This window comes from Halichoerus grypus, chromosome 2 (genome assembly GCF_964656455.1).
Source record: "Halichoerus grypus chromosome 2, mHalGry1.hap1.1, whole genome shotgun sequence".
In the NCBI taxonomy this organism is placed as follows: Eukaryota; Metazoa; Chordata; class Mammalia; order Carnivora; family Phocidae; genus Halichoerus; species Halichoerus grypus.
The window spans coordinates 86,812,780-86,884,868 of NC_135713.1; the positions used below are offsets into that span (position 1 = coordinate 86,812,780).

At 37.8% G+C, this 72,089-nt stretch overlaps 1 long non-coding RNA gene across 2 annotated transcripts; it reads right to left on the bottom strand.

Annotated features, from left to right (window-relative positions):
* Positions 1-723: 723 nt before the first annotated feature.
* On the bottom strand, positions 724-48,300 carry LOC118523007 (uncharacterized). Of its 2 annotated transcripts, none has more exons than XR_004910884.2 (2): positions 48,043-48,300; positions 724-907 (listed from the first exon to the last, which is right to left on the bottom strand). It is a non-coding gene; the product is annotated as an uncharacterized LOC118523007 (long non-coding RNA). The 2 variants fall into 2 exon arrangements; XR_013445337.1 differs by lacking the exon at positions 48,043-48,300 and adding an exon at positions 4,248-4,409.
* Positions 48,301-72,089: the final 23,789 nt, after the last annotated feature.

Sequence of the window (72,089 nt, forward strand, 5' to 3'; positions counted from 1 at the left end):
TGGAGAAAATAAAACAGGATGCTGCGATAGAATATACCTGGTGTGTGGGTATTGTGGAGAGGGTCAACATCACTCAGGGAAGGCATTCCAGGTAAGGATACATTCATGCCAAAGCCTGAGTGATGAGACGGAATCAGCCACACGAAGATCCAGAGGAAGGGCATTCCATATAGAGAAACAGGAATTGCAAAGTCCTTGCAATGGAAATGTTCAAAGAGAAGCAAGCAAGCCAGCATGGTGAGGGCGGGAGGGGCAGTGTGGTAGAAGATAAAGTCGGAGAGATGGTGAGGAGGCCTGACTGGACATGGCCTGGAGGTAATGGCAGAATAGACTTCTGTTCTAAGGGCAACAGGAGACCACTGGAGAGTTACAAGCAGCGGAGTGAAATAATATTCATTATTAAAATGATCACAGTTTCTGGAATTAAGAAATTACCTGGTACAGAGCTAGACGAAGATTAAATTGCATAAGGATAAACTTGGAAGTGGCAGACCAGAGAGAGGTTATTGCAATCGCCAGACGTTTGACCATGGTGGTAGGTAGGATTCGGGTGGTCTTAGCTGAGGTGGTAAAGTGATTAGATTCAGGATATATTCTGGGGAGCAGAGCTTACGTGCTAAGAGTTTGGATACTGGGCATGAGGGTAAGAGATGAAGTAAATATCACTTCTAGGATTTTGCCCTGAGCAGCTGGCCAGATGGAAACACATTTATTGACAGAAGATTGGGGGAGATCGATTTATAAGGGAAGAAATTGAAAGTTCTGTTTTACACATGGTGAGTTAACAGTGACTATTAGATGTCTACGTGGATCTTGATACAAGTCTATCTGTGGTCTCAGCAAACACAAGAGTTCTGTGGGTCATCAGCATGGCTCTCCTGTTCTTGCTGTCCTGCGTCTCCCTAGACTGAGGGAACAATGGAAAGAAATTCACTTATTAATTCCCTCCACAAATATTTATTAAATATCTGTGCCATAAACCTTCAGGTCAGGCACTGTTCTTGCAGATGTGGACAGGGCAATAAACAAGAGGGAGCTGTATTTTTATATTAGACTTTTTCCCTTTCAGGTTTAGTTTCAAGAGTGTGGGTGAAAATGGATGACTCATTTCCGTTCTTTACTAGCTAGCACAAGGCTGCCCGTCAGTTTAGTGTCTGTTGCATCACACTTCTCTGGCATTCAGTAGAAACGTTCAGAAGCAGACTCAGCCTGAATGCACAATGTCACCTGCCAAAGTCCATTAGTAAAGAATACAAAATGAATGGTACTGTTTAATATATATTTCCTCCCACTTATTCCTCCTGTCTTTTCATTCTTCTACCATTGATTATTTTATAGAGTCCTAGAGTAAAAGAAACATCTTTGAGCTTGTGATGATTAATGGAAATTATTATATATAGAGCTACTCTGGTTTAAGTCTACCAAAGAATCACCAAAATATTTCTGAGTAACTGGTTATCACAGCCTTCTTGGGATTTCGTTAGTGGCAACCTGAGGTTTCTGAAACTAAGAAATTACTTGGTGTTTTTCAACACTGATGTGATAGTTTCTGATGCCACTTGCTTAATGAAGGAATAGTTTTTGTTTTTCTTCTACAGGATTTTAAAGCAAAGAGAGAGGCAGAGATAAAAAATAAATTCTCACTGATGCTTTGAACTAATTCTGGTCCCAATTAAACTTCAGGCGAACCAAATTTGAGACCATAAAATACAGTCAGCTTCACTTTGCATTCTGCACCCCCTCAGCCTTCCTTAAAACTGGCTCCTCCAGTTTCCATCTGAATGACGCTATCATCAGAGTCAGTTGCGCTGAACGGAGATTACTGTGTGCTATAGTCATGGTCTGGTTTCCTGTCTGGTGAAGAAGCGTTTCACGGTAGTTAATAGCACTGGCCTTAGTCAATGAGACGAGGATTTGGATCCTGGCATTGCCATTCACTGGCTGAATGAGCTCAGGCCAGACTCTGATTCTCTCTGGATCTCAATTTCCTCATCCATGTTTATGGGTCAGACTTGAATGAGCTCATGTAGGTAAAGGACCAAGCACAGGGCCTGACACAGGGTAGGCATTTGTTTACACATCCCCCAAATGTTTGAGTGCGAGGCACTGTTGTAGGCTCTGGGATAAAGCAGAGACAAATTAGACAAAGTCCTTGCCTTCGTGGGTCTTACATTGAGGCACTCTGCAATCTTCTGCTTTCTTTCTCATTTGCTTTCTTTCCAGAGTGGCTCTGGGAAAAATAGTAATATAGGCAAAAATGGGCTTTTGATCATAGTCTCCCCTGTGTGTGTGTGTGTGTGTGTGTGTGTGTGTGTGTGTGTGTTGTGGCCAAAGTCTGTGTGGCCCACCTCCAGCTCCATCCATGTGCCCCCAAGGCCGTCCTTGCACGCAGGACCTCCTCCGTGGGCCTTCCCTGGACCATCCCATCAACACTCGCCTGCTTATTCTGTATCTTGTTATCTCCCTTCTCAGTCACACAAGGCAATTGAAAGAGTTTCTGATAACTGACACAGACCTAATATATGACCCTATTGAGGCTTCTGCTTAGTTGCCCAAAAATGAATCTCTAGCAGTAGAATCGTGTAAGTTGTGGCACATATGAGACAGCAGAAGGCTATGGAGAAGCAGTCTTGTCTGTTCACAGAACACCATGTTTTGTTTATGGAACCTGGGCTATAAAATGACTTTCTTCTCTTCTCTTACTTTCACCAGGCTTTTCCATTTTTCTCCCTTTCTCTTATGCTCACACTATTCACGTTACACACAATATATTCTGAAGTCAATTTAAATGTCATATCCTCCTCTGACCTTTCCATTTGAAAGAAATCTCCCTCCTCTGTATCTCTCTGGCCAGTCTTCCCAGTTTTGTCCACTTACTTGTTATTTCTTCCTTACTTCTCTGCAATCACAAACTTCATTAGGACATGTGTGAATGTTTGGGAGATAAGATCCAAGGGGGTAGCTGAGAGCTAAAGCCAGGTCAGGGCCTTTCAGAGGTTGAGCAAAACTCTTTCCTTCCCTCTCTCCATCTCTCTGAGCTGCCTTCTTTCCTTTCCTTAAAATGTATTTTTAAATGGGTAAAACAAAGTTTTAATACATAAATCATAATATAATAATTCTATTTATAGAAGTATTGGGGATGTTATTTAAAAGTAATTTGTGAGGGGTGTCTGGGTGGCTCAGTCGGTTAAGCATTTGACTCTTGATTTTCCTCAGGTCATGATCTCAAGGTTGTGAGATGGAGCCCCATGTCAGGCTGCACGCTGGGTGTAGAGCCTGCTTAAGATTTTCTCTCTCCCTCTCCCTCTGCCCCTCCCCCCCAACTCACGAAAGCTCTCTCTCTCTCTCTCTAAAAATCAATCAATCAATGTAATTTTTGATACACTGTAGGTATCTAATAACGGGCTATTCAAGTTTTTTGATGAATAAGATCTTAAGTATGCCAGAAACAACATGTATAAAATAATTCAGAGAGATGATTAGAAGTTTATTTTGAGATCTTATTGAGTGAGACCCAGGGTGAGTGAAGTTTCAGCTCCCCCATGGTACACAATGTGTGAGCAGTGGTGTCACATGTTGATAAGATCATTAACCAAAACATTAGTTAGATGAAAATGAGGGCAATCACAGGAGGATAAATAGAAACAGGGGTAGAATTTTGGGGAAAGCCTGAGACTGTTTTGGGGAATGGTGTGTGTATTAGCTCAGGACCTTGGGCCATAAGCCTGACTGCCTTGTGACTTCTCAGAATTGGGATGGAAAGAACCAAGAGATCTAGAAAGAAGGTCTCTCTGTAGAAGATAGGATTTTCATAGTGTTGGAGGAAGGGTAGCAAGGGAGAGTCCTGGGAAAGACAAAGAGAAGAGATTTAAGAACTTAGCATCTTTCGTAGACATACTTAGGAACATCTCTGCCCTAACCCATTTCTTTGAGACCTGTCTCTATGTAGCACTGGTAAAGAACAGCCAGAGTATCTGGTGACACCCCTACCAGAAAGCTGGTCTGCAAAGAAAAGGAAGAAAGAAGACAGAAGAATGTGCAGAGAGAAGCAGAAACTAGAAGCTATGTGAATCCTGAGAGATAAAATGAGTTGTCTTGGTTCTTTGACTTCAGTGCCCATGAACCCTGCTGGTACTTTGCCAGGGAGTCCATGGATCTATACCATTATCTAAAGCTCCCCTGCTTTATAGCCTACAAGTGACTTACTGTTTTTTTTATAATAAGAAGAGTCCTAATTAGAACAATACCTGATATGTGATTTAGAGTTGATGGTTTCTTGTGGTCCCAGGAACTTAAGCTCTTAGTCATAGATACAGGGAGAACTGTGTCTGTTTCTTTACTACAGTTAAGATAGTTGGAGTTAATTTTCCATCTTCTCTATGGTGGAGTGTTTGGTCATTCTTCATACAGTTGGGTTGGAGCTAAGGGAAGGCAGAAGGAGACAGTTTTTCATGAGGCCAGGATATAGATTGAGGGATGTAATGTTTCGGGCAAAGGTTAAGGTGCTGAAACAAAAAGACCCTTCAAATACAATAGCTTAAATAAGATTAAAGTTTTTTGTTTTTTCTCTCTCTCTTTTTTATAGTCATAGTAATAGCCGAGGTGTTTTACCTAGGGTCTATTGGGTCAGTTGTCCTTATCCTTATTTACGCGGTGACCAGTAATATGATTATGTCCCAACCTGTAGAAATGGAGAAAGGGCACCAAAGGTTTAAGGCCAAAAACTGGATTTGCCACATACTACTTAGAGCCATATCTCACTGGCCCAAACTCAGTCATGTGACCACAGGTAGCTGCAAGGGAGGCTGGCTAATGTGCTCCGTAGCTTTGTGGCCACATACCCGGCTCAATAACTTTTGGTATTACATCATTAAGAGAAAGAGGAAGGACAATAACTGTGGTGTCAGGGGCTCATTAGGAGAATTTGTAGTGAGCCTAGCTGGAAGCATCACCTCCTCAAAGATTATTACGGTTTGTGTTCTCTTCTCCCTCCAGTATTGACCAAGTTTGACGTTTTATTCATTTACGTGTTGACAATTTTAATTCACTCGTTCATTTTACCTTTTGTGTGTGTTGTTTTTGTTGTTGAACATTTTATATATCTGATTCACTAAAAGGCAATCAAAAGTTCAAATTCAACATTATTTTACTTTTATATGACCATTATGAGTTTTATAGGGTTTTGGAGGGATTTCAACAACTTTATTTTTTTTTAAAAAAAGGCCAGGTATTGCTGATTTAGCCCTCTGGATACACTAGCAAGGAAAGTGTGTTTCACTTTGATAAGCCTCTGGGGATCAGAAATTGCTATTTCAAAGCAGAAAGAAATGCCAGCTAGTGGCTGCAGGTGGGGGATAAGTGTGGAATATATGAAACATACTTTTATAACTTATTTAATTCTTCAAAAATAGTTATGTGATAAACTCTGTGGGGGTCGTGGTAGGGTAGCATCTATCAAGCACAATAAAGGCAATCAAACCCCACAAAGCGTAGGGAGGGCATAAGAACACAGAATGGAAAAAACTGGAGATGGTCATTCTTTTATAAGCAGTGTGTCAAATTATACCTTAATAGCACATTAAAAATAACCTAACTTTAAAGATGTGCAAAAATCCTATATTTTTCCACATTTATTTTTTCTAGATCGGGTTTAGGAATAAGGAGCAGAAAAATCAAAGTACTCTACTATGATCCCTGCTCTTCAGGGCTTGCTTCCCCATCATGGGTGTGGCAAGGTTATGGGCCCTTCTATGGCCTCAAAGCAGACATGACTAGCTTTAAATAGATCTGTTTAAAGATTCCATGTGAGGTCACATAGTCAAGATTCCTGGGAGAGATTGGAAAGAATGGCGCTGCTAGGGAAAAGAATGGGCGACTACTTTAGATACACACTATCATTTATGCTTCACCACACACCTGAAAATTGGCTTCTTAGAATCTCTCTGGATTCCAAGGTCTGCTGCCGTAATAGTCACTACTTCCCTGCCCTCCTGGCCTTGTTTCTAATATGTGCTTCTGAACTACCACTTTGACCTTATCTTTTGACACAGGTACTTAAAAAATGTTTCCTTTGTAGAATGCTTCATTAGTTCCGGGCTCTACCTTGTGATCACCTGCATCTGAATTTCTCCTAGGGCCTGACCCACTCACTGGCCTTTTATTCTCTGCCCCAGCCTTGCCTAGGTTTTCTGAGCCTGGTTCTCATCTTCTTTTTTTTTTAAAAACTGTTGTTCTTTTTATAAACTGTTGTTTCAAGTACATCTAACAGTACCAGTGAGCAAACACTCATTTCAATTGTGGAGGACAGATCTGAAAATGGTACAGGAAGTTGGAAAAGATTATTGGGAATTTAAGGTGAGGAAACAGGGTGGAGGTAGATTCCGAGTAAAGCCTTAAAGAATGAGGCAGGTCCAAGGTGAAAGAGCACCTTTGTGACATCACAGAGTGAAAACAGATGAACATTCTGGGGACTCATGGAAAACAGTGCTGGGTGAGGTGAAAGTATTCGGCAGAATGTGTTGAGCTGCCCGAGGTCTGAACCTTCCTTCTTATCTCCAGATACCTGTATGTTTTTCCTGTTTCCAATTTTGAATATCTCCTGGGATGACAGCTTTTGAACTTCCTTGTTGGCAGGCTTTCGGAGTATTAAGAATGATCAGCAGCTTTTAATATACAAGTCTGTTCTTCGGAAGATAGCCTGCATCTACCTTTTGCTCATAAAATATTTAATGTTGACCCTGTGTCCCTCTGGGTTTCATTTTTGTTTAGTCCTAAGTAGGACTTAGCAGGTAAAAAGGATGGGGAAGAAGACCTTCTTTCAGTAGAGAAGTCAAAGACAATTCTGTACTAACCTTTGAGGGATTTAGAGTCTTGTTGGATAAAGCGAAACACTGAGAAAATAAAATCTATACATGTATAAGGCCACAAAGGCAAGGTATGAAACATGAATTTCATTAGAGCATTTGGTTTTCCCATGTAACACCTCTCCCTTTTTAATATTGTGATTTCATTATTGACTACATTCTGTCCTTTAGAAAGATATCACATTGACTATTTTAGAGTATAATGTGCCTGGTTTAGTCACAGAAGAGCACTAATATGGCACTCTCTAGAAGCTTAATTTTTCCAAATACTCAACACATGGACCCTAAGAGCCAGTTGCATATTTATTTTTCATGTTACATTTGCTGATGGAAGTTATATCTGGAGTTAAAAATTATTTGGCAGATCATAGGATTCTTTTTAGACTAAAATTTGACAATGTCCTTTTAGCATAGAATATAATGCTGTCTATGTGTAGAGATGTGGGAACGGAAAATGTCTTTCGGCAAACACACTGACACCTGGGAGGCTTCTGTCAACTTCCAACAAAAGCGTTTGAAAAAACTGCAGATCAGATGCTATGCAAATGTGTTTCTATTTAGCATACGCCATCAAGTACACCACATCCTGTTATTTTGATACACATAGAAAAATAATTTTAATATCCATTTGTAGGGTTTTTCTACATGACTCCTCATAAAAAGAAATTTCTCTGAGAACCTCTTATAATTATTGTTTATTAAAATAGCACAAGCTCAGCTCTGAGCATTCCTGCTCACATTGCTAGCCTCCTTTCAAGCCCTAGTGCACTTTATGCCTCACTGATGATACTTGTCATTTTCAGCTTTCTTTTCCTTTTTGCAGCCCCTCTCCTATTTGACTGTGAACTCCTGGAAGACAGGTTCCATGTTTATTTCACCCTTGCCCTGTACAACATCTTGCTTAAAGTTGGCACTCAAGGGAACAACAAATTGACACTACACTTTTTCATTTTGTACTCTAAGCTCCTTGAGGTTTGAAGAGACTATCTCATTCATAACCCCATGCACCTATTACATTTCTTAGTCTGCAAAAGAACTCAATAAATGGTTGTGCCATATATCAATGGGAACTGAATGCAAATGCTACATTTTATCTTATATACCTGTCCGTCTTAGTGCTTTCAGGAAGAGAAGAGCTATGTTCAGCCAAACCACAGAAATCACACAGAATGGTCCCACTGGTTCTTTAATTCCAACAGGTAGATATATAATGTTGCTAACAGATCACAAAGCTCCAAAGAAAGATCTGGGACAGGTGCGAAATTTATGTGGAGACACAGGAGTAGATTCTAAAGAGTAATTATACTGTATAATGTTTTCACATACAGGTTTGGGAGGCAAGTATGATATAAACAAGTTAATTAACATTCTTAACTACAACTATCAAAATTAATTTGAAGCCTCTTCACCATTGGTATCTAAGGCAGATGGAAGAGAGTTATTTAAAGGCAATCTTTTTGTGATATTATGGGAATTATCTCAAGTGAGTTGAGATTGCCAACTGCCACACGGTTGAATTCACAGATGAATGTGAAAATTATACCAATGAGTTATTACTGATGACCTTCTAGAAATTATAGTTCCAATGGTCAAATATGGTGGGAAATAGCAGAAAAGTTTGCAAAAAGAAGAACAAAAGTAAAAACTAACTAACTAAAAAGCTTTGATAATATAGAAGAGGCTGTTTGGAATAAACAAGGCAATATAATTTTTAGTTTTGTGCTTTGATCAAAATCTCTTCAAGGATCTTGTCACAACTCATTACATGCATTACACAAACCTGCCCTGATTTATGGACAATTGATTTTTTGGGCCTGTGTTAGAGGTAGAATTAGTAGCCATGTAAGAGTTTCTAGTCATCTCTGTTGATGTTAGGAAGATAAAATACACAATCCTATCTGGTATACATACAGAGGCTAATTTAAAAAAACAAACAAACAAGGAGGTGGCTTCTAGGATATGATTAACAGAAGCAAGACCTTTATATTAAAGTAAATTAAGTTTGGTATAAAAGGAAAAGGAGTTTTGAGAAACAGACACATGACAAGAAGACAGTATAACAAATCATCCCAAAGCTGCAAAAGGAAATTATTTTGCTTAATTTGTTTTGAAATTAGCCACATTTATTTCATATTGGGACGGGGAGGTGAGAAGTTGAGTTAATTTTTAGAATCCCTTTTATAACTATCGTAGGTGATTGTTGAGCTCATTACCCTAGGAAGAAATAGCTCTTTCAAGTTCAATCTGAATTTTGACAAAAGATCTCTCATTCTTGAGCAATTATATTAAGATTTTAAAAATGGGTGTGAGGTCCTGCTAGCAGGGCTGAAGTGGTGGCATCAAACACATCGCCAGAAAGTGGCATGCCTGTGTGGTGAACGGGTCAGGTGCCGGCAGCTTCATGCAGGAAGCCTGTGATGGGGTCCGGGAGGCGGGGCGGGGAGGGGGGGGAGTAGTTGGGAATCCATTTCCCCTATCAGTGTTACCATTTCATAATATCTAAATTCTAATGTGGAATTATTTGTGATAAGCTTCTCTCCCTTTATTCTCTTCTCTTCTTTTTTTTTTTTAAGATTTTATTTATTTGTTTGAGAGAAAGAGGCAGAGAGAGAGAGAGAGAGAAAGGAACAGAGGGAGAGGGAGAAGCAGACTCCCCACCGAGCAGGGAGCCCCACGCGGGACTTGATCCCAGGACCCTGAGATCGTGACCTGAGCTGAAGGCAGATGCTTAACCATCTGAGCCACCCAGGTGCCCCTATTCTCTTCTTTTTCCCGTTCCTATAAACATGTGACAAGAAGAGCGAGTACTATTTTTGTATCTCTGATGCTTAATAATGATGAACTACTAATTCAATTAATTCTGTATGTTATTCCAAATTTCTGCTTACCCAGAAGACCAGGCTTGTGTCCCAAGATTGTGAAATCCATTTATTGATAATGTTCTCAGGGGATTCTGAGCTCCAGCCAGGATTTTAAATCCTAAAGGGTGTCCTTTTCTTTTATCCCTTCCTGCCTCATTCAGGAAGCACAGTGATCTTTCCTTTTAGATTAATTAATTTCAATAATGACATAAATAATTTATGACCTCTTCTACTTTATATTTGCATTTTTAAAAAATTTATTCATTTGAGAGAGAGTGAGCGAGCGAGAGCGCGCACACACGAGTGGGGGAGGGGTAGAGGAAGAGGGAGAGAGAATCTCAAGCACAATCCCTGCTGAGCCGGAAGCCTGACATGGTCCTCTATCCCATGACCCTGATATCATGACCTGAGCCAAAATCAAGAGTCAGACGCTTAACGGACTGAGCCACTTATATTTGCATTTGAAGGTGGGCTTCAATGTGTTAAAATAGAGCATCAGTTCTCTTTTGAGATCCCACCCCTTCCAGAATTATCTAAGAATCCAATTAGGGTAGTTACTCAATCCAAGAGCTTCAGTCCACTTCCAAAGACCAGTTGGCAAGAATACCAGGGAGTTGAATCTGCTCGCTCCTGCATGTGCTTCTAGCACTCACACAGTATTGGATGGACGCTCACAGTCATGCCTTCGGCGGCTAGGTCCTTGCCAAGACTGAGCCCCACAGCTCCCTTTATTTCACATGCTCATGTTTGCCAAAACAACACTGGTCCTGAGGTCTTCTGGACCTAGATTATCTGTGTGTGTGTGTGTGCGTGTGTGTGTGTGTGAGAGAGAGAGAGAGAGAGAGAGAGAGAGAGAGAGAAAGTGCACGCCAGAATCAGCCCTCTCTCAAAAATCTGTAGATCCTCATAATAAGCTTATCGCTTCAGCTCAAACTGCGCTTTCCTCAGGATGAGTGGGTGTTCTCGCGGGCTTGTACAGGAGCTCCCAAACTTTAACTTGCATCAAAATCACCTGAAAGACTTATTAAAACAGATTGCTGGGCCCTAACCTTTGAGATTTTTACTCAAAAGGGGTTATGGACTGAATTGTGTCTCCCCAAAATGTACATGTTGACACCCTAACCCCAGTACCTTAGAATATGACTGTATTTGGAGCTAGGGCATTTAAAGATGTAATTAAGATTAAATGAGGGTCATAAAGGTGGGGCCCTAATTCAACATAATTGATTTTTTTTTTTCTAAGAAGAGGAAGACACTCCAGGGAAGCTCACACATAGGAAAAGCTATGTGAAGACACAGCAGGAAGGTGGCCATCTACAAGTTAGAGAGACCTCAGGAGAAACCAAATTTGTGGGTACGAGTCAAACTGAGTGAGCTAAGCTTCTTCTTAGTTCTCCCTGCTCCCCTGCCCCCTTCTTTCTAAGGTTCTTGGTTTCTCTCCCAAAACCCCAAGTCTGAATTGAGAAAAAAACTTACTAGTTAAAAAAAAGGCAAAAATAAAACAGAACGAGTTGCTCACTTAGTGCAGAGGTCGAGTAGGGAGTAGGAAGAACATTAGATTGGGAGGCTAGAAAGTTAGAAGTCTGAAAATCTTGGCTGTGTCTGGATTCTGCCCGCAGCTATCTACAGGACTGGGTAAACTTAAGAACGAAGGTTTCTATTTGTACAAAAATGGCATTCGATTAAATGGGCTTTAAGGTTTCATACAGTTCCATTATTTTGTAATTTATCCGGTAGATGTTAATGAACTCCTGAGGAATGCTGCTGGAGAGTACGGAATATTTTTAACCCTTTCCCCTTTCCCAAATCAATGAGAGACCAGTGATAGTTGTAATAATAACGAATATGGGGATTTCCAAAGGGGCACCTGGGAAGAGGGGCACTCCTCTTCCCCATCAGGCTTCTAAACTTGTTGACAAATAAGAAAAATGAGAGAAGTAGAAGGTAAGTATCACCTGGATTATAAGTGGAAGCCACATTGGAAGATCTTCCCCACAAACCGTGACAATGCTGATGGGACAGGCTTCCCATGTAAGATTTAAGGCACAGAAAAGCAGAACATATCTTTGCTCTCTGTGATTTTGGTGGCAATGCTTGCTCCTTAGAGCTGAGTGTGAATGGGTTTTAATTCCAAATGTACTAATCAGAGAAATTTTTCCCCAGAGGCAGAACAGAGTAAATAGAACATGGAGAGAGGTCAGGGCAGGTCTCTAGACCTGGGAAAAAACCCCTCTGTGATGGATAAGCTCTATCTCCTACAGTCCTTACCATCCCATGAAACTGATGAGGTTCGCAAAGGTGAACCACTTACCCAAGGTCACACAGCTGAGAAGGGGCAGAGCCGGTCCTGGAGCCCAGTTCTGATTGCCTCCAGAATCAGCATTTCTAATTCCTCCACCAAAGTTTTCTCTGTGGAGATGGAAACTGGCGGTGTGCAGGCAAATTTTCATGCTGATAAATGGGGAAAGCTAGACCCAGGTTAAAAGCCTGGGCTTAACTGGGATAATCAACCATCATAGCAGTCATTTCCCTTGGGTATCTGCTCATCTAATTTTAAAGGAAGAAATATATTCTCCGCTTTTCTGATTCCTGACCTCATTCCATTGTGCTAGGCCTGGGGATGATTCAGATTTTCTTGGTATATTCCTGTTACCAGAGAGCTGTAGTGGTCTTCGGGTTTTCACAAATACAAGGCTATTATAGCACTTTTAAAAAACAAGCATATTGTTTCCCAGCATTCCTCTTTCTACCCACACTCTTGAGAGTTTGGGGAAGACTACTGCCCTTTAAATCTCTCCAGAACTTTTGAATTTAAAAACTAGATGGAAAAAGAAGCTTATGAAAGTAAAATTCATATTCAATTCATATTCATACACACACAAAAATACTAGTAACAACAGATGCCTCTGCTTGCATGAACAGATTTATCCTAAATCTGGATACAATGAACTCCTTTTATCTCCTTAGAAAAGCAGATCTTTGGCCACATTTAGTGGAATATTTCTCTCTTGTGAGTTGACAAAATTATTTTCAGCCTATATTTTGATTATGTGAAATGATGGAGATTGGATTCTTCATCATTTCTTCTTTAGGTATTATTTGTACATAATATTTGCTAGTGTCTGGCACAAGGCTGACATATAGTCCTATTCATTTGGTTATTCTTTCATTGATCCTGACTTGGTTCTTTAAAAAATGTATATGTCTTAATATTTGCATCACCAAATATTTAGAGAATTTCAGGTTTCAAGACATTCAGAGATTGTTATAGTAAGCATTACTGTTAGGTTAATTAGCTTACTAATCATATAGTAGATGATAATAGGAGATTTTCATCTTACCTCTGACCATATACCTGTCAATATACCATGCTAGATAGTTTATACAGGTATGAAAGGTTGTAAGAACGGGGTAGATGAGGAAAAGCTGTATTACTATATAGAGAACACTTGAACTTTGATATATTCATCTATCTTATATGCTTCCATTAAGTGAGGTTCAGGTATAATTTTCCAGAGAAATGTTGGAAATAACTGGCATTATCCATTCTGTTCTATATGCTATGCTAATTTGCTTCCACCTTCCATCACACAATTTAGAAAAGGGCAATATTTTATATAAAAGTTATAGCAAGTACTGGGTTATTGGATTATCAGCTGTGCTCTTTTGCTCTAGTCAATGCTAACCCTTCCCTCTTACTGGGAAGGTCGGTCTAGGCTTTTCTTTCTTCTCTTTTTCTGTTTTGCCTTTCCAAAACTTTACTCAGCTGTTTAATTTTTAGATGTTTCCATATTCCGTTTTCAGTGATATACCATTTTTCATATACGATTTCAGTTCTGCACCTTAACAATTATACACCAACTGAATAAAGCCAGTTTTCGGTTTAATCTTTTTGGTATTCTGACATGTACTTATCTGGCTATTGGAAGTAAGCTTATGGAAGTTGATTCGTTTTAATGAAATTAATACATGAAATGGAGTCACTGGTTCATTCATTTGACATACAGTTATTGAGAACTTACTATGTGCAAAGGCACTGTTGTAACTGCCACAGGAATTACAGCGACATGGTCATTAATCATAAATCTCTAGGAGGTCAAAGACTATATCTAGGGCCATATCTCAGTTGTGTTCTCAATACTTGCCATGATGCTTAGCCTGTGGTAGGTACTTAAGAACTAATAACCTGAATAAATGAATATCTGATATACCTTAATCTAATTTATTTCTTAGTCCTCCATAAAAACTTTTTATTAAATTTTTCTTGCTTTTGCCATTTGTATTGTATTCTCCATAAATTTTTAAAGAGAAAATGTTTTCCATAATTATTAACTGATTTAAATAAATTTTGGTTGATAAGTAGAAGATCATGAAGATAATGAGTCTATACTGTATAAAATTTATAGTACCAAGTCATTAACAACTGCATGGCAATATTATATGTGACAAGAGACCATTTCCATACAATCAAATTTCTCATTAAAAACTTACTTTTTAAAAAATCTCACCATTTTTAAAAATAATGCAAGCTGGTATAGCCACGCTGGAAAACAGTATGGAGGTTCCTCAAGAAGTTAAAAATAGAGCTACCCTACAACCCAGCTATTGCACTATTCAGTATTTAGCCCAAAGATACAGATGTAGTGAAGTGAAGGGGCACCTGCACCCCAATGTTCATAGCAGCAATGTCCAGAATAGCCAAACTGTGGAAGGAGCTGAGATGTCCTTCAACAGATGAATGGATAAAGAAGATGTGGTATACATATACAATGGAATATTACTCAGCCATCAAAAAGGATGAATCTTACCATTTACATCGACATGAATAGAACTGGAGGGTATTATGCTGAGTGAAATAAGTCAATCAGAGAAGGATAATTATCAGAGAGTTTCACTCATATGTGGAATATAAGAAACAGCACAGAGGATCATAGGGGAAGGGAGGGAAAACTGAATGGGAAGAAATCAGACAGGGAGACAAACCATGAGATACTCTTAACTATAGGAAACAAACTGAGGGTTGCGGAAGGGGAGGTGGATGGGGGGATGGGGTAACTGGGTGATGGGCATTAAGGAGGGCACACTGATGGGATGAGCACTGGGTGTTACATGCAACTGATGAATTACTGAACTCCACATCTGAAACTAATGATGTACTATATGTCAGCTAATTGAATTTAAATAAAAAAATGAAAATAAAGAACAATAAAGTAATGGAACCAAGGCACAGAGATTTCCTAACTATGGTGCTTAGAAACAATCAGTAGAAAATGAGGATGCCAAAATGGCCAACAGACACATGAAAAAGTGCTCAACATCACTTGGCATCAGGGAAATCCAAATCAAAACCTCAATGAGATACCACCTCACACCAGTCAGAATGGCTAAAATTAACAAGTCAGGAAATGACAAATGTTGGCGGGGATGCGGAGAAAGGGGAACCCTCCTACACTGTTGGTGGGAATGCAAGCTGGTGCAGCCACTCTGGAAAACAGTATAGAGGTTCCTCAAGAAGTTGAAAATAGAGCTACCCTATGATCCAGCAATTGCACTACTGGGTATTTACCCCAAAGATACAAATGTAGGGATCTGAAGGGGTACATGCACCCCAATGTTTATAGCAGCAATGTCCACAATAGCCAAACTGTGGAAAGAGCCAAGATGTCCATTGACAGATGAACAGATAAAGAAGATGTGGTATATATATACAATGGAATATTATGCAGCCATCAAAAGGAATGAGATCTTGCCATTTGCAACGACGTGGATGGAACTGGAGGGTATTATGCTGAGCGAAATAAGTCAAACAGAGAAAGACATGTATCATATGACCTCACTGATATGAGGAATTCTTAATCTCAGGAAACAAACTGAGGGTTGCTGGAGTGGGGGGTGGGGTGGAAGGGATGGGGTGACTGGGTGATAGACACTGGGGAGGGTACGTGCTCTGGTAAGTGCTGTGAATTGTGCAGGACTGTTGAATCTCAGATCTGTACCTCTGAAACAAATAATGCAATATATGTTAAGAAAAAAAGAAAAGAAGAAGATAGCAGGAGGGGAAGAATGAAGGGGGGGTAAATCGGAGGGGGAGATGAACCATGAGAGACGATGGACTCTGAAAAACAAACTGAGGGTTCTAGAGGGGAGGTGGGTGGGAGGATGGGTTAGCCTGGTGATGGGTATTAAAGAGGGCACGTTCTGCATGGAGCACTGGGTGTTATGCACAAACAATGAATCATGGAACACTACATCTAAAACTAATGATGTAATGTATGGTGATTAACACAACAATAAAAAATTAAAAAAAAAAAAAAAGAAAGAAAATGAGGATGCCAGAGCTTGTATCCGCAGCTAAGTTGATAGCTTGAAGTTTACTGGAACTTTCTCTACATTCACATGGGAGGAAGAGTGTGGTGAAGCATGGATTCTCTTTGGGTGCTTGCTCACAAATCTCCTCCAATTAATTTGAATATATATGCATTGGTGAGGTTGGGGAGATGTAGCCAAGGGACACAGCTGGAGAATTTTGCCCCAGATCTCCTTATTGTCCTTACAAGATCAGAGCTGAGCCATTCCCCCCTAAGACTGGCATGTAAGTTTTAAGCAGTATTATGCTCAATTTCCACAGTGCCTATTTTGCAAGTAGAGAAGACAAGTCAAAATTTCTTCACTTAATAGAGTAAAACCTAAACTCCTTATCATGACCCCTAAGGGCTTACAGTGAGCTGTTTCCAGCCAATTGTCTGATTACATCTCCTATCATTTACCCCCTCACATGTCGTCTTCATGCCTTTGCTCAGGCTTGATAAGGTCTTTTCCTCCTTTAATCTGTTATTACTCTACCTGGAATGCTCCCCTCAGATCTCCCCATGGTGTCTTCCTTCTCATCTCTAGTGCCTGCTCAAATGTCCCATCCTACCTAGTCTGACCATCCCGCCTATCATTTAAAATAGCTCCTCTGCTCCCAGGTCACCCTCTATTCCTGTGCAAGCCTGAGCTTTTTGACCTCAGATCCCATCCTCGCCCATTTCCCACAGGACTGCTGGACTTTGGCGTTGACTACTACAGGCTGTAATTACCAGGCTAGCATGTCAGCCGGCTTCCTGGAACATTTGATCAATGGGTGGCACTGATGCAGAGGTGGAAGGAATTTGCCTCCCCCTCTGTCTGGAGTGGTGTCTCCAGCAATGTCTATTTTTTTCTCTGTCGTTCCAGCTTACTCCTTCAGGTGCACTGTGGTTCCAGCTTCCTCCAGCTGACCACAGTCTTTAGATTCTAGTTAACATGACTTCCTCTCTTTGTCCCTCTAATCTAGGAGTGATAGTGATGTCCTGTTGTTGCTAATCTCTGGAAAGTCTCATCATCCTATGTGATTCTTCAAATTAGTAGCTACAATTATTATTATTATTTTTTTTTTACCACCTGTGCTGTCTTCACTGCACTGCACGTTCTGTTTCACCATAGTAGAATGCAAGAGCCAAGAGGACAGATACTCTGTCTTATTTATCACTGTATTCTCAGTATCTAGCACATAGTATGTATAGAGCTAACATATGAAATATGGTAGTTGCTCAATAGACATTTTTTGATTAAAATAAAAGTCTAGATGAATTTCTGCAAGTTTCAAATTCAGTACCAGTTGTAACACACTGTTTTCATACTAATTAGTTTGGTTTTTTGTTTTTGTTTTAGAGAGAGAGCGAGAGAGAGCAAGCTCGTGTGCATGTGTGAAGGGGTGGGGAGGGGCAGGGGGAGAGGGAGAAAGAGAGAATCCTAAGCAGCCTCCACACCCAGTGCAGAGCCCGGCAAGGGGCTAGATCTCACGACCCTAAGATCATGACCTGAGCCGAAACCAAGAGGTGGGCACTTAACCAACTGAGCTACCCAGGCGCCCCACTAATTAGTTCTTTAAACACCAAACCTAATGAAAATGTTATTTTTTTCTAATCCAAATGGAAATAGGAGTGTTTTGGTTTGCTTTAGAGGAGGGTGAGAAAAAGCATCTAAGACGTTTGATTCTATGAGATTTGGAGTTCTAAGCTGGATCAAGACTTTTATAAATCCAAATGGATTATTCCTATAAGGCTGTGGTGTCCCCATTCTTAACAAAATGGTCTTTTATATATGGGCGTATATGTACTTTTGAATCATAATCCCAATAAGGGCTAATTGTTTGATTGATTGACAATGCTGTGATTCCTTTCAGTTTGGCTGGCATCAACAAAAACACAGGCAATTTACTTTGCAGATAAAATTGACATACCACTTTTTGTCCTAAACAATGTCCTAATGTATATCAGACAAATTTTATTCTATTGGTGGCATCATTTTCAATGATTCTACTATTGAAGACTTTTTTGGTTTGCTAAAGACAATGCTGCTTTTGAACATTCATATAAGCTTTTATGGAATAATCAAGACTCAAAGACATTAAAAATTAAATTTACCGTTTGGTCAGTAGCTGTAGGAAAGCAAGTCCTGGCATACTATATTTACTTATTGGTTTATTTATGAATCTACCTCTACACCTATCTACTACTCGTTCAGTAGTATACATTTCTGCCTCATTCTCCAGTTCAAAAAACAGTTTCAAAGGTTATACTTATAGCAATACAGATCATACACAGGATAAGGAGAACAAACTAATAGCTGTAATGATCAGAACAAAAGTAAATAATAAATCGCAAGGGAAATTGGATAGAAATTTAATATACAAAAAGCATGCCATAAGATTTGTAATAGTTCCCAGAGGTAGGCCAATAATTGGTTTTGAGTTTTCTAGCAACCAAAACAAAGGAAAGAATCTGGTGATTTAAAAGTTCATAGTATCTATAGAGCTAACATATGAAAAATTACTCAGAAGAAGCTAAGCCCTTGCAGGTACTGAAATCTGAAAGGATTTTCCAGTGGGTCCTCATAAAGGGGACACTGTGTATCCTTTTATAAAAAGAGTGAGAGACACTGCCTGGTCAAGAAAGCACAAGGGAAATGCAAGAGATGATTTCAAATATGGTAGGGTGTCAGAAGTGGACAGCTAGAGCCTGTCACTGTCCCGGCACAGATGGGCTGAGTGCATGCCCCAGAGAGAAAGCCTGAGAGTTTCATTATAGATCATCTAGGAAGTCCTCCAATGTGATAGGTGAGGCATCTGTGTTCAGGATGGATAAATAGCTTTCCAAAAGTCGTGCAGTGTATATAAAATGAAATAGTTTGGATTCTAATTAATGTCTCTGACTCCACAGTCCGTGTTTCCAACAAACTAGGTAAAAAATGCAACATGATTTTATTTCCCCAGTTTCATAAATTGGTTATAGTTGGAAAAAGACAGTTTATAGGTGCAGCCCAGGCTCTGAGTCAGCAAATTGGTAGGAAATGAAGAGCTTAGACGTGCAGGAGTTAAAAAGCAGGAGTCTGAGTGTTACTGCAGGAAAGAAAATAGATGTTGAATCAGACAAAACTGGTATGAATTCTCTTTCTGCCATCTACCAGTTGTATGACTTAGACAAGTTATTTATCATTTTAGAGATTCCATTTCCTCCTCTACAAAATGGGAATAGTGATACACACACTGAAGGACTATTTCAAGAATGCAATAATGTGCATGTAACAATTGGCAGACAGCAAGTACCCTGTGATGTTGGCCTTTACTGTAATTACGATTATTATCAGGTCAAAGAAGTAATTAAGAAAGCAAACAGTTCAATGCATATATAGAATTTGAAGGTCAGAACAGTCAAGAAGTAAAACACCAAACTGGAAACAAAAGTCAGAAATTATAAAGGCCAAATCCAAACTTAAGATCAAGAAGCCATGGGTACAGAAGGAGGCAGAGGCAGGAAGACAGAGTAACACATTCTAATTGCCTGGAATGGGAAAGGCCCAGTGTGATGCACCATTATGTTTAATATAGGAATTTTTCATTTGCTTCCTCCTGGTACAGGAGCCTGTTCCAACCCTGGATCCATGGGGAGAGTGATGCTCATTAATAGGAAAATGGAAGCAGACCCTGACCCAACAGGACAAAGGCTACTGTAAATCTCAGCAAAGGAAATGCACTTTCCCCACATGCTAATTTGCATACACACACATCTGAACTCAACCATGGAAGCTGGTGGCAGACTGTTCAACCTCGGGTGTGCTGTATGTTTCATTAAAGTCTAATTGTGCATAAAATGTCAGAGGAAGAAAACAATGACTGAGAAGAAACAGCACAAATCCAGCCCTATGTTCTATCACTCACCATTTTAAATTTAAATATTATATTGATTTTTTTAGTCAACATGAACAATATCAAGAATTTTCATTGCATCTTCAATAGAAAAAAATTCATATGTAGCATTCCTGGAATCAATTTGGTAACGTTGGTATAGCATTGTTGTATCTATTTTTGAGATGAAGAAACACAGCTACATACAGGATCAAAAAACTTTATGACTAAGTTTTGTAAAATCACATGCCAAAATTCTTAGTATGTCAGCTACAATCTCCACAATTAGTCTCTCATTTCCCTTCAGATTTATTTTTTACTTTCATCTTCAAAAATGGTGTATTCTGATCTAACCCAGTACTCCAGAATTATTCCTTGCACTTTCCTCCCTTTCTGTATCTATTCACATTTTATTTTTTCCTCAGCCAGTAGGGATGCATCCCTTCCCTTCCCCCTTTGAATCTTGAAATCCTAGTAATCTAAATTTTTCTTGTGCTATGGAATCTTCCCAAGTCTTCCAGATCAACTAATTCCACTTTATTTATACTTCTTTTTTGGCTATTGAATTGAGTTTTGCATCCATTTCTTCCCACCCCTTCACAGTGCTAAGCATTGATGCTAAATTCTGAGTAATAGTAAGAAGAAGAAGAAAAAATCCCCAAACAAACAGAAAAAGCCATTCTTGCCTTACAATTAAGTGGGGGAGACAAATATGAAAATATTAATATGAAGTAAATGCATAATTGCATATTATAGCCAGTGTTATAAAGACAAGCAGAAGTATACTAGGAGAAGGGCTAAGGGCTAACAAGGGACTTAGTCAGATGTAGGGAGAGAGGGGTAGGAGAGAATTTCTGAGGTAATGTTTAAGTTAAGAGCTGAGGGTTGAGTATGTTTATTGCACTTATTTGCATACTTGAGTATTTTCTTGCTAGATCTAAGTTTCCATATGCATACTGATTTTTATTCCCTCTACAGGATCTCTAGGATATTGCTTGTTGGCTAGTTCAATAAATGTTGGATGCATTGAAAGGGAGCTGCCCACTTAGTGAACACCTAACCTGGTAAATTTATCTTGGTTCTGAATAAATGTTTTAAGTTCTCTTTTGTCTTGAACTGGACACTTGGGACTGAGTTCTTGATGGATCAGCAGGCACTGGAATGGGTGTAAGGGAGAAAGCATGTATGTTGCTGGCCAGATCTTCACAACAAGATGAAGCTCAGGAGATGTGAACTCCAACTCTTCTCATATTAACTTCCAATGTCTCAGGAAAGCATTGCGATGGCATTCCATGGGTAATCTTTGTCTTTAGAAGGGATTAGGGGATTTTATCATCAAATTAGGGAAGATTGGTTTAAAATGTCAAAACATAGAGACTGTTGTAACTAGAACATGTTTAATACTTGTATTTTTTTCTTTTAGTGGGAATGTCTTTATTTCAATTTATCTATTTCGGTTTTTAGTATTACTGCCTCTATGATAAATATATAAACTATGTGCTATTTAGCCATCCTCACCAAAATTGATTTTCTAATTAGATTCCTCTCCTTTCCAGCCTCCTTTGGCAAGAGAATAAGGTTGATTTCAGATTAGAGTTGCTAAATCCTATTGCACTGCATTTGGAGATGACTGAACAGGAGACACGAGGTAGTTTGGCTACAACACTAAATTTGCACTGATTTCCAGGGTGGATCCACTTAGTCTGGCTGGGGAAGTGTGGCTTTTCATCCTCTTCATTTGTCTTTGCTTCAACTTAAATTTGACTTCCGGTGTAAAGCATCCAGTGCTCCTCTTCTGGGGCTGACGAAAAACCCAAACAAGTAATCTGGGGAAGAATCTGAATCTAGATCTTTAGAGCAAGAGGCTGTTTGTCATATAGCAGGTTGGTGAGTAAAACCTAGCCCTCTCCTTCCCAAAGAAAATCAAACCCTCATTCTCCTTCCAGGCAGGGCAGACCTCAAGACTGTTTTGGAAGAGTGGTAATTATTATCTTTAAGTAATTCAATACAAGAATATGACAGTGTTAGAATGGAAGTAAATGAAAGCATTGTATGGACTGATGAGAAAATTAGCATTATTTTTTTATTCTTTTTGTCGAAAAGGATAACTGAATACTCTATTGTTGCAACATAGTGTGATCTTTCTTGAGACATTTTCCAATTAATGGTATTGCCTCCTTAGGTGTGAGCTCCACAATTTAAATAGGAGCCTATGTTCAAAGATGTATTTCATGCTGTGTCACTTTATCAGAAGAGCAATCTGCCATTTTTTGACAGCCAGTGACTTGTGGCTGAATCAGTGATACCTTTAAAAAGAACTCATTATCATTGCAGTGAACAAAATACGCATTTTAAGATAGTGCGGATTTTAATTTTCAATGTCAGTGATCTTTGCCTGCAAGGGTGTGATGTGTTAGGGATCAGCTGAAGCATTTTCAAATATTTGATATTTCAGGAGATTAGCAAAGTTCGATAGTCAAGGATCACCTCCATTCTTCTTGGGATAAACCAGCTGTTCTTTTCTTATGAGTAGTGCTACTTTGAAGAAAGATTAAGAAAAAAGATGAAGACATGTTTCTATGAGTGAGAAGTCATCTTTTGAGGAACAAGGGGGTCATTAGTGGCCATGGACGTATCTTTTATAAACATCATCAACTGACTTCAGTTAAGCATTAAAGATGAATGAAATATGGACTATGCTGTATGGTCTTGACTAATTCTAAAAAGTTCTTCATAGTTCTGTGACATTGAAGTCAAATTCACATCCTGTGAGAAGTCAGCAAATGGAAAAAACAAAACAAAACAAAACCAGAATGGGAAGAGGTTAGAAGAACAGCATCCTGCCAGCTGACCTAAGGACATTTTTAGACAAACAATTCTAATCACTGAGGGCCTGTGGCAGATTATTTACACATCTCTAGTGTTGGTTATTGTATGGATGCTTCAAATTATTTCAGCTATGGAAGGTAAAATTCTGATGGTGCCAGATTGAAACCTCATTTGAGAGAATCCCACATTCCACAATGACTAATGACTGAAAATTCAGGCTTGATGGGGGAAGGGAGAGAAGTGGAAGCACAATGAAATAGCACTGGACTCAGAATATTTGTTATTTTTCAGAAGGACACTTTGAAACTGATCACTTATATTTAAGCCCATACAGGCATATCTAAGTCACTGTTATGGGATTTCACATCATCCATCTGGCCAAATACTATTTATAAACCCTCTAATATATCCATCAGAAAGTGTTCTCACTCACAGTGAGTTGAAAAGATTTTGGAAATACAGGGAGAAATTTTATGTTAAGACTCTGTCTTCTTACAGAATATGCTAAATTAAAAAAATAAATGAGGTGAATCTATTCTCTCTGTCGTTTCCCATTAAAATGCTTTTTCCTAATATTGGTCTATGTCAGTATTGGCTGTTTTGGTGGTGGGAGGCAGCGCTGGTTTATCTAACAGGCTTTGGAATCATAGCGGCTTGTCTTGAAAATTCAACTTCTCCACTTGCTTGGAATCTATTAAAAGTTTAGTATGGATAGTTATAAATATTACTGCTCAAGTCAGGAACCTAGGCAGCATTCTCAACCTCTCTGCTTGTACACTTTTCCAAACCACTTGGATCTGATCTCTTAAGTATTTCCCAAGTATCATCTTCCCACCAAACATACTGTCACGGCCTCTGCTACTGCCATAGACCTTTATCACTGCTTATTTGGGTGTCTGAGAGAACTTCTTTGGACTCCTTATCTCCTGCCTCTTCCCTTGTAATTCTTTCTACACGTTACTGAAAAACACAATATTTTAAAAATGCAAATCTAATCTTGTTATACCATGTATTAGGATATTTCAGTAGCTTTCTTTAACTTCCAGCATAAAGGTTAAACTCATAAAATTATATACAAGACTCCTCCTTTTCTCTCCTACAGTACCCTAGAATGCTCCCCCTGCTGACCTCTTCCCTCCTATCATGCACATGTGTGTGTGTGCGTGTACACACACACACACACACACACACACACAGAGCGCTCTAATTCTTACTGATTCTGACTATGGAATTGAAATGGAATTTCCTCTGGGAAATTTTTCCTTACTCACCATAATGAATTTGGTTTACCTTCTTCATGTCTCAATAACACAAGTCCACACTTCTTTCTGAGCACCTAGACTCTATTTTTCCTGTTAGTTTTCAGGAATGATTTTATCATTGGAGTATAACTTCTTTGAGGCAGTGTTTGTGTCTTCTAAAGATACTTTTAGATTCTTAGCAAAGTGTCAGGCAACATCATTAACAAGCTATAAAAGGTTGTCGTAAGGATGAATGTGTAAGGTTGAAGTTTACTGATTCTAGGGACATTTCTATTTTGGAAAAGACTAAACACACTTATTAAGGAAATGAGTCTCAAACTGTGGAATTTCAGACTTAGGCCATCTGATGACTGAGGTGTGTGTTTGTGTATGAGTGCTGTGCTGTGTCAGTGTGTATGTTAAGGGTGCAGTAAGAATAAGAGGAGGTAGGGATGGAGGCAATAGGGATGTCTCAAAATGCTTTGAATAATATCAGGTAGTTGGCTATTCCATAGCTAGGAATATGGCTAATGTAATGAATTTGATTATTAGTCATAGTAACTTAAACGCATTACAGCTTATTTTTCTCTTGTGGTGAGTAGTCTGGAGGTAGGTATTTGCTGGTTCAGGGGCTCAAAAATGTCAGGACAGATGTCTGTGATTCTCTTGTTCTTTTTCGTATGGTCCCCAAATGGCTGTCAGAATTCTAGTCACCAAGATCACCTTCCAGAAGGGAAGCCAGAGAAAATGTGGAAGGGCAGAAAGGAGAATGCCAAGGGAAAATGTAGGTGAAGACTTATCATGTCACTTTAGGGAGCTGTGTGGAACCACCCAATTAAATGACTATGTTTCATTATAATTCTCCTTACTAAGTTTAAGGATGCACTTCTTGACTCTTTTGGAAAATCGGTAAATATAAGCATATAAATTGTGTTCCAGATAAAAACTTATGGTTTAACTTACTGATCTATTTAATTGTGCATTATTTTATTCTATCCTCTCAACCCCAATAATAAAACCCTCAACTTGCTAGTATTATTTACCCAAAGTTATTAAGTACTTACTCTGTGTCAGGCACTGTGCTTATCTCTGAGGATGTAGAATATAAGAAATAAGAAAATATAAGAGACTAGGACAAACTTCTTGCCCTTCAGAAGCTCATTACTTAGTGGAAGAAACAAATCAACCTGTAATTCTTACATTCTATGGGCAAGACAAGCCTTAGGAGTTTTGGACAGGTTGCATCCAGACCCACTCCAGTCTAAGAACTAAGAAGACCTCCATGAAAAACTGCTGGCTCATCTATTTTCTCTCTCTCTTTTTTTTTAAGAGAAGGAGTTGAGGAAGCATGACAGTAGTTCCAAGCCGATTAAAAAACAGATGTTCAGGGGTGCCTGGGTGGCTCAGTCTGTTAAGCATCCAACCCTCGGTGGCTCAGGTTGTGATCTCAGGGTCGTGAGATGGAGCCCGGCATCAGGCTCCACACTCAGCAGGGAGGTGTGGGGTTTATGGTATACTACAAGATCAGTAAGCCCTGGATATACTTTCAAGGATTACATTTGTATACTTGTATAAATCATTAAATTCTGAAATATTATTCTTGCAACATAATTTCTTTTTCAAAATTGTGAACTCCTAGAGTAGAGAACCACACAACTATATCAAAATGTGGATGCTGATGATCACCTTGACTCACTCACTGAGTGGCTATTATCCGAACACCACAAAGAATATATAGAAGTGTGATGAGTTTAGGGTAAAATATGTGCTTGAGACATCTGGGGAACAGCTTAATGGAAAGAGAAAGTAGGCAGTGTGATAAACAATCTTGGAGCTTAAAAGTAAGATCTGGGATAAATACATAGATGTGAATTCCTTCATTCATTCAACAAATATTTATTGATCACATAATGATATTGGAAATATAATGATAAATAAGAAAAAAATTCCCTACCTTTAAGAATTTTCCATTATAATCACAGAGACAGAGAAATAAAGGTTTTAAAATGACTATAGGTGGCATTTAAAACTAGGAAGTTAGATTGCTTCCAAACTGTAGAGAAAGTATGTCAAGCAAGAAGGGATGACTCATCATGACATCTGAAGCATCCTAACTTTTGAAGGAGAATGATGGTAGGAAAAGAGGAATTCAAAACAGAAATTGAAAAGCGGCATCTGAAAAGGCATAAAGGAAATCAGAAAAGAGTGGTACCACAGCACTCAAGGGAAGTGAGAGTTTGACAATGGGAGTCAACTGTCTCACTGGTTAAAGGAATGGCCAGGCAGCTCCAGAATGAAGGTGCCCAATGGACTGAGGAAGTTATTAGTGGTCTGGACAGGAGCAGATTCAACGAATCGACAAGAGGCAGAAACATTTCAGCTTGAGGAGTGAATGGGAGGTGAAGAAGAGATAATAGGTGTCTTCTGCTCCTTTTATGAAGTGTGGCTACGGTGGAAAGGAGAGAAACAGGGGAATGTAGACTTGAGAAAGGCCTTTTAATAACAACGGATTAAAAGAAGAGTCCATAGACAGGATGTGTTAAATGTAGGAAGATATAATTTAAGAAACAACATCCTCAAGGAATGGATGGGATCTGGAGAGAGGGTGAGAAGAATTAGCCTGTAGTTGGGTGTTTCTTCTACTGAAACCAGGGAGAACGTGGAGTTCCAGGATCTGGGTACAAGTGTGTCTAGGGGAGGTGAGACAGTACCTAGCCAATGGCCTGTATCTCTCTGTGAAGGGGACCTAAGAGGCTTTGAGAACTCAGACTTGAGGTCTTCAAGAGAATGGTGAAGGTTTAAAATGCTGTTACAGAGAATTGGAAAGAGTTGCTTAAAGTCCATCAAAGGAATGCCAGATGGTCTTGAGATCCTGGAAGTTAAGAGACCATGATATTTTTCTTGGTACCAGCTCCCATTACTGTGTGAATCTTCTCCCGAGTAGCTAAGAATTTAAGTTTAGGAGCTGAAGAAGGCCATAGTTTAACACATTGTTCTGGGGCTGAGGGCAGGTTGGCTGGGAGAATAAGGGAGTAAGGAATTTGAGGGTATTAGTGGGAAAAAAAATTCCAGGTCAGGGCCTCTTAGATTTTTCCTCCTTAAAAATTTGCACTGTCTTCTGCCTATACCACACTCATGTGCTGAGGTAAAGCTCTTAGACCTCCATAGGCTGGGCATGACCTGAATAGGCAGAGGTCTCAGGCTTGTTATCTCTAGCAGCCTTGAGCATCTATTATATTAAGATAAAATGCCAAATTTAATTAATAAAACTGTTATCTTTTTCTATTATGTTATGCAAATTATTGGGAAGTACTGGCTTAGACAATTTATGAGATCTCTGCTGGTTAGGGATGGCAGTGATGCCCAAGAAAACTCTGACTTAGAGGAAATAGGTATTTCCAGAGGGTCGAAACACAAGAGTAAGGAGAATGACAGAGCGTGACCAAAGAGGAGAAGAGAGATAAAGATTTCAAAGGCTTGGCTCAAGTATAATTAGCTGGATTGGAGAGGAGGAGAGGGGCAAAGATCAAGTTTGGGTAAGGTTCTCCCCAGAGACATAGAATATCACCTGGTATAATGACAGTCAACACTGCCAATTCTCTTCTTATTCCCCCTCATCCTTCCCTTTTCTCTTTTTGTTCTGGTGAGATTTAATCAGGGATTTCATTTTAAGGATACGGGGGATCGAAACAGAAAGATTATCAGATACCAGGGCAGCTCTTGGGATCAGAGCTAATGTTTCTCTTTTTTCATTTGAACAAGTTGTTCCATGGTTAAAAGCAAGTTTGAAGGCCATGTATCGAAAGCAGTAGATCAACTAAATACCCTTCAGGGAACTCCACATATATTCTAGTTATTTCAGTTGAGACTAAACTGTTGTAAATTCTGTTATCAAAAACAATTTTTTTTTTCTAATTTAAATTCCCTTTTCCCCACCTCATAAACCACAAGGGTATAAATCTTTTTTTAAGATCTGACTTTTCAGAGCATCTTTGTTGTGGGTGATACCGTTGACTTTTAATGTCTACAGCTTTTCTATATGATTTTCCTGTGCAAAATAACTCATATCAGCTAACTGGAATTTGCTCATTGGAAACTCTCCTGAAGTGATACTTTCTTTCATAGAGATCCCTTAAGACAATTCTAAGTCCATACTGTGCTCAAGAAATGCCTTTAATCCAGGTGAGGCTTCCTGTGATTCTGTGATTGGTCACAGTAATAGGTTCTACTCATGTGGCCTCCACTTTTCACTTCAAAGACATAGCTTGAAAGTATATTTGTATATAAGAGATTTTTGTCTCTGTTCTAAGTCAACTGCAAGGGAAGCCTCTGTTGGAAATCCAGTGTTGTTCTTATATCATTAAGCCAGAAGAGAATTCCTTATTTCTCTCTTTTCCTGCTCTTTTATTTTCTCATTGTGTCCTTCCTTCCTTTCCCCCCCCTTTTTTTCTTTGTGCTGCAACTTGAGCTAATTTCATTAAAGGCTCTTTCTGAGGAATTGTGTCTTTAGTTAGATAGCAAAGGGCTAGGTTCTAGACTATGGCTAGTGTTACCCAAAACTCAAAAGCTATTACCTAAAAACATTATTTCAGAAAAATTAAGATTTTATGAAAGGCTATATTTTGTAGTTCCAGCAGGAGCAGTGTGGTATCATGTGTTACTAAATTGCTAGTAAAAGAGAATTTTCAGATTATGTAATTTTTCGGTGTATATGCAAATATGTGTAGTCCTATTGCTTGCTGTTCCAACAAATTGCAGTCATTCAAAATGAAATGTAATAGGCTTCTTTAAAGGATTTCCGGGAATGATTTTCAGATCTGTATTTCTGAAGGATGAACTGTTCAAAGCTAAATACGGGAGAGATAACTTGGAAATCTGTTTATAGACATTTGGACTGAGCTTCCACAACAGGAGAGAAATCAAATTAATTTATTCAAATTGTGCTCATGTTTAATATAAGGGGGAAAAACGTGCTTTCTGCTATTAGATCTAGTGTTAAAGTGCAACCACAAGAGGAGAGAGAGTTTCAGAATGCTCTGAAAGTAGCAAAAATGAAATGAAAATCTAAATGTGTGATGAAAAGCGAACTGTCTCTCAAGGGCAGAATTTTCAAAGGGGACTTAACCTAAAATCTCTTTAGATGTTCAATCTGTAGTATGAACACTTAATCTTTTTTGCTCAGCTTTGAAATTGTACCCATTTAAATCTGCCTTGTGCCATTTTAGAAAGGCCCATACATTTGAGAAGGTGTCTCAGCCATTTTTCAAATTAATGCCAAAGGCAGGAGATGAGGTCTTTGAATTTATCTTACTGGGACAAAATCAGAAGGTTTGGAGGTTGTAATTTGAGAGCCAAGGAAATGCATAAGCACCAACCAATTCCTTTATCTTGCTTATGGATTGTTTGAAAGAGATAATTTAGCTTCTGCTATTATTCTAGAGAACTTGAAATGACTGCTATGTATGTAATTTTAAATGACTTAATTAAGATTCTTATATATTGAGACTATGAAAGATTCTCTCCCTGTTTTGTTCAGAGGTGTGAATTTTCAGAACCCTTCCTAATAATCTTGTGATATGCTTGGATTTTTCCCAAAGCATAAAGAAGGATGGAACAAGAATGTCCAAGGAGGAGGAAAGGTGAGAATTAAAGTAGCACATTCCCTAGCAAGTAAATGAAGTTGACACCTGTGTGGAAACTATTCCTTAGTATCCTTTTAAAATAGCTTAGAATTGTCTTTGTTTTACAACTCAGTGCCCCCTACTTCTCCTTTGTCTTGGAAGGATTATTTTTGGTGTAGAAAATTAAATATACATGAATGCCTTTAACATGGAGGGATATTTAAAAATTATTATTTTTAAAGGTGGATTTTTTTCCTTGCTAAAGTGAATAAAGTTTATAAGCCTATAAGCTATTAAACTAGTTGTCTGTGTGGTTCTTTTCTGAACTAATAATGATGCCTGATGAAGGGTATTATTTGAGACCTGTTTTAACAAGCTGTCAATTACCTTACTTTTCTGGGTTTAATCCACCATATTCAAGGCTATATTCACTATACTTACACTTGAAGTAAAACAATTTTATTCATTAATTTAATTAAGTCATTCAGGTATTTGCTGATTGTATAAATATTCAGGAATTTACTCATTTATCTATTCATTAAAACAAATCAAAAGAATATTGAAAGTTCTGGGTGCTAGGGGAGGGGGGTATTCATTAATGACTAGCACATGACTCTCTCTTTTGAATCACTTGCAGTACCCCAGAAAGTATAATATGTGTTCAGAAATAACTATAGTATAAGGAAGAAAATAGTGCTTCAGAAGAAGAGGGGGTCATTACTTAAGGTAGTTAAAAAAAAAGATGAAATTAGCTCCATACTAGTTTGGCATTTCATTTCCATTAACTTCTCCATCTTGCAGCTAGGAATTATTTCAAATGGATTATTTCAGGTGAAAAAGATAAAAGATGTACAATTGGAACCTGCTTAAAAGAGATTTTGTTTATCTAGCATCTTCTGAATAATTTGGACCTCAGGTACCTTTATCTGTTTCGAGGTATTGAAACACAAATATTTGCCTGTCTTCTTTCAGAAGCCAGCTTCCTCTGCTGTGTGGTGGAGGAGGGGAAGAGAAGACATTCAGTCTAGTGGGCTCTCTTAGGTCCTCTGTAGGATCATGCATGTCTTCCCAGCTGCTTCTAGCAGCCTTCTCAGTTACCACCCAGGCTGGGAAAATCTACAACTTTTATTCCATTGTACATATGAAACCATTTCAAAACAGAATTATAAGGCAGGTTAGGAAATATGTAAAAACTTGATACATAGGATTTTCCCCCAGAGTACCAGAGAGAAGGCATTTAAGTAATTTAGGCTCCTCCCAAGGTAGTCTCATCCCCAAGTCCTAGTTGATCCTACTTCCTGAGATTCTTGCCTTCTCTCTAGTATCTTCTTCAGTTCTCTCTGATAATCCCCAACCACCTCTCTTATACATTGCCATCTCATTTGCAGAAATGCTCCCATTCTCCAACTCCAATTCCTCCTCTTGACATTTGTTTAGTCTGAGGTCTTCATCTAGAAACTTCTAGAGTCCTTGGGATGACCGAGATGTGGTTAAAACCTAAGCCCTATTATTGTCTCTGGTTTTCCTACTCTTTGGGCAATTGAAAGAATGTGAATGGCAGACCCATTTATTAAACTATAACATGTTAAGGGACAAATGCACTTCTCCCAAAGACAAACATTAATTTTCAGGAACAGCAAAGCCCAAACAAATACTGAGAAATGAAATGTTCCCTTAATAAACAAGTTTCATTTCCTTTCCCACGGAGTCAGTGTATCTATTCATTGAGTTACCAACCATACCAAAACTTAGACTTATAAAAGCAATTGTTTATTTAGCTTACGATTCTCTGTGTTGGTGATTTGGGCTGGGGTTGTAGGATCACTTTGCTCCTGATTGTAGCTGATTTTGTCTTACTCTTGTGTCTTCTGTCAGCTGGTAACTCAACTGGGGTTCAGTTCATGACAGCCTCATTCACATGTCAGGTGGTTGCCTGATTGTTAGCTGGGGTGACAGGATTGCCTGGGCTACACATCTCTCATCATCTAGAACATTTACTCACATCACTCCGTACACCTGCTCACATCATCCACTCACCTGCATAGCATCATACAACACACCTGCTCACATCATCCACACACCTGCTCACGTCATCCACACACCTGCTTACATCATGCAGCACACCTGCTCACATCATCCACACACCTGCTCATGTCATCCACACACCTGCTCACATCAACACATCTGCTCACATCATACAGCACACCTGCTCACATCATCCACACACCTGCTCACGTCATCCACACACCTGCTTACATCATGCAGCACACCTGCTCACATCATCCACACACCTGCTTACATCATCCACACACCTGCTTACATCATCCACACACTTGCTCACATCCACACCTGCTCACATCATGCAGCACACTTGCTCATATTATTCAACAGACTTAGTGGGGCTTATTTACATGTAAGCAGAAGGGTTCCCACAGCAATAAGAAGGCAAGTCCCAAAGTGCAGAGCACTTTCAATCCTCTGCTTGTGTCACATTTGCTAAAGTATCATTGAGCCATGCAAGTCACAGGACCATTCTAGACTTAAGGGGTAGAGAACTGCTTTTCACCTACTGATGAGACAATCTACAAAGTTATATGGCAAAGCTGTGGATAGGGGAAGGGAAAACATTTATGGCCATTTAAAAAATCCTTAAGAGCTGGGGCGCCCGGGTGGCTCAGTTGTTAAGTGTCTGCCTTCTGCTCAGGTCATGATCCCAGAGTCCTGGGATCGAGCCCTGCATCAGGCTCCCTGCTCCGTGGGAAGCCTGCTTCTCCCTCTCGCACTCCCCCTGTTTGTGTTCCCTCTCTCGCTGTCTCTCTATCTGTCAAATAAAAAATCCTTAAGAGCTATTTTTAGGCAGAGTAGAAATTGGTTTTTCCTGCTTAGAGCCTAACAGACTAAGAAAGGAACTACATTACACTGCAATGGCTGTTGCGTGTTCCTTACTTTCTGCAAACCTCCCTCTCACCATGGGGAAGGGCAGAAGTTGGGGAAAGTGAAGAGTTACTTAATTTTTCCAACTGCCACTAGTATTGACAGAGACAGCTCCAGAGACAGTAAAAATGCAAGACTAAATAAAAGAGTTTGGTTTTGTGACGCTTTAAACAGTGGAGGTAGCGTACAGGAGAGTTGAAGTTACTAGTTAGCCACGGAAAACAACCACTTGATGGTTGTTGTTCCTGCTCATCCAATTTTTAACTTGTTTAAAAATATCTAGACAAGTCATAGACCTTTAGCCAAATACATATATCAGAAATACAGAAAGCTGACACATTGGAAAGATTTCAAAAACTCCTTGGGTTAAGATGTTATCTTCTAAAGTGCCTATTAAAAGGCAAATGTACTTCTGGAGAATGAGGACTGAAGAAATAAAATATCTAGGTAGAAAACACACCTTTGATAAATGGAATCCAGTGCAATCCACATTTTATGAAGGAGGTAGGAGAAAATATGATGACATATGACACTGAGGTGTCCTAAGAAGTCAGGCAGCAGCACAGGGGTGCGGGGGACAAAACAGTTTTCAGGAAGGGAACGATGCCAAAAATATAAATCGTTTACTTCAAATCGTGCCCAGCAACTGTGTGCTCTCCTGTGATCAAACCCTGCATGCACATTTTCTCCTAATTTTGTATCCAAGTTTTACCTTTTGAAATAATTTGTGACTATAATAGAGTAAAAAAAAAGTTGCCAAACTGCATCCAAATATGCAAGCTTCACTAATGAAAGAACACACTTTTTATCATGTTTTTTCTTTTAAATAATAGAACTTACTGTGTTTGTCTCTCACATATTTTTAAAAGGAAAATTTTGTAGAAAAATTGATGTGACATACTCTTATTGACAAGTCGTCGAGTAAACACTTCCCGGTAAGAGCTGTGGAAGGATGGTCAGAATCTGCACATTGTGTATTTGTATTTCCCTCCACTCTTGTCATTATATTAAAATTAAGAGGACATTTATTACATGATGACAGTTAGAAAATGTATACGTTGAGCAAATGAGGTTTGTGGCCGATATTCTCGCAGTGTATAATCTACCTGAGTTCACACAGTATACCCCACAGGTGTATGACCAAGTAGATAACCAGAAAATTGGACAAATGAAATTGGGAAGTTGTAAAGGAGTAATGAACTAACTGCATTTTATGGGGTTTTCAAAGAAAGCTGCATCCTATGTGCATATGTAGACCACCTGGGATGGTCTTTCTAAAAGAGGGAAGGGTTATAAAAGAGATGGTATTTCACGAAGTCTTTCTGTGAAAGAAAAGCAAGAGTTTGGTCATCTGACAGAGCACTCTAGGTTCTTTACTCTTCCGATTTTGTTGGTTAGAAAGCAGCCTTTCAGGGGTGCCTGGGTGGCTCAGGTCGTTGGGCGACTGCCTTCGGCTCAGGTCATGATCCTGGAGTCCCGGAATCGAGTCCCGCATCGGGCGCCCTGCTCAGCAGGGAGTCTGCTTCTCCTTCTGACCCTCCCCTATCTCGTGCTCTCTCTCTCTCTGTTACTCTCGCTCTCTCAAATAAATAAATAAAATCTTAAAAAAAAAAAAGTAGCCTTTCATCTGATTTTTTAGCATAAGTTTTTTTTTTCCAGCTTTACTGAGGTACAATAGACACATACTGTGTGTAAGTTTCAGCGGTAACACAATGCTTTGATGTAAGTATATACTATGAAATGATTGCCACAGTAAGTTTAGGTCTTTCGCCTTAGTTTTGAATTAAATTAGTATTAAATTGAAAATAAGTGGATAATTACCTAACTGAAAAAACACATAAATAGTTATGATTGCAACTAATTCGGTGTGCATTTTCTTCCTTCTTCTGTCTCCTACAATACAAATATATACAGACCTTTGACTCTTTGCTTGCCGTGCGGGACATTCTCAGTCTGAGAAGGCTCTTTTTAGAGAAAATGTCCAGACCACCATGCTGCTGAGGTGTTCTATGTTCTGGGATCTAGTTTTCTTGTACATCTGTAGGCAGCTCTGCTTTTATCTTCTCAGCTAAATTAGCTCCCGCATGGTAAAAAGGGGAAGTGGCGAACCGCCCCCACGGAAGGCTTTATTTGGTTTTTAAAAGTGGGTTTGTTACGATCCTGCTGTGGTTATTAGAGGAGACAATTTTAGCACTTCGAGCTGTGTGTTTTCCAGAGGAAGTGTTTCAAGAAGAATTTTGCAAAATGTTGAAGGTTAACATTTCAGCCTGCTAGTTGTTAAAGGTCAGGATGTGTTTTGTGATTAAGTTTGAGAGAATTCTTGGGTAAAACGAGTGACAGGAATTAATAAGGAAATATAACACAGGGCATGCATCTCCATACTTTCTTGTTCATACAACTTACTATTCAGTATACACTGAAAATTCCTTGCATTTCATTTCTCCTTCAATTGAATATTTTGTTGGAAACAACTCAAAGGGCTTTTCCAAGTGTTCGTGGTGATAATTTCACATACAAATAATAGCACAGTGTTAAAATGGTGCAAGAGGACACTGATAAATGTCTCCGATCTTAAATTATGGATCTTTCTTAAATTACGGATGGAAAGAACCTAAAAATGTCAACGATTGACAATTCTTTCTCCCCAAAGTCATCCAAAGAGAACTAAAGGGCTCGTTACAACACACATCATCTCTGTTTCAGAAAAATTATTAAATGGGAACTAGGGTATTTGCCAAATGTCTTTTTTTAAGCAAGTAGGAAGACGTTCTCCTAATAGTAATTATATTACACTTAATAAGCTCTTGCTCTTGGCCAGTGTGCTATGTGACTTACAATCAGTATCTTAATCCTAACAACAACTGGATGAGGTAGAATATTATTACCACCTTTTCACAGATGAGACAATTAGAACATAGGGCAATTAAATAACTTTTTTGTCTTTGAAGTCATAAATGGAGAAGCCACGATTTGAACTCAGCCACTTTCTAACCTAAATTTTGTCATACCCCTAATACATTCATTTTTGTGCTCTGGTAGAAAGTGCATGCTTAGTAGCTGCTGTCAACTTCATCATGGATGAAGCATGTGCTCAGTCCCTTTACTTCTGTGCTGGTTTGTACAACAGCTTGATTTTTGTTTTTATTACTTTGTTCTCTGCCACCTTCTACCCTCCCTACCACCAAGCGAACTGTATAGGTTAAAAAGCAAAATTTTACCTGCTTATAGTTTATTTAAAATTGTCCCAAGTGTAAAACTTTCTACAGCAACTCAAACAAGTGGCATTTTTCCAAGGAGAAGTATTTATTACATTTATTACTCGTGTGTGTGTGTGTGTGTTTATTAGAACAGAGTGCTGACAAGCTCTCCATCCCCACAGAGAATAGGATTAGAGCAAACTCATCATAAGTACATGATAACGTTTATGTTAAAAGCAGGAGGAGTATTAACTTTCAGGTTGCCTCATGTTGCAAACCTCCCTTTAAGGCAGCCCCTTGTTCTTGCCACTTAATATCACTTTTACTTCTGTCGCAGCCCGGCCCGCCACAAGCGCGCATTCCCACAGATCAGCAGATTCCTGCCATGGCTGCCTCCGACTCAGGTCCTCCTCCTCTGTCTCTAATCTCTCAACGCATAACTCAAGATTCAGCATCCTGCTTTCCAGTTGTGACATTTTAATCCACTGCCCCCACTTCCTGTGCTATTCCTTTATTTTCAATTCTATCAGTGATAAAAATATCATTTTCATTATCACAATGTTCACAATGTTTCATCTGTGCTTGCTGCGTACACCGGCCCGCACTGCCTTTCTGCCCGACCACGGCAAGAGCTCCTCAGGACGGCCTTGTTTCCTCAATGCTGAGATCCGTGTTAAGTGCCAATAGTTTCTGCTTTAAATTACATAGTAAATACGAAAACTAAATCAGAGTGCAACCCCCTTCCCCACCCCTACACAGGGCCCCATTTCTCAGCCTCTCCATTTCCCTCAGTAGCTTTCCAGTAATATGTTACAGGCTTTCTATTTATAAAGGATTGCTGGAGTTATATTTGCTATGTTTGTCTTCTTCTCTATCCAATCTGTCAGGGACATGGGTTTCCTCTTAATGTTCCTCAAATTCATCCTTTCTTTTCCTTTTCAAGTATTCCATTATTGGAATTAGCTCCCGCATGGTAAAATGACAACATGTTTGAATTATGGATTTAGCCTTGTCTCATATGCATAAATTAACTCATCTTTCTCCAAACCCAACCTGCACAGCTTCCTAAAACACCCCTTCCACTGTGTCACATCCCACCCCCCCGCCCCGCCCTGCTCATTACAGAAACTGTAATGTCCTCTTGACCTATCAATTTCAAGTTCTTTAGCCATATAGCCAAGTCTGGGACTACATGACCTATATAGATTTTCCATTGCTCCCTAATATGTGCAGTTTACTTTGCCCACACTGATTTCATTCATCATCTCTCCACATGCACTATATTCATTCCTATCTCTCCTCTTTGATTAAGTTGTTACTAGGGATTGAGGGTTTCTTGGCTATTCTCCTTGGCTTATGCTCCAATAAGATATTCCTGTGTCCTTCATGGAATATTAGCTAGACATTCAATCCCATTTTAAAAAGTACAACTATCTTTCCCAAATGCACAAGGCAAGAATATTTATTCAGAAATTTAACTTTTCATTGTATGTAAATTACCGTTTCTTTGCTTTACTCAACATTTAGATTATAATGTCCTTAATGTTTATATTACATGTAATTTCCTTATTATTTAGATATAATTCAGTGTTTAAGAAGCATTCTGGTTCAGAACTCCATCATGATCTTCATTATCAACATCAGTCTTCTGCTTTTTGAGAATAGGAAAAAAAGTGGTCAACTTCCAAAGGATTGGGTTTATCCTTGGTAAGTTCACAGAGAGGTTCTGAGCCGAATGCTAAAACTTTAAGTTGTTTTTCATTTTTTCGGCTTCTAACATAATAGTCCTGTTAGCAGTGACTTACAGATTTCTCTGTTCATGTCAGAAAATACTTTGTAAGATCAGATTGCTGTTATTTTGTTTAAAAGCTTCAGCAAGTCATAGACTACGTTCAAAAGTAGGATGGCCCTTTCCTTATTTTCATAGATCGAGAAGTGGCTTAAAGGACAGAACCTAATTTCAGCTCCGTTCTGATCACCTGTGCAGTATATTCTCACCATTGGGAGCATTGGTCTCGAGGCTTTGTTTCCTGCTCCCTGGACTGCCTGGTTGATGGGCTTAGGGTGTGACTTTGCTCATTTCCTTTTTGTCACCTCACAAAGCCCTGACTTGTTTGTTTTATCTAAGACCTCTGTGCTACCTAGCTAAGCCTGGCTTCCTGTTCAATGCTGTTCACTATGTCGCCATGGTCCTGGCTCAGCTGGAAGAAGATCAACTGAAAGTCTAAAAATCTACTGAGTTTTAATGACTTCCTCAAACTTCTCACTTATCCTTCAGTGTTGGCAATGGCCCGATCAGAAGAGGAGGCAGTAGGGGTGACTCAAATATTTAGGTTTTAGCACAATAAAAATGCCCATCTTTATACTGGCTGAAACTGTATTGAAGGAGTGGAAATCCTAGGACAGAGTGTGATTTTCTATTGTATATACGTGTTTGGGTTTAATAATACTCCCCACTACCTTATGTTAGTGAGAAACATTAAGAGTTTGACATCCTTCATGGTGGCCCTTTAGGGAATCACCCCCACTTACTCTAAGGAGAAATTCGAGGGTTTTGGATCTGGGGTGAGCCAGAAGTCTGGATTTAGAAAGGACAGCTGTGAGCCCATAGTCAATATTAGGAAGAGATGGAGCTTTAATAGGGAAAAATGCATAGCCTTCCTAGAAAAGATATGGAGGACCTACTTCCTATGTACACTGAATAGAGATGTTTCTTTCCCGAACAAGTGTGCACTCTGCAAGAGAGGTTTCTTTAGAAATAAATGGACCTGCTGAAGGATCATTCTATCAGGAAGGACTTTTCAGGTACCTTCTTTACAATTACATCTCTGAAAGGTGTGGATACAAATTCAAGAGACATGGGTGAGGCCTATAGATATGATGGAACAGGCTTATACCATTGGAGGGTGAATAGCCAAGCCTCTGAAAACAGTCCATACTACCCAAGGGCAAGCAAAAACCACCAGTGAGTAACCCATGTTTGTGAATTCTCTGAGGTTTACTGTAGACCTTGAACTGAAAGCTTAACAGAGTCTCTATCAGTTTACATGTAAATTGGTGTAGCCACTATGGAAAATAGTATGGAGGTTCCTCAAAAAATTAAAGAGAACTACCATAAGATCCAGCAATCCCAGTTACGGGTATTTATCTGAAGAAAATCACTATCTCAAAGAGCTATATGTATTCTTATGTTAATTGTAGCTTTATTCACAATAGCAAGATATCAAAACAACTTAAGTATCCACTGACAGATGAAAAGAGAAAATGTGAGACGTATATGTATGTGTATATATATGCATATATACACACAATGTGTGTGTGTGTGTGTGTGTGTGTGTGTGTATCTATATATATATATACACACAATGGTATATTATTCAGCCATAAAAAAGAAGGAAATCCTGCCATTTGTGACCACATGGATGGACCTTGAGGGCATTATGCTAAGTGAAGTCAGTCCGACAGAAGAAGACAAATACTGTATGATCTCACTTATATGTAGAATCTAAAAACAGCAAACTCATAGAAATGGAGAGTAGAATGGTGGTTGTTGAAGGATGAGGGGTGGGAAACACAGGGAGATGTTGGTCAAAGTGTACAGGCTTTCGGTTATAACAGAAGCAAGTTCCAGGGATCTGAGGGACCGCATGACGACTATAGTTAACATACTGTATTGCACCACCACCACCACCACAATAACAAAACGGTCATTACATGAGGTAAAGGGTGTATTAACCAACCTTACTGTTGTAAACATTTCACAATATATATGTTTGTTAAATCATCACATTGTATATCTTAAACTTACACAGTGTGATATGTCAATTTTATCTCAAAAAACCTGGAAAAAACTGAAGGGAGTCTGGGTACCTTGACTGAAGTCAAAGGTATCAGACTGTGCTGCCTGTTTGTATTCTTGCTGTCACCACACATGCATACCACTACTATGTAGTATTATATTTATATAAATCATGTATAATCACGTATAAGTGTATATAAATATATACATATATAATTATCAGGTAGCATTTTATTGCATAATCAAAAATGGGAAGTGGTAGCTGAAACACATAAAATATTTTTTCTCCAAAATGATGTTTTACCCTTAGAAAATACTCAATTGGTAATAACCTTAAGTTCTCCAAAATACCTCTCTTCCAAATTGGGCCCTTTAGAAATAGTGGTGAAATAAATCAGTCAGAGAAGGACAAATACCACACGAGTGCACTCATATGTGGAAGAATGATACGGATTTTTTAATATTTAAGTATCAGAAGAATGATACGGATTCTCTTGCCAAATAAAAGGAATCTGGCCAGGGGGCGCCTGGGTGGCTCAGTCGTTAAGCGTCTGCCTTCGGCTCAGGTCATGATCCCAGCGTCCTGGGATCGAGCCCCGCATCGGGCTCCCTGCTCCGCGGGAAGCCTGCTTCTCCCTCTCCCACTCCCCTTGCTTGTGTTCCTTCTCTCGCTGTGTCTCTCTCTGTCAAATAAATAAATAAAATCTTTAAAAAAAAAAAAAAAAAAGGAATCTGGCCATATAGTAGCAGAGTCAGTGGCTATAACCCCTCCCACTAACCTGCTTCTCTCCTGGTCAAGGTGACATCCACCCTTGAAGCCCTGGGTGGAGCCACAGTGCCTTCAAGGCCAAGAACCTTTATGGAGCAGGACTCATGCTGATCGGGGCCCCCAGGACAGGGCATTCTTCCTCCCCACTCACCTCTTAAAATTAACCACTGGTTTTTTTCCTTTAACACATAAAAATGCCAAAGCCTAAAGAAAAATCAGTGAAGACTAAATCAAATTATCTCCATAAAATCTGTAATGAAATGTCTTGAGAATGTCTTTTTCTTTCTTTCTTTTTCCTTTCTTTTTTGTTCTGCCATTGAATGAATTTCAACTGTCCTCGCCTTTGGCCCCATCCTGTGGTCATTCATTCATGTGTACTGTCTATGCTCTTCTGTGAGAACAATTAAGATTCAGCCCTAAAAATTATAGATGAGTTAAGTAACACAAGGTAGGCCCCAAGGAACATCTTTCCTCACCCATCTATCCATTTTTAATGCCCCCTTTGTTTTTTTTACCTTTGCTGTACTTAATTAAAGTGACTTTTGCTGTTGTTGTTGTTGTTGTTATTGTTGTTGTTGTTTTAGGGTTTTGTTTCTATAGGTAAGACCCATAAGCCAGCTAGCTAGTCCAACAGAACAAGAGTAACCATGAAAACAAATCCTTTCAGGGAAAACACCAATGTTGAAATATTTCATTTTCACACCATTACAAATGTTATTCTAGCCCATGATACTCTGAACATCTAGATCCTATAATGATAAGCACATCACTCATAGATCTGACGTTATTTAATTTACCTGAACAAATAAGACAATTTTCAGGTACCTTTCTTGTCATCTGACATAATGAAAGGAATAGTTCAAATATTTGTGCTTCCATAGGCATTAACACCCTGATGTTAAGGTGATAAAATTCTCAAATTTGTCTAAACTTATACTGTGTTTTTCTTTATTATATGTATTATAAGATCTTAACAGAGACAGCGTTTTCCTTTAAATCAGTGACAAAATGTCACTCAGACTCATAAGGCTGACTCATTTTCAAACTTACTTTAGAAATGTGTTATCACGTTATGCATTAGATTATAGATTTAGACGATATTCTTTATGGTTTTTCTGAATTGCAAGAAATAGATATGATAATAAAACATTATGCATTTCAGTATATTCTGCTTCGAGTTGTCAGTTGATCATTTAATGGCAAACTTGGTTTTTTTTTTCCTTTATATGTAATATTCAGAATAATTCTGAAGTTGACATTTTTGCACTGCATGGAATATTTCCACTGCTTCAGCTTACCATAAATTATTTCACCTCTTCATAGTCTACTTTAGAAAAAACATTTTTAAATTTATAATATCTGTCCTGAAATATCTCAGGAAACTTCATTTGTTTTGACATGTAAAAATAGCAGCATACTAGAACTTTTTTCAGGGGCATCGCTTCACCACCATATTTCTAAAAAGTGTAACTTTTCAAACCCTGACAGAGGTAGAAAAGTAGTCAAAGGTATAGTTTTATTGTTTGGCTTCTATTTTTTTAACCTAATTTAATATTATTAATTTTAGTCATTTTTAAGGAAATTGATTTTTTAAATGTAATCCATTCAATAGGTAATAAAATCATCTTTCAAAAATTAGAACAGAAACATGTAAGTATGTGTAGTCTGCAAAACCTGCCTTCTATCAGTCTGCTTTCCCCCTATTCCTCCCTACCTTTATTCACACACTGGTAACCCTATCATTAATTTTGTATTTTTCCAGAGTTATTTTAGGCAAATACAAGCCAATAAAAATATATATTCCTATCTTCTCTATACAAAAGTTTGCCTCCTACCCATTTTTTTCCCAATTTGCTTTGTTCAGTTAACAGTACATTTCTCAGATGTGTATGTATAGACAGTTTCCTCACTGTTTTTTATTGGTGCATAGATTGCTGTTGAACAATTTTTTCTAATCCAATCCCTGTTAATGATAGAACATTTGAGTCCTTTTCTTTTGTAAACAACGTTGCAATGAATAATATTGTTTATTTTCACCACGTGTAAGTGTAAGATACACTCAACAGAGGTGGAACTGCTTAGCAAAAGATTATATGTATTTGTAATTAAAATTTTTTTTCCAAAATGCCTTTCATAGGCATTGTGCCAATTTACATTCCCACTAGCAATGAATGAGTGTCTATTTTCCCATTGTCTTGTCAGTAGACTGTGTAGTCAAAATTTTCAAGTTTGTGTTAAACTGCTAGATGAAAAATGGACTTGTAGCTTATTGTAAGTTGGTATTTGTCTCATTGTACAATTAAATTGTACACTGTACTTTGTACAATTAAATTGTACTTGGTATTTCATCTTCTATCAACTGTCTATTAATGTATTTTAACAATTTTCTATTGTGTCACTATATTTTCTAATTGTTTTCTAGGCACTCTTTTTATAGTATGGAGCTTGGTCTGTGATATAAATTACAAACTTGTCCTCAGTTTCTCATTTGCTCTGCTTATGGTATGCTTTGCTGCAGAAGTTTAAAAAAAGCTTTAAAAATTTATCAATTCTAATTTTATGACTAGAGTTTTTGAGTCATTTTTAGAAAAACCTTCCCATTTTAAAGTTATAAAGGAATTCTCCCCAATTTTTTCCAGCACTTCTATGTATGCATTAGCTTTAAAAAATCAAGTATTTCCTTTTTCCTTCTTATCCTTCCTCTCCTTTTTCTCCTCTTTTTTTTTTTCTTTTCCTTCATAAGAGAAGACAGGAGAATATCCTTATGACCTTTAGGCCAGGAAGTCCTCTTCAAAAGAACACAAAAAGCAAAAATCATAAAGGAAAAGAATGACAATTTGACTCCATCAAAATAACAAACAGGTGCACATGAGAAGCCACATATAAAATTAAAAGATAAGCCCTAATATAGAAGAAAATAATTGTCTCATATAAAGCAAACAACACATTGTTTTCTAGGAAGTAAACAGGAACCCTAAAATAATCAATATGAAAAAGACAAACAACCAAATAGGAATAAGTGGATAAAAGATTCGAACAGGTAATTTCACAGAATAGGACATCCAGATAGTTAATAAACACAGAAAAAGCAGCTTAAACTGCAGTAATCAGGAAAATGCAAGCTTCCCATTAAATTTGCAAATATCAAAAAGTTTGAAAATATCAAGCGGTGGGAATCAAATATCCTCATAGAGGCTAACAATGGGAGTATGGATGATTAGTTTCTTTAGCTGTGGTTGCTAACACTTAAACCTTTGCTCTATTTGAAATTTATCTTGGTGTACAATGTGAAGTATGGATTTGACCTAAATTTTTTTCAAAAGTTTACCTAGCTGTTCCCACACCATTTATTTAAAGATTTTATTTATTTATTTGACAGAGAGAGAGAGACAGCGAGAGAGGGAACACAAGCAGGGGGAGTAGGAGAGCGAGAAGCAGGCTTCCTGCGGAGCAGGGAGCCCAACATGGGGCTCCATCCCAGGACCCCAGGATCATGACTTGAGCCGAAGGCAGACGTTTAACGACTGAGCCACCCAGGCGCCCCAACACTGTCCCTCTTCCTCACCCAGACTTGAGATGCCACCTGTGCCGTATACAGGCAGATCTTGTTTTATTGTGCTTCTCTTCATTGCACTTTGCAGATACTGCATTTTTTTTATTTTATTTTACAAATTGAAGGTTTGTGGCAGCCCTGTATTGAGCAAGTCTATCAGTCTCATTTTTCAATAGCATTTGCTCACTTCAGGTCTCTGTGTCACATTTTGGTAATTCTAGCAATATTTCAAACTTTTTAATTATGATGATATTTGTTATGGTGATCTGTGATCAGTGATCCTTAGTGTTACTATTGTGATTGTTTTGGGGCACCATGAACCATGGCCATATAAGACGGTGAACTTAGTCGGAAAATACTGTATGGGTTCTGACTGCTCAGTCGACCAGCTGTTCCCCTTCTCTTTCCCTCTCCTCAGGCCTTTCTATTTCCTGAGACCCAGTGATATTAAAATTAGGCCAATTAGTAACCCTACAACGGCCTCTAAATGTTCAAGTGAAAGAAAGAGTTGCATGGCTTTCACTTGAAAACCAAAGCTAGAAATGATTAAGCTTACTGGGAAAGTCCCGTCAAAAGCCATGAAAGGCTGAAAGCTAGGTGACTTGAGCCAAATAATCAGCCAAGTTGTGAGAGCAAAGGAAAAGTACTTGAAGGAAATGAAAAGTGCTACTTTGGTGAACATATAAATGATAAGAAAGTGAAACAGTCTTATTGCTGATATAAAGGCAGTTGCAGTGGGCTGAATGGAAGATCAAACCAGCCACAACATTCTCTCAAGCCAAAGCCTAATCCAGAGCAAGGCCCTGACTCTTTTCAATTCTATGGAAGCTCAGAGAGGTAAGGAAGCTGCAGAAGGCAAATTTGAAGCTGGTAGAGGATGGTTCATGAGGTTGAAGGAAAGAAGCTGTCTCCATTACATAAAAGTGCAAGATAAGCAGCAAATGCTGATGGAGAAGCTGCAGCAAGTGATCCAGAAGATCTAACCAAGATAATTTGTGAAGGTGGCTACACTCAACAACAGATTTTCATTGTAGAGGAAACAGTCTTCTCTAAATTCAGAGAAGAAGCCATCTAGGACCTCGGTGGCTAGAGAAGAGAAGTTAATGCCTGGCTTTAAAGTTTCCAAGGACAGGCTGACTCTCTTACTAGGGGCTAATGCAGTGGTGACTTTAAGTTAAAGCTCATTTACCATTCTTGAAAATCCTAGGGCCCTTAAAAATAATGATAAATCTACTCTGCCTGTGCTCTATGAGAGGAATAACAAAGCCTGAAGGACAGCACATGTTTTCAACATGGTGTGCTGAATGTTTTAAGCCCACTGTTGAGAACTACTACTGAGAAAAAAGATTCAAAATATGACTGCTCATTACCAACGTACCCGGTCACCTAAAAACTCTGATGGAGATGGACAACAGCTTGCTAAAACAATGGCCATCTGCAGCCCAGGGATCAAAGAGTTATTTCAACTTTCAAGTCTTATTATTTAAGAAATTCATAAAGCCATAGCTGCCCTAGAGACTGATTCCTTTGACGGGTCTGGGCAAAGTAAGTTGAAAATCTTCTGGAAAGGATTCACTTCTAGATGCCATTAAGAACACTCATGATTCATGGGAAGAGCTCCAAATGTCAACAGGAACAGGAGTTTGGAAGAAGTTGGTTCCAGCCTCCACGGGTTGACACTTTGAGGGGTTCAAGACTTCAGTGGAGGAAGGAACTGCAGATGTGGTGGAAATAGTAAGAGAACTAGAATTAGAAGTGGAGCCTGAAGATGGGACTGAATTGCTGCAATCTCCTGATCAAACTTGAAGAGATGAGTTGCTTCTTATGGATGGGCAAAGAAAGTGGTTTCTTGAGATGGAATTTACTCCTGGTGAAAACACTGTGAATATTGTTGAAATGACAACAAAAAATTTAGAACATTACATATACTCAGTTGATAAACAGTGACAGAGTTGAAGAGGATTGACTTCAATATTGAAAGAAGTTTTATTGTGGGTAAAATGCTATCAAACAGTATTGAATGCTACAGAGAAATCATTTGTGAAAGGAAGTGTCAATCCATGTGGCAATTCAGCTGTTGTCTTATTTTGGGAAATTCCCACAGCCACCCTGACCTTCAGCAACCACCACCCTGATCAGTCAGCAGCCATCTACACTGAGGGAAGACCCTCTACCAGCACAAAGATTATGGCCTACATGATGGTTAGCATTTTTTAGCAATACAGTATGTACATTTTTATTAGACATAATGCTATTGCACAGTTACTGGACTATAGTGTAAACATAACTTTTTTTTTTTAAGAAAGGAAGAGGCGATGAAAATTTGTATTTCTCTTGACTGGGCTCGGGAGTTTTACAAAACCTCTTGTGGATCCTCCCTAGGTTTAAGAAATTCTTTAACTATGGTCCTTAGTTTGAACTTTGACGAGGGAGGGATCACGTATAGCCCTGAGTGGCCTTATTTTAAAAGGTAACTGTTTCATAGTCTCTGCAGAGTAAAAACATAATTCACACAGAGGAGTGTTAGGATAAGTACTCAAATGATAGAGGGGAGTAGTAGGAGTTATGTCCATCTTATAGTCTCATTTTAGGTAACTTTTCTCTTTTTAATTAGCCTTTTGTAATGAATCTTTCAATGAAACTACTTCGGAATTTTTTAACATTTAGAGACTTCTCCATGCCAATTAAAATAGGTATTCCTTGGGCAGCCCAAGTGTCCAATGATAGATGAGTGGATAAAGAAGATGTTTTACATATATATACAAAGGCATATTATTGAGCCATAAAAAACAATGAAATCTGCCATTTGCAACATGGATGTATCCTAGAGAGTATAATGCTAAGCTAAATAGATCAGAGACAGACAAATACCATATGATTTCATTCACAAAGAATTTAAGAAACAAAACAAATGAACAAAGGAAAAAAAGAGACAAACCAAAACACAAACTCTTAACTATGGAGAACAAACAGATGGTTACCAGAGGGGAGGTGGGTGGGGGGATGGGTGAAATCAGTAAAGGGGATTAAGAGTATGTTTATCTCGATGAGCACTGAGTAATGTATAGAGTTGCTGAATCACTACACCGTACACCTGAAACTCGTTTAACACTGTAAGTTAACTATGCTGGCATTAAAACAAAACAAGAAACTTACCGGTATCTCATTTTGTTTGATTTGGGAATCCTTACTTCCAAGTCCACTTCTTAAAGAATCTCATCTAATTGGAATGTTCTCCATAATGGCTACTGTAATTCCTGAGGGCTGGCAGCAGTTCGGTAGAACCCCAGCCACAGATGGGGTGAACCTGCATTTCTGTCTGGCCAAATGTAGCTGCAAATGAGGTTAGCCCACATTTCTGTCCAGCCTTATCCAGGGGCCCCAGCACGATAGTTACCAAACCAAATTGCTCAGGACACAAAACAAGCTCAGTCAGGTTTTGCTATTTTTGCTAGTTTGCTGCAACTTCCGGGACTATAGGTCTTAGATGGAAAATAAGAGGTGCATCAAAGGTGGCATGCTTGATTCTTTAGAATTTAAGGTTCCTATTAGCTAAGCCCTTGGGTTTCTCGGAACCGAACTAATACCTAAAAGGGAAGTGCTGTGCAGTTGGGGATTGTGTGTGGTTTCCAGTGAACCTCATTGCACGGAAGTCTTCTTGAGGTTGTCAGGTGACCTGGTGTCAATCTAACCCATTCTGTGACCAACTGATCCTATCACGGGAGTCTTCTCGAGGTGGTGAGTGCTTTAATAGCCTTTAAATGCTCAGTCGGTGCCTACCAATTTTTGTAGCGTTTTGGCTTCCAAGATCCCTGCTAGTAATAGCCTCTGTATAGCCAAAATCTATACAAAATAAGACTAATGTGTGTACTTGAACAGACGGACAATCCCGCATCCTGGCCACAAGAAGGCCCTGTGTTCACCAACAATTCCCCTGGAAGCTTGCTGAAGTTTTCCACCCAGGGAATCATAGTCTGAAAAGCCAGGGACCCGGCTCTGGGCAGACTCTTCTGGCAGCTCAGCTGAGCTCCAGGTAAATATGCCAGCCCAACTGGGCTCCAGGCAGAACCATCTGCCAGCTCAAGCTGACTTACCTTGTAAAGGAAAGCCAGTTAGATCAAGAGCTCAAATCCAAAAAAGAGTGAACTCAGAACCAAGAGGAACTTACCTACACACCTCGAAAACAGCAAGAAAGATGGTGAATTCCAAGGGCTCGTGGATACCATGCTTCTGCTTCTCTCTTGTCCTTGAATGCTGCTGGAAGTTCAATTCAGATCCTGGCGCTGCCACCAAATCTGGTAACAAAAATTCAACAGAGTCAATTTTTTTTTTTTATAAGATTTTATTTATTTATTTGACAGAGAGGTAGCGAGAGCAGGAACACAAGCAGGGGGAGTGGGAGAGGGAGAAGCAGGCCTCCCGCCGAGCAGGGAGCCCGATGTGGGACTCGATCCCAGGACCCTGGGACCATGACCTGAGCCGAAGGCAGACGCTTAACGACTGAGCCACCCAGGTGCCCTCAACAGAGTCAATTTTAAAGACCTAATTGACTTTACTAAATGATTCATGAATCGGGCCACATGCCATCTAGCAAATAGAGGGGCACTCTCTAAACATAACTTTTATGCACACTGGGAAACCAAAAAATTCGCTTGAATCATCATTTAGTTGCAATATCCATTCTGTTGTGGCAGTCTGCAACCAAATCTGAAATGCCTCTGAAGCAACCTGTACTAAACTCATGTGTGCACTTGGGTCTGTTTCTGAATTTATCAATCTGTTTCTTTATCTATTCATGTGTCACTACCACACGCTTTTAACCATTAAGGCTTTACATATTGTAGGGATTACTCTTTTTACTTTTATTCTTGTTGGTTACACTTTTCTAATGAGTTTTTTTTGATACCTTTTTTCTTCTTATACTGCCTTTGTATTGATTTTATACTTGTTTCTTTTCTATTAATTTAGTTATTCAATGGGTTTGGATATTCCTAGAACAGCTATTTTCTCTAAGCTCCCTTTCAGTTAAATAGAGAGTGGTCCCCACTTAGAACATTTCTCCTCGTTTGCTGCCAGAGAAGCAGACTGCTTCCTGCAAGTATGGCTTATCAGTGCCATTCTTTCTTAGAGTCCCACGTCTTCTGTTACTCTAAGTCAAATTGCTACCTGCATTGCTCAACACAGTCCCTTCACCCTTGCTGCAAAAAAGTATTCCAACACCAAGCATGCCCCACCTTCTACTCATCAACTCCCATATTGTTTCTGCCCAATCTTAATTGTTTTTGTCAATTCATAGTTATATTCCAGGACCTGCAGATTATGTTTCTTAGTTTCTCTGAAAATGTCTTTATTTTTTATTTGCTATTCTTGCTGGTTTTGTGTACTTCCTGAAAAGACAGAGTGAGGGAGGATTCCTGACTTTCATGGCCAGGTTGTCGCTCGAAGTGCTGATGTTGCCTTTTGCCAATGTCTGTTCCAGCTAACATAAATACGTTTGCAGTTCTGATCACGGAATGCCACTGTGCACAGTAAGCCATTTTTGGCTTTGTCCATGCCTGAAAAGTTTTTCTTAAACCCCACAACTGACTCGCCTCTTTTTTTTTAAGATTTTTTATTTATTCATTTGAGAGAGACAGAGAGAGTGAGGGAGAGCACTTGCAGGGGAGAGGGTCAGAGGGAGAGGGAGAAGCAGACTCCCTGCTGAGCAGGGAGCATGTGGGGCTCCATGCATGGCTCGAGGCAGGGCTCGATCCTAGGACCCCGGGATCCTGACCTGAGCCAAAGGCAGATGCTTAACCAACTGAGCCACCCAGGCACCCCTCCCCTCTTTTTATATAACTTCTTTTTAGAAGCTTTTCCTCACACACTCCATCCTTGAAAAGTTCCTTTGTACTTGTATCCCATCCTGTGATGCTACCAAGCTCTTACTTCCTTAAGCCACAATGATCTGTTTACTTGGCTATAAACTCTACAGGGTATTTCACAAAATATTTTCATGAGATGTTTCTACAGGATGTATTGTGAAAACAGCGTGGTGTCACCAAGTAAGTTTGGGAAATAATCCGTATTATATTCCGAGTCTCGGAGAGTCACAATTCACATTCAAATATTAGAAGCTGCAAAAAGTTCTAAGGAAAAAAAAAAGTTTGTTATATTGATATAACCCAGAGTGACCCTAAAGTATTATTTTATGAAACTTCCATATATGTGAGACACATGTTAATACATTCTAAAAGTCTACACAGAAAGATCCTCCTTGGATCTTGAGGGTACTTATGGCAGATCTCCAGTTCTGAGCACACTGTCTGCAATGGAGGAACTATTTAATATGTGCCCATTGAATGACTTAATCTGACATACTATCAAAGATGTTTAATTGTTTAGAGAAACATTTTATAAAATGGTTTTTCATCCAAGGTATTATAATGGCATAAACTGGAGAGTTCTGTGGGCCAGCCTCAAATAAATAGATTTGACTCCAATGTTTGATGCTATTTTTGAGGCATGGGGGTCATTTGCCAAGCAGAGCATCCAGAGGAAAGCAGGTTGTTTAAGGGCCTTGAAAAACTTGTATATGGGGAATAGGGAGACCTATTATATGTTTAGTTTGGAGAAGAGAATGCTAGGAAGAAAATTCTATCTATAAATATTTGAACAATGACTAAGATATCCTTTCTACAGCCAAAAATTCCACAGTAGAGTGAAGAAAACACATTCTTGTTGCAACATAATGAAATATGGAGTCCTCTGGGTTAGAGCAAAGGGAGTGACTGCTCTGGGATGAGTGGAGGGAGAGGGGATTCAGGGTGATTCCCCAAAGAGGCAACATGGGAACATACTTTCAAGGGTGAGCATGTGCAGAGTACTTCATGTCATGACATAACCTACCTTCAAAGAAAGCTCTGGGAGAAAATCAGGAGTATTTCTCTTTAATGACAAACTATCATGTTTGGACGAAAGAGTTGTTTCTTTCACTTGATCTACATTGACTACTTCTGAGTTGTGGCATAATGTAGCATGCAATGGCTGAAGGTATAAAGTGTTTTTCAAATTGCTGACTTAAAAGTGATTCATTGGATAACTTTCTTTTTTAGGTTTAGCAACAATTCAGCTGATTCTGTTTATGATTATCTGTTCTTGGTCACGATTTTTTTAAAAAAAGGTGAGAAATTCTGTGGAATTTTAAAAAGTATTGATATTAGATGGTTCAGCAAATGACTGAAATACTTATAGTTGGCACTACAACATCTTGACTTTATTAGTGGATCATTCTGTGAGATGAGTGAATTCAAAATTTCTCTTTCTACTCATTGTAGTTTATGAGAGTTCGGTATCATCACAAAAGCTGATCATATTCAGAAAATAGTTTGTTCCACAATTTGGGGGGTAGAGATAATTACATTTATTTATTTATCTATTTATTTATTTATTTAAATTTATTTATTTGAGAGAGAGAGAGAGAGAGAGAACAAGTGGTGGGGAGGGTCAGAAGGAGAGAGAGAGAGAGAGAAGCAGACTCCCTGTTGAGCAGAAAGCCCGATGATGGACTTGATCCCAGGACCCTGAGATCAAGACCTGAGCTGAAGGTAGACACTTAACTGACTGAGCCACCCAGGCATCCCGAGAAAATTACATTTAATAAGAATAAAAATATAAATGATTCGATTAGATTTATATTAGAAAATAGCTAAATGTTAAGTTTCATATTTCTAAGAAATATTTTCATCCAGGGCGCCTGGGTGGCTCAGTTGGTTAAGCGACTGCCTTCGGCTCAGGTCATGATCCTGGAGTCCCAGGATCGAGTCCCGCATCGGGCTCCCTGCTCGGCAGGGAGTCTGCTTCTCCCTCTGACCCTCCTCCCTCTCATGCTCTCTGTCTCTCGTTTTCTCTCTCTCAAATAAATAAATAAAATCTTTAAAAAAAAAAAAAAGAAAAGAAATATTTTCATCCATACAACTTTGTTTTATTTTAAGATTTCTAAGAAATGGTGTCACTGTTTTATTGTATACTGAACTAACAGGTTTCTCTTATTGTTTTGGAACTTTATTGTGTAAAGTACTTAGTTAAAAATTAGCACAAACTGGTTACCAAGGGAAACTGTGAATTCTGCTATTCTGAAGATGTTTAAAAATACATTATCTAGGGGCACCTGGGTGGCTCATTTGGTTAAACTTCTGACTTCACCTCTGGTCATGATCCCAGGGTCCTGGGATTGAGCCCCATGTCAGGCTCCCTGCTCAGCAGGGAGTCTGCTTGTCCCTCTCCCTCTGCCCCCCAACCCCTCACCACTTGTGGTCTCTCTCTCAAATAAATACATAAAATCTTTAAAAAAAAATACATTATCTATCTGGGCAAGTTGAGAAATGGCCTACCTGATTCTGGAGATAAGTTAGTTGACCACTCATTCATTCACTCAACCAGGAAATATTTTTTAAGTGACTATTACTTACAAAATACCAGAGGTTCTCATTATTTATAAGATGTTATATATACAAAAAAAGGGAGCTAGTTCTTTCAGCAGTTGTTAAATCACGTCAGAAGACTGCGCAATTTAGGAGAAAGGGCACAGGCTTTAGAGTCAGATTGATGTGAGTTTGTTACAAAATTACACCAGCTGTGTAATTTTTGGCAAGTTCTTCAATGTCCTTGTTTTGAATATCAAACAAGATAAAACTTATAAGTACCTATAACTGTCTGATACCAGTAAGCATTCGACAGTCACCATTATAACCATGCAAACAGGCATGACTGATAGAAACATGACCTGATTTGCCCTTGGTCTAGTAATGACTACTCCCAGTCCATCCGGCTATTTCCAAGACTCTTTTGAAAGTATTATGAAACGTTGACCAATAAACAATACCATAGAATGATGACCATTCCTAATTAATCGTGTTTAAACAGTTTGAGCAAATGTTCATAATCATTTCACACATTAAAAAGGCTGTTCTTCTGGGTCGGCACAAAGAAGACTGTTTCTGACATTAGGGAAATAAGCTGTTGATAGTGTTAAATTCTATTTAAACTTGTATGTTTTAAAATTTTTGTATAGAAAAAACAGTTCTAATTTTTATTTTATGCTTATTTAGGTGAGAAAAATATATAAGTAAGTTTAAGAGATTCTTCTTACTTTCTTCAGTGTTTTCTATAACTCATAAAACCTCATCATTAAAAAAAAAAAAAAACCTCATCATTAAACTTGACAATAATTTGGGACACCCGGGTGTCTCAGTTCGTTGGGCATCTGACTCTTGGTTTCAGCTCAGGCCCTGATTTCAGGGTCGTAGGATTGAGCCCCCACATGGGGCTCTGCACTCAGTACAGAGTCTGCTGGAGATTATTCCCCTCCTCCTCTCCCTCCCCCTCTGCTCCCTGCTCGCACTCTCAATCTCTAAAATAAATAAATAAAATCTTTAAAAAAAAACCCAAATACTTGACCACTCTTTGTCATATGTGTTAGGAGTTCATTTTTCCATACTTCTAAGATACTAAGTTACTGACAATTTGGGTATCATTTTTTGCCTTTAATCCTTGCCTTTGGTAACAACTTATATGGAGATAACATCTATAAAGTTTTGTCCTATAGTCACGTATGTCCTCTTCTTTTCTTATTGATAATTGAGCTATGGAAAGGAAATAATTACTAGATCAATATTCTTTTGTCTGATGGGAGGCTACTACAGTATTGCATTAGGGTTTGAAGTGGTCTTAAAAACATCTTGGATTACCCAGGTCCTGCTCATTTCAGGACTACAGAATCTAGCAGCGCTTGGGGGGCTCAGTCAGTTGAATGATGGACTCTTGATTTAGGCTCAGGTTATGTTCTCAAAGTCCTGAGACAGAGCCTGGCCACAGGCTCTGCGCTCAGTGTGGAGTCTGCTTGAGATTCTCCCTCTCCCTCTCCCTCTACCCCTCCCCCCACTTGTGTGTGTCTGTGTGTGTGCACGCACTTGCGCTCTCTCTCAAATAAATAAATAAAATCTTAAAAAAAAAAGACTACAGAATCTAATGTAAATTGGACAAATTCAATTATTGAAAATAAATTTGGGTTTCTTCTAATGTTGACTCGGGCTCATTCCAGGGTCCTAAAGTCATCCTCAGTCTCTTTTTCAGAGAAACTGATTCCCTAAGTGTATATTCCTACACCTAGTGTCATAATCTTTGTACTGAAGAATTATCCACATTTATTTGTATTTCCAGAGACTTCTCCTGACAGAAGAATACCCTAGTCCCTATGAACCATTCACTGTGGTTTGGTGGGTAATTGCAGGGTATTTCAGCTTTGTCCTTTCCATTGGTAACATCTGCTTTTCTCATATGCTTTAGTTATATAGAAAAGATCTCTAGAGGATGTCAAATGCCCTTATTCCTTTCCTGGATATTCTTTAAAGTATATTTTCAAACTTCCCCACTAATTAAATTCTTCCTTTTCCTTTTCCTGTTTAAAAACTTCATTGTGTTATGCAAAATAGAGGCCTTGATTTCAGGGAAATAGGCTACATTATCATTTACTCCTTGAATTGTCAAAATAGGAAGTGATTCCACCAAATAAGAAAAGAAACATGCATAAAATCTATACTCTTTTCGACAATGCAGTCAGTAAAGTTCAATATGAAGTAGAGGTTGGGGGTTGTGGAGGAGCGGAAAAGAGACCAGAACATACTAGCCTATTACGTACGTGGTGATGCTTGATCTTCACTTATCAATTTTTACATTATCTATGTTACCTGGGCTGAAGATGAAAAGCTGTTTTGTTATGTTTTTTGGTCCATTCAATTCATTTACAGTTGAAATGTATTGAAAACCTCCTAAAACTTGGACCTGACCATGTTTGCCTCACACATTTGCGTCTAGGTTGCTAACTCCTGTTCTGAATAGGTGTCCATAATCATCCAACTTTAGGGTATTCGTCCATAAATGGTTTCTCCAAATAGCCTATGGGTTCACCAGTATTGGTCATAACGGTGTCTCCTTACAGCCTGTATCAGCCATTTTCAAGGAAGATTAGTTATTAAAATGCCATTCCAAATTTTAAAAGTTTTGGGATCTGAATAATAATTTTTTTTGCCTCACATCTGAAGGACTATTCTTTAGAAAGAAATCAGCTACATGTCAGTCAGAAGAAGCCTAAAAGGCAACATGCTTAAATTTACTTTGAATGAAACAGAACTGACATGATGTCAATTTAATAACATTGTATTTCAGCCCTAGTGATCACATAAGCAATTAGTAAATGCCACCTGGAGTTTATTTTGATATATGATACCTTAACCATATCTTATATTGAAAATGCACTTCCTCAGCTAGAAAACTAGCTGAGTCTCTAAACATGCATCACTCAAAATTATTCATAACAATAGTTCTTCTGGATTTTCTTGCCCCAATGATTTGCTTCTAAATTACTATGCTTTAATTTTTTGTTATTCTAAATACCAATTTTTTACTCAAGTTTTAAATGATCTTTATCATTTCCAGCAATAATCACAGCCAGTGTTTTTGAGGTCTTATTATTTGTCAAACTGTGCTAATTTAAAACTTTACATGGATCATCTCATTTAAACATCACCAAAATCCTATAAAAAAGTAATTTCATTATCTCCATTTTACATTTGAGAAAAATTGGAATACAGAGAAGTCAAGTTATATGAACAGTGGTGAGTCTAGTATTCAGACCCATATCAGTCTGATTCTAAATCAGCATTCTTACCCACGATCCTATTATTTGCTGACTAAGTGACAAAGTGACCCAAAGTGACAGCCGACTATGTTTCCTTTGCATGCCACTTGACTAACATTCCACCCCGCTGCTTCAGATGAGCTGCATGGTTTGCTCTGTTTCTCAGCAGCTAGCCTCTGTCATGCATCTAGCTCTCTGTATTTTTACTCCTTTCCTAATTTAATTCCCAGCTTGTTTTCTCCCCATTTATGTCTTGTTCCAACATGTGCTCTGGTGGCCTTTGGAGAAGATGATGTGCTTCTTTCACTCACCCACAGGGATCGCTCCCTAATCCCAGCAAGGTGACTGAACACTAACTAGTTTTGAATACACCTGTTTCTGTATTACTTGTTTAGCCAATCCCATAAAAAATGGAAAACTATAAAAGAATGAAATGGCTCAGTCCCCTTATAGTTATTTTCAGGGCCTCCCTCCCCAAAATGTTGTTTGATCTATTAGTTTTTATAAATTATAAATATAACATATAGTTTTTAGTACAGGTCAAAAAAAAAAAAGGTGAATAAAGAAAAAAGTAATTTTCCACTCTTTTTGAGATAGCCAATTATATCAGTTTGATGTGTATCATACCAAATATTTTTCTATGGTCTTACAAACATGTGTTTATTATTTATATAATCAATTGCATGTGTGTGTGTATGTATGTATATAATATATATTTTTTCTGTTTTGTTTTTAACAAAAATGGTTGTCTTAGACATTATACAAGAATCAAACAAGCAACAAGTAACTTACTTTTTTAACAGCTGCATGATGTTCCACATTGTGGATACAACAGCCTCCTTCTGATGATAATCAAGCTGTCTCTAAATTATTGTCACTACAACCAAAGCATAGGACATTTGGGGCTAATGCTTTTAATTTTTAAGATACACATATACAGTACTAAAAATGGCTGAGCGTCATAAAAGGAAAGCCACAGTCTCAGGAAAAATTTATGACAAAGGGCTATAAAAAATATTATTCCTGCAAGACTGCTCTTCCAATACTTATTTCTATTTCCACTCTGTTGATGAGTATGCTTATTTTATTAGAAACTAAAGCTTTATTAACAGTCCTTTTAAAATTATAAACTCAAGTTGCTTATTCCTTGTCAACCATTATTTATCAAAGAATAATGTTAGAAAACATTTCTAGGATTTGGTTCCTAATAACGTCATGCTGAAAAATGGCTTCATGTTTTGTGAATGAATCTATTTGAAATTCCTTTTTTTTTATTTTTAGTGATTTATCCCATGAATTACCTAGATATAGAAATTATATTAATGCTACTAGTGGAGGAGAAAGAAAAATCAAAAGAGAAATTGGATTTTTAGGGATGAAAATGTGGAACGCTAAATAGTTCAGTAGCATTTAGCCTAAATTTTCAAATTTTAAGTAGCTCTTCATATTTCATTTCACCATATGACATGTACTCAAGATGGATGAATGTGGCAGATGCTGCATTTATACTTACTCCAAAATTACCCAGTAGCAATTTATAATTCAATGGACTTCATTATATTAGTAACTTTGTATTATTTGTATGAACTAGCTTATCTTTCTAAGTGTCATGGCTTCTTTATGGTTGAGGCTCAGCCTATAGCTACTTTTTGTTTTCAACTGGTCATTTAATCAAAATTTAAGCTGTTGGTCCTGATCTTCCATGGGTTGTTTCGGTGCTTGTAAATAATACTGTTTTATCTTCTTCCTTTGCTAATTTTAACAATTCAAGGCACTTAGGCTTAAATTAAATTAGGGGAACGGCGTATTTGGACTGATATAAACGGACTAGACATTTATATGTGCAAATTGGCTAACTATACTTCTAACATCCATTTATTTCTATATTTAGCCTAGAATGTGGAAACAGATGTAGCAGTAATGATCCCAAATGTTTTGAAAAGTTGGATAATATTGGAGCAGGGTCTGGCTAAATCTGAAGGACAAAATGGAATCGACATTGACTGACACTCCCCGCTTTGAAAATAATCAACGAATCTATTTAACAAAAATCAAAAAAGAAATGCGGTTTCAATCCCACATTTTTTGTCAAGGACGCCCAAATCTTTTATTGTAAACGTCCTTTAAAAATAAGTGTTCTCTTGATAAATGAAGAAACAAGTATTATAAAACATGGCAATTTCACCAGTGGTTAAAACCGTAGCAAGCAAAGTTTGGACATGGACTGGACTAATGTTTTACTCAGAAACTTTTTTTGAATAAAATTACCTTTGTTAAACTTGACAGGGAGGTGGGGGAGGGCATAGAGCTTTGTAGAACAAACACATTAGCAAATCACTTAAAAAACTCAATATACCAACTGTTAAGTTTTTAAAAATCTAGTCATTGAAAGACCAAGAAGATGGGTTTCCATAAGCCTCAAACTTAATCCTCCACAACTTGAAAATAACAGTATTGAATTTCTCAACAGTATTTTAAATTCTACTTTCTTCCAATATTTATTTGAAAAATATGATCTTTCAATGTATGTTTGTAATCATACTGTTTACAAGAATTTACAAGCTGCTGTTTATAATCATCAAAAAACATTTATGGACATTTATTACGTGGTAAATACTATATGCTATATGCTTGCAGCACTCAAGCTAGATTTACTTTTTGCTGTGAGGTGGTGAATGAAAAATTTCCATTCAAGATTAATCAAAGCCCAACAGAGTATGTATGTATGTATGTATGTATGTATGTATTTATAAACTATCACTTTTCTACTCTCTCAGTAATCAGTTTCTATGCTGTTCAAATCACGCAATCTCTTTGACCTGAAGTTTCATCATGTACCAATTTTGAAGCCCTTAGTCAAAATGGCAGGCTGAGCTTATGTTGGAAAACACAGCCCTTCATTACAAATACATACAATTACAGAAAAACTATTAAAATTATATAGCTGGGTTTCAAAAGAAGAAAGTTAAATTTCCAGGTGCTAGAAACCAAGCAGGAACAAGCAGTGGTAGGTGGTAGCTAGAGCTCTGTGGCCCACAGGCAAGGAGACTAACCATGTCAAGCCTGGGCTGAGAAGTGATAAAGCCACACAGCTGAAACCCTTGTACTTGCCGGGAGGAATGGAAAACGGCAAAACCACTGTGGGAGACAGTTTGGCGATCTCTCACAAAATAAAACAGATGCTTATCACCTTACCCAGCCATTTTACGCCTAGGTATTTTTTCAAGAGAAATAGTGTGTCTGCAGACACATGTAAAGATGAACATGTTCACATAGATGTTCACAGAAGGAAAAAGTGAAAAAATAAAAACAAGCAAAATATCCATCAACTGGTGAGTGGATAAACAGTGCGTTACATCCATACAATGACCCACTATCCAGTAATACAAGGAATGAACTATTGATAACACGTAAAACATGGATAAATCTCAAAAGCATTATGCTGTGTAAAAGAAGCCAGAAACAAAAAAGTACATACTGTATGGTTCTACCTACCTGAAATGCTAGAAAAACACAGAACTAGTTTGTAATGACGGAAAGGGTATCAGTAGTTGCCTAGGGCTGGGGTGGGATAAATGACGGCAAGGGGTTAAGAGAAAACTTGTTGGGGTACTGGGAATGCTCCATACATTAAATGCATGCTACTTTTTTACTGTATAGAAATTATATCTCAACAGTGCTGATTATGAAAATTTAGAAAACATAATTACTGCAGAAGATGTGCTCACAGAAAAATGTTGCAAAGAACACAAAGAAATCAAATGCTTTGGAAGAAAGTCAATAGATGCAGGATACTGAATAAATCACATCCAAGCCCAAATAAAAGTAGGGACTTGAATTGGGTATATGTTATACTACTGTGGAGTTACATATATGTATTAGATGTCTTATATATGTGTATAGTCATGCCTTAAGTATGTTCATAAATGTACTCATGTCTTAAATTTATCTTATTTTAAAAAATCTTTTGTCCGTTTTATTTGAGCAAATAGAGAGAGAGAGCAAATACACGCTATGGTCTTTTAGAACTTACACTTTCTTGAAAAAAAATCTGCTTATGATATAGATTATACTATAGGGCTGCTTCAAGCACAACTAATAATATGTTTATATGACATCTGTGCATGCCAGCAAGGCAGGTGCTGGATGAGCAAATACTAATGAAGAATATTTTATATGCGACATGCTCTAATCAGTAGTTAGAAATTCTAAAATATTATATGGTCTTTGCTTTTTTTGTGCAGAATACATGAGATGTTCACATAGAGTTGAAGAGGTTAGAAAAAGGGAGATCACCTTTTCCCAGAGAGTGGGCCACATTTCCTGATTGTTCTTTGAATGATTTTAGTTGTTACACAAATGAACTTCAAATCAAGGAAGTCTTTTTTTTTTTTTTTTTTTTGGTCCAATTCCCTTCTAATTCTCTGATAATTATGTCAAGGAGAAAGTCTAAATTTGGTGCTATCATATCTTTAATCCTCCCTAATATATACTGAGCTCTCTCTCTTTTATGAGAAAGCAGAATCAGAATCAGTGCCTTTGGCAGGGAAAAATACCGAGCAAACATTTAAAAAAAAATATTTACTTGGCATTTTATTCTCTTCATAGTTACTTTTTATTTATATCAATAATTGTTTCCATTTACTGAATTTGTGTTTCATGTGTAAAATTTCTAGTATTTTCTACTTCCCCTTCCTTTATTCTATTCTGAAAATCTATGAGGACACAAACCTAAGCAGGACGTCAAAACCAAAACCAAAAAATCTGCTTTAGCAGTTTTAAAAAGACAGACATTATTTGCAAGATTTAAAATCTAAAACGTTAGCATTCTTCAAGCTTTCTGTTACTATTTTTGTTAAAATGAAGCAAAATGGAATATATTCACTCACACATAACAGACAATTCTTCAACAAAACAAAAACTTTTCCAACTTCTGCTTTAAAAATACTGACTAAACTGATTTGTGTCTGACTCATAGCTGATACTTTGAATTGAGGAAGTTGCACTCCTTTTGAAATAGTAGGAAAAGGGCAGTCTTTATCCTTGGGGGAGTCTGATGTCAGTAGGGTTAAATGTCCTAAAATTCAGTGTTTTTAAATTAAAGTTATCTAAAGTGTAAGAAAAAGAAATAAATGGAACAGAGTAAATAATATTAAAAAGCCACAGGTTACTAAAATCTTTGCTACCTATTGAGACTAGGTTAAATGACTTAATTTTTAAATGACTTAATTTTTAAAATGACTTAATTTTTAACATAATAGACTCTCATTAGAATTGTGATATTTATTTCACTTTTTTTCTGGGACACTAGATTTTATTTTATTTTTTTTTAAGATTTTATTTAATTATTTGACAGAGAGAGAGAGAGAGACAGCGAGAGAGGGAACACAAGCAGGGGGAATGGGAGAGGGAGAAGCAGGCCTCCTGCCGAGCAGGGAGCCCGATGCGGAACTCGAACCCGGGACCCTGGGATCATGACCTGAGCTGTAAGCAGACGCTTAACAACGGAGCCACTCAGGCACCCCTGGGAGACTAGATTTTAAAACCTAGTATACTATCATATACTAAATGATGCCTAATAAATATCCTTGGTAAAGGAGTGAGATTATTTTCAAATACTGATGGAAAGTTTTAGGAAACTCAGCTTTACCCAAAAGATAGCTTTACATTCGTTCCCAGATTTATCTTAGTAACATTTATTAAACTAATCATCCATATAATATTGACTAATAATGTGTTCTATGACATATATGCCAAACCAGAAATTTTGAGAAGTGTCCTCTATTAAACAGCAATAAATGTAAACTTGAGAAAACTATTCTGGTTTAATAACTTCAGTTATGGGGCACCTGGGTGGCTCAGTCAGCTAAGTGTCTGCTTTCAGCTCAGGTCATGATCCCAGGCTCCTGGGATCAAGCCCTGCGCGGGGCTCTCTGCTCAGTGGGGAGCCTGTTTCTCCCTCTCCTCCCCTGCTTGTGCTCTCTCTCTCACTATCTCTGTCTCTCTCTCAAATAAATAAATAAATAAATAAATAAAATCTTTTAAAAAATTAACTTCAGTTATTACAAACCTATTTTAATTCCTTGGAAAAATCTTCCTCTTTCTGTTCTATTCTTATGCGGAAGACTTGGGGGGAAGGGGAGAATTTTTTTCTCTGCTCCATTCAGTGCAGTTTTACTAACTTCTAGTTTTTCCCTTTTTTTTCATTAACAATCTCTGTCCAGGAGAGATACTCCCCTTGTCTTACCTACACTTTATAGCAATATTTTCCTGTAGAACTTTGTTCATGGATTTATCTGCATCCATTGATGTAGAGATTTTGATGTCCTAAGTTTCAAGAAGGGAAATAAAGATTTTCCCCTCACATCTCTAATGACATTTTTTTAGTCTAAAATAAATCTATTCTGGGTGCCTGGGTGGCTCAGTTGGTTAAGCGACTGCCTTCGGCTCAGGTCATGATCCTGGAGTCCCGGGATCGAGTCCTGCATCGGGCTCCCTGCTCTGCGGGGGGTCTGCTCCTCCCTCTGACTCTCCCGCCTCTCATGTGCTCTCTCTCATTCTCTCTCTCTCAAATAAATAAATAAAATCTTTAAAAAAAATAAAATAAAATAAAATAAAATAAATCTATTCTGGTTCATTTTACAAGAATCATTGATACGTTGCCATGTGAAATATTGTAGTCAAGGGACAAGACTGGATATTAAAGATTATTGAATAGGCAGGAGAAAATCATGCTAGGTTTAGTCACAATACTATTTCTAATTCTTGAAACTTACAATGGTCATTGGGACAGCTTTCCCCGTAAGATTTCAGTAACAACTGAATTTATCACTTAAGAGTGAAACTGTTTGAGACAGAAGAACTGGCTGATATTATTACATGGGATGGCTGAATATAAGGTTAATAACAACAACAAAACTTGAAAGGGGAAAAAACTATACAGTAATTAACAGGATTTCAATGTGTTCATTCATTTTTCTTTGGGTAATTTTCTTACAGGAGTAATTCTCTTGAGACTAGGTTGAAAAGCAATTTGAAATCAGTTTTAGTGTAATTTTGATGAGACCGATTTTCCTTTTTTTTTTTTTTTTTTTAAAGCCTTCTTTGTTCAGTTTAAGCTTTCTGCACCTTTTTTCTCCTACAAGCCAGATGGGTCTCAGCTAAAAGACAACGTATTTAATTAAGCATGCCACCATCCAAGAAACCGTTATTTGAAGCGTTAAGGGTTTGATCATCACATTTTAGCAAGGTCACATTGCTATTTTAAATTCAAATAAAATTTTAAAATACTTCATGTAATATATAAATGTATTTATTTAAATTAAAATCAAATGTTAGTTTTTTAATTCAAACTTCTTACCACTTTTTTTTCACATTCTTGAGAAAGTTTTGTCACACCTATCAACAGGTATTGTTTGTTAGTGTGTATTTAGGTGTGATATAGTAATCCTCACTCGGTGGAGAAGAATAATGAAGGGAAGAACTCCTAGAAACTAGGGAATCACTTTTTAATTTCCAACTGAAGACAAATATAGAGGAAACCTCTTTAAATGGTTAAATGACAGAGTTGGGCAGGATATAAGAAAGAACATTTACCAATAAGGATTTTCAAAATAAAAATGGTGAGCTGTACTTTATCTTTCCTACAGGTATTTAAATTTGTTTTCTTCTCTGAATATGAGAACAAACATTATATGCCCTTATAGGTTTCCTTTTGTTTGCCTGTTAATTTCATTATAGTTTAATAATCCTTAGTGAGCCTGCAAATATAAAGAAGGGAAAAACATAAATCTAATATTTTTCTAAAGTACAATAGTTGAGCAAAAATGTAATTATGTATATTTTTATATATTAAACATATATGTATTTATATATTAAAGCACATTTCAAAGCATTTTCATAGTGTTTGTACACCAAATTGAAACCAATTACTTTAAAAAACTAGCTTATGCTTTTGATCATTATGTTTTCAACTTTTATAGTTTTCTTTTTCAGTGACATAGTTTAGGTTTAAAGGGGATTCTTTTACATGAAAATAAGTAAAACTAGTGTAAAATATTTATATATATAAAAATATTTAGTAAACAAAAATAATTATTTCTATAGAACCCATTTAGTGAATATTTATGAATTCTAGTAAATTAAGTTTTTTGTAATGTTATATTGTAAGAAAAATGCTTTCTTCATTCTATATTATTAAGTGCAATGTTTAATTGCATAATGAATCTTGAAATTCATTTTAGAATGAAACACCACATGGTGGCAGTGTTTCCTAAGAAACTGGTAAAGTATGGTCACCTCACAAGGATTAGTGCAATAAACTGCTGTATTTTTTTGTGTCTGTCAAATTGGTCATGTATTTCAACTGTTCAAAATGTGTACTGGGTTCTTAAGGGTGAAAGTGGTAAATGCTTTGTATTCTATAAATTGTCTTATGTATACAGAGGCCATGACAGTGCCTTTCATAAGTATTGGAAAACTTAGAAAAAAATTGTTGGATTTGGTTTGCTGATTTATACTCTATACATTTGCTTACAGATGAAAAGCAACAGAAGAGGGGCGCCTGGGTGGCTCAGTCAGTTAAGTGGCTGCCCTCGGCTCAGGTCATGATCCTGGGATCCAACCTTGGGATCCTGCCAGGGGATCTAGTCCTGCTTTGGGCTCCCTACTCAGTGGAGAGTCTGCTTCTCCCTCTGCCCTGCCCCCTGCTCATGCGGGTGCGCCCCCCCAAAATAAATAAATAAATCTTTAAAAAAAAGCAACAGAAGAAATCGAATAATAAATATTACCTAGAGGTTAGAATTTCCCACCAATTGTATTTTTAGTATATATAGCAGTGGCTGATTGAATAATTAATGGTGGAGTGCTTTAAAGTGAGAAAGCATTTAAGCTTTCATACAGTGGATTTATACCCCCAGGTCACTGAAAGCTGCAGGACGAGATTAAGGAACTGCTGGTATAGAACCTCCCTCCTCTTTTCCTACTGCCACATCTCCTTTCTTTGCCCCAAATCCATCACTGAATATTTTCTATCCTGTTTAAATAATGCATTCAGTGACAGTTGACCCTTGAACTATGTGGGGTTAGGGGCATCAACTCCTTCATAGTCAAAAATCAGCATATAGCATTTGACCTCCCTAAAACTTAACTGCTAATATCCTATTGTTGACAGATAGCCTTACCAATAACAAACAGTAGATCAACACATATTTTGTATGCTATATGTATTCTATACTGTATTCTTACAATAAAGTGAGCTAGAGAAAAAATGTTACTAGGAAAGTCATAAGAAAAACACATTTACGGTACTATACTGTATTTATCAAGAAAAATCCATGTATAAGTGGACATGCACAGTTCAAACCCATGTGTTCTCAACTGTACTGAGACCTTAAAATGTACATGTATTTGGAGAAATTTTCTTCATTTTCTACTTTGTTTTGTACAGGATAGCTTATACATCTATAATGCACAAAGCTAGGACTTAATTGCTATGGGATTTTATAGTCTTGGGACACATAAGATGATGTAAAGAATGTTCTTTTGCATTTATATCTTTTATGTATTTAATTAATCCATAAAACCAGTCATGGTAAGCTGAATACATATTAACTCCACAGAAAGGGAATTTCTGCCAATAATGGGAAATGATTCCCCTATAAAGGAATGAAAGCCTGTGGTTAATACATAAACCCCACCAGGTCAGTATTCTTCATCTGTTGGGTTCATTGCTATATCCAAACACCTACTGAGTGTCTGATGTGTAGCAGGTGCTCCATAAATATTTTGAATAAATGGAACAAATAAATCTTTGAACTTCTAGCAAAATTTAACAAAAAGATTTTTCTGTTAAGGAATACCATAAAAGACGGCATGACATTGGAATAAGATCTGGAAGAATAAATAAATAGCTCACTTCATTTTAAAAACTAGAGTTCCAATTTCTGGATCTTTAATAAACAGAAAATGAAAGTTTGTTTAAACATTTTAAAATCAGGTACAGTAAAAGTTAGCTGGAATTATAATTTCATGATATTTGTGTATAAAGTAGAGATATATTGACCACATCCTTTATGAAGATACTTTACAAGGAGTATACAGTTATTTGGAAGATATTTTTACCCACAAAGAAATAAAGAATAATACAAGGTCAGGTGTGGGGATGAAGAGCCAGTGAATTCTGAACATTAATACGACCTGCATTGTGGGACGCTTGGGTGGCTCAGTCAGTTAAGCGTCTGCCTCTGGCTCAGGTCATGATCCCTGGGTCCTGGGATCGAGTCCCGCATTGGGCTCCTTGCTCAGCGGAGCCTGCTTCTCCATCTGTCTGCCACTCCCCCTGCTTGTATGTGCGTACATGCTCTCTCTCCCTCTGACAAATAAATAAATAAAATCTTAAAAAAAAAAATATGACCTGAATTGTGCCTCTGCCTGGAGCTTAAAGATTTTGATGCCCTGACCTAGGTATCACTGTAATGATGCCGATGACGAATGCGAGGATAATGGTTGGGGGTAATGGAAATATGTTGATTTAGTTAATTTTGATCATTTGCCTTTGATCATTTATTCAGTTTTAGTTGCTATCTGTTTAGGCAGCTTCCTGTTTGCTTTTTGCTTTTACTATGTTTTTTCTTTGACCAATGATAAAAGTCCTCTCAATAATGAACCCCTTTTATTGGGTTGAGCATATGGAAGCTTTTTGCAAGCAAGTGCGGACAACAAATTATACATAGCTCTCCAGTCCCTGGCATGATGATGGTAGGCAGGAAGAAAGCACACACTTCATCCTGCTTTCCTTTCCTATCCTTGTCTCCTTCCTGCTCACTTGGTGTCTGCTGACTTCCTGCTCTCTTCCACCACCTCAAGCTGGCACATTCTCCTTTCTTCTCAGTTATAAATACTGACCCCAGGGCCGCCTGGGGAAGGCGTTCCCAAAATAAAAAGGATAAATTCTTGTGAGAGGCTCTGAGGCACATTGCTGAAGAGCACAGACTGGGGCAGGCTTTCAGGACTGAAAAGCCAACATTTCCACTGCTAACTGTGTGATTTTTAGGCAAATTACTTAACCTCTTTGTGCCTCAGTTTCGTCATGTGTAAAAGAGTATTACGTGCTGAGATGACTGAATGAATTGTATAAGTAAAGCTTTCGCAGAATAGCTGGCACATTTGACTGCTAGCTTAATTAGGGGCAGAATTTTAGACCTCTGTGTGGAAGAGGCAAGTGTTGTGAGGATCCTGGGGGCTCAAGCTCTCATGACATTACACCCCTCAGACGTCACCTGCTTTACTGTGAATAAGGCCTCCTGCAACGGGGACCTGGGTTGAATTCATTATTGTCAGCTCGTTCTGGATTTGAAGGAGTTTAAAAGACAACACATTTTGACCAGAAAACTTCCCTCAAAACACAAGCAGATGCTCTAAAAGTGTTTGAAGCTTTAATATGCTGCAGCATTTTCTAATATGAGGAAATTAATCCTATATTATGCTTCAAAATATTTGTTTTTTTAATAAGCAGTCACAAAGTTTGCTACCGAGAAGTGTATACCCATATGCATTTCTGATATTTAAACATAATGTTACAGTTGCTCCAGTACAAATATTGGTGATAAAACGTGAATTTTTTCTTTATGGGGAAAATTGATGCTTTATTCTTATGTATATCTTATTTCTAAGTTTTAAACAAGGAAACTATTCTCGTTGAGATTTACTTGGTCTTCCTATAAAATGCATTATTAAGGCAACTTGTTATCAATATTAATATGTATTAGTTTTAATTTTATAGCAATATTAAGGCAATTTTATATCACCTGGCTTATTATAGGGTTGGTAAATTTGTGACTTTTTTTAAAAGTCCAGTATAGTTAACATACAGTGTTATATTAGTTTCAGGTGTACCATATAGTGATTCAACAGTTCCATATATTACTCAGTGCTCATCCAACAAGCGCCCTCCTTAATCCCCATCACATATTTCATCCCTCCTCCCATCCACCTCACCTGATAACCATCCGTTTGTTCTCTATAGTTAAGAGTCTGTTTGGGGGTTTGTCTCTTTTTTTCTTTGTTTGTTTTTTGTTGTTGTTGTTGTTTCTTAAATTCCACATCTGAGTGAAAAAATCTCTGACTTTTTGATGTCTTTTCAACAGAAAAAGGACCAGGAAGCAGGATATGAGTAAAATTAGAGCAATAACATTAATGGAGAACATGAAATAAAAGAACGGAAAACAAAGGCTTATGTTCATTTATACACTGGTAACAAACTAAAGCACAGAGTCTATGTCCTAACCCATAGCTAATCTCTTTGTCAAGACCGGTAACAAAAGTTGTGGGGCCTATTACAAAAATGAAGATTTGGAGCCCTTTGTTTAAAAATTATTAAGTTTCAAGATGCCAACGTCAGAGCGTTAAGCCAAGCACAGGTAAAACATCCACGCAGCTGGCCCTTGTCTTTGTACTGTGCCCAGGCAGTGTGGGAAGCTCTGAATCGCTCTTCCTTGCCTCTTCCTTTCGAAGGAGAAAAAAATAATCATCAAAATAAATGCAAATCTTGTATGTATTATACGATGCCTGATCGCCAAATTCTTGGTAGATACTGAGAGCCTATTACTTGGTTATGGTTTTAAACAATGCTCTTAATACTAAATGAATGGTACTTATTTATATCTTGGCAGAGTATGACAATATGCCCAAATATTGTGTCTACCACTTAAAAGAACTTCGGAAAACCATGAGTTTATTGTTTCCTTAACCAAATCATTCATCTCTTCTAATCAGTAAAAGCTTGTAGACTACTTACTCTTTCATGCAAAACATAAGCACTATGGCCAATACCCTAGATCACCAAGGTGGCCTTTTCTAATTGATAACAGGTTTGACGACTCATGTCGGTTTGATTGGCGTTCTCCATCTCCAGACCAGGCTGTTAGCCACACAGAGAGAAGCGTATGTAAAACTTGGAATGCAGACTATCTTGGATTTCTCTTAGCACCACCTTTTCTCCTCATGGGAAACACAATTCTTTCTTTCTTTTCTGCCAGGTACAGAGTATACTTTACGTTGCTTTTCTAATCAGATAATCTCCTCTTCGTGTAGCAACATACTGAGCTCATGAACTTTGGAATTGTTTTCATTAATGCTGGATGAATATTGTTGGGACTGAAATATGTTAAAGACAGCAATATAGTGTTGTACTTTCATAATTATTGGCATAAATGAAAGCCATCATTCTATAGCTTCTCATCTCTACTATTTTCTCATCTTGCTTAGGTAATTTCATGTGCAATGTGGGCAGATGTAGGTTTTTTTGTATTGTATACATGTTATATTTCTTAATTCATAGTAAAGTCTCTACGTATTGGAGGTTGTGAATTTAAATCCACATATCACTGTGGTGACTTTCAAATAATGATCTCAGACAGAGATTAAATGCCCTACTTAGACAGCATGTGTTCTGGATACACTGGATGGGTTGTTTCTGTGCCAATACCTGAGTGAGTCATGGCCAAGTGGGCTCCTATGGATGTGCATTAAGGCATCCAGATAGAGAGCATAAGACTTAGCCCATCACTGAAATGAGTCACTAAATCATATAAGAATGTGACGAATGTTGGAAAATTAGAATCTGGTAAATATAAGTCACTAGGAAGCTGAATATAACTTTTTCTTTTCAGTTTAGACAATGATTAGGGAAAGAATAATTAATGCATATAAACATATCCAAACCTACTCTCTCCATTCTGAATGGCTTAGTAGACTTCTCTGCTTTGTGATCTAATGCCGAACCCACAGAAACTATAACTAGTAACCTACACAACAGATTCTATTAATTAAATTATCCATTAACATCTGTGTCATTATTAGAAACTGGAAAATTAAGTTGAAATCAGCAATTTTTAGTTGGGACCACATATAAAGTATACTTGGATTTGTCTTTAATAGGAGCAAAGAGAGTGAGGTATGCATGACACAAATTAAACTGATAGTGCAGTTATTAGGCTAATGTGTAGCAAAGCAGTTTATAGTAAGTAGTAGTTTGAGAAACTAGTTAAGGTTCAGTTCAAAATAAGGTAAGAAAAATGCTGAGTCAAAACCCAAGAGTAACACCACATAGACATGACGTTTTCATCCACATTTTAAGGGTTAATCAGCAAACCATTCCTCTTTTCTGCTTTACGTTCCCAGACCTACACTAATGTCCTCTTTTCTGCTTTAATTCCATCAAATTCTAAATTCAATAATCCTGCATATGGATTTTGATTATACCCATTTACAAGGGTTGAAATATAATTGAGTTTCTATTCCTAGCACTAGTTGACAAAGTGACCTGAGAAACCAAGTCTTTTAGGAGCTCAAGCTGTTAGAAAGAAGGTTTTTGTGACCCTGATCAGAACACATTACTCACTATTCACATAATTTTCTTAAATGATCATAATAGCATGAATTTCTAAACTTGTAAGAAGGTAAACATTAAAATGAAAAGCAAGCATTTGAATATTAGTAAAAGCTTTGAATCTAACATTTATTTCTAGATATTTATTATCTTTCACCTGAAGTAAAAAACTCAGCTAATTTATTTCACCATTTCTATTTTTTTCTAGAAGCTAACAACTTACATCTTCAAGTATTTAGCATTTTTCAGAGTGACTGATATTTATTTATGTAAGAGAAAAAAGGGTAAATATCCAAAATATAAAGGAACTCCTACAACTTAAGAGCAACAAAACAAAAAACCCACTTTTTGAAATGGGTGAAAGACCTGAATAGACTTTAATTTTATGAAAACATACAAATGGCCAACAGGTATGTGAAAAGGTGCTCAACATCACTAATCATCAGGAAAATGCAAATCACAACTGCAAGGAGGTATCACCTCACATCAGTTAAGATGGCTATTCTCCCAAACTCAAAAGATAAGTATCTTCAAGATTGTGGGGAAAAGGGAACCCTTACACTGTTGGTGGGAATGTAAATTGGTACAGCACCATGGAAAACAGTAGGGAAGCTCCTAAAAACATAAAATTTAATCCAGCAATCCCACTCCTTGGTATATGCCCAGAAGAATAGCAGTCAAGGACTCAGAGGAGATACCTGCACTCACATGTTCCTTGCAGCACTATTTAGAATTATAAAGACCTGGAAACAACCTAAATGTCCATCAACAGATGAGTGGATAAAGAAAATGTGGTCTATACATATAATGGAATATTATTCGGCCTTTAGAAGGGAAGATATCCAGTCCTTTGGGACAACATGGATAAACCTGGAGGACATTATGCTAAGTAAGTGAAATAGACCAGATATAGAAGAACAACTAATTCATGACACCACTGATAACAGGAATCTACATCAAACTTACAGAAGCAGAGAGTAAAATAGTGCTTACTAGGAGATACCTGGGGAGGAGGAATCAGAAGTGTTTGTCAAATGGTACAAAGTTTTAGTTTTATAGGACAAATAAATCCTAGAGATCTACTGTACAGCATAGGACATGTAGTAAATGCTATATTGTATACTTAAACATTTGTGAAGAGGGTAGATCTTACATTAAAATGTTCATATCACCAAAAAAAAAAAAAAAAAACCCAAAACCTGGGAGGAAGGTTCATCAAACTCATTAAGATGTACACATTAATATATACAGTTTTTGCACATATTTCAAAATTTTTTAAAAAACTTCCACAGAGACTTAAAAACTAGCCCAGATGTAAATAATATAACAACATAAAAGTTCTCTTTTTCAAATGCCAGTTAAAAAACTGTGTATTAACTAACACTATCCATCTTCCCCATAAAACATCTTAATACTCAGAGCAAGCAGAGTGAGAGGAGCAGGCAGGCTGCTACTTAGAACTTCCCCCTATTTTCTGCTAGACCCGTAGAGTTGTGTTCTGAAACATAGGCCAATTGCATTTGCTATTATAATTACGTAATTTAGTTAAACAACTTATGAATCAAGAAATACGTGCAAAAAAAAAAAAAAAGCTATTATTTCTCCAGAAGTAATCCAAATACTTTGGGAAACAAACAATGAAAATTGACTGAAAATTTGTTATTGATTTACACATAGGAAAAACAACTGTAAAAGATGGGGAAAAAATCTAGAAATCTAGAACTAAGCACTTCGATTGTAACTTTTTTTTTAATTTTAAAGAAATGGGACAAGAGAGATGCTGTATTACGGGTGTGAAAAAAACAAGAAATGTTGCAAAATTATAATCAGTGGGCACATACTCTGAGGAAAGGCGTGGCCCTAGACCAAAAGGTTGGCAAAAGAATGTACATTTACATGTTTTAGTTAAATTTTTAGCAGTTGCTGAATAAAAGTAAATGAAAATCTAAATACATTACTTGCTTTACTTAAAATCACTCCTGGGTCCTCTGCTCTTTGAGTTCTAGCCCACTGAAGCAACTTCTAGCAGAGACTGCTGGTTGTCCATCTAATATGTATTACTTCTGTTCCTACTAACAGAATCCTAATTTTATCCAAGGTAACAAGGTATCCTATTAAGATTCCCAGGGTCTCTTACTATTAGTGGTGA